At 50.0% G+C, this 69,804-nt stretch overlaps 4 protein-coding genes across 6 annotated transcripts; all 4 read right to left on the reverse strand.

The window, feature by feature from the left end:
* Positions 1-2,745: 2,745 nt before the first annotated feature.
* Positions 2,746-5,279, reverse strand: Gja4 (gap junction protein, alpha 4). The gene is made up of 2 exons (NM_021654.2): positions 5,220-5,279; positions 2,746-4,275 (listed from the first exon to the last, which is right to left on the reverse strand). The coding sequence occupies exon 2, from the start codon at positions 4,256-4,258 to the stop codon at positions 3,257-3,259; it is 1,002 nt and encodes a 333-aa protein (NP_067686.1). The 5' UTR covers positions 4,259-4,275; positions 5,220-5,279; the 3' UTR covers positions 2,746-3,256.
* Positions 5,280-18,646: 13,367 nt separating this feature from the next.
* Positions 18,647-24,390, reverse strand: Gjb3 (gap junction protein, beta 3). 2 transcript variants are annotated; one of them, NM_019240.2, is made up of 2 exons: positions 24,058-24,390; positions 18,647-20,214 (listed from the first exon to the last, which is right to left on the reverse strand). In NM_019240.2, the coding sequence occupies exon 2, from the start codon at positions 20,178-20,180 to the stop codon at positions 19,368-19,370; it is 813 nt and encodes a 270-aa protein (NP_062113.1). In that variant the 5' UTR covers positions 20,181-20,214; positions 24,058-24,390; the 3' UTR covers positions 18,647-19,367. The 2 variants fall into 2 exon arrangements, with proteins under 2 accessions (NP_062113.1, NP_001398589.1); NM_001411660.1 differs by lacking the exon at positions 24,058-24,390 and adding an exon at positions 22,666-22,721.
* An 8,795-nt stretch (positions 24,391-33,185) lies between these two features.
* Gjb4 (gap junction protein, beta 4) lies at positions 33,186-48,969 on the reverse strand. 2 transcript variants are annotated; one of them, XM_063287084.1, is made up of 3 exons: positions 45,488-46,269; positions 36,139-36,296; positions 33,186-33,798 (listed from the first exon to the last, which is right to left on the reverse strand). In XM_063287084.1, exons 1-2 carry the CDS (start codon positions 46,267-46,269, stop codon positions 36,140-36,142), a joined length of 939 nt encoding a protein of 312 aa, XP_063143154.1. In that variant the 3' UTR covers positions 33,186-33,798; position 36,139. The 2 variants fall into 2 exon arrangements, with proteins under 2 accessions (XP_063143154.1, NP_001376187.1); NM_001389258.1 differs by lacking the exons at positions 33,186-33,798; positions 36,139-36,296 and adding an exon at positions 48,920-48,969 and having other exon boundaries at positions 45,194-46,603.
* Positions 48,970-50,087: 1,118 nt separating this feature from the next.
* Positions 50,088-53,006, reverse strand: Gjb5 (gap junction protein, beta 5). The gene is made up of 2 exons (NM_019241.2): positions 52,870-53,006; positions 50,088-51,250 (listed from the first exon to the last, which is right to left on the reverse strand). The coding sequence occupies exon 2, from the start codon at positions 51,224-51,226 to the stop codon at positions 50,411-50,413; it is 816 nt and encodes a 271-aa protein (NP_062114.1). The 5' UTR covers positions 51,227-51,250; positions 52,870-53,006; the 3' UTR covers positions 50,088-50,410.
* Positions 53,007-69,804: the final 16,798 nt, after the last annotated feature.

A 69,804-nucleotide genomic window follows, 5' to 3' on the forward strand; every position in this document is an offset into this window, starting at 1 on the left:
CTCAAGCTACTGAAGCTGTGACCTAAGCTGTGTCTCCAGAGGCATTTGATGATGTGAGGGAGACTTGTGACTCAAGGGAAAATCGCAAAGGCCTAACATAGACCTGTGGCCACACTGTTACCTGATTTTATTTGAACTTAAGCGTGAAAGATTATGGAAACAGATAGTTTTAAAAATATATTCTATCTATCTATCTATCTATCTATCTATCTATCTATCTATCTATCTATCTATCTATCTATCATGTGTATGCAGTAACTGTGGAGACCAGAAGACAACGTCAGATCTCCTGGAGTTGAAGTCAGAGGCCGCCGTGAGCTGCCTGATGTGGGTGCTGGTACTGAATCTGGCTGGTCTGGAACTCGCTGTGTAGACAAGGCTGGCCCAGAACTCACAGACATCTGCCCCTCTCTGCCAGGAGAGTGCAGAATAAAGGCTGGACACTACCATGTCCTGCCGTACCTTTTATCTTCGAAGTTAACATACAAAACAGTGTGTTTCATTTTTGGCATTTTTACACATGTCTCCTTACCCTTATTTCTATCCAGGCCAGCCTGGATCACTGAGTGACCCATTCTCAAGAAAATCAAACCAGACTAACAACAAAAATCAAAGAAAAACAAGAAAAAAAATCGTGAGGTCAGCAAACTAGTGGCCAGTGAGCCAGCACTGTTAGATCAGGAAGAAGTTTTGATATCACCCAGCTCGACACGGCCCCCTGATTTGTTTACATGTACTCCAAATAACCCTGCACTTTCTCTTGCCTTCCCAGGAAGGCAGTGCTGAATCCAACTGACTGGAATTTATCTTTTTATAAAATAACATTGAGTCTATTCTGATTCATGAAAAAATAACACATCACTCATGAGTTTCAGGCCAGATACCGTGACACATCCCTCTGTGCAACGTTCCTCGTGTCCGATTATCCTGTTTCTCATACAACCCAGTCACTTCACAGTGAGTAAACTGAGGCCTAGAGAACAGACAGAACCATAGTCAAGTGAGTGTGAGAGACGGGAGGCAGACCCGAGTCTCCTAACCCTAGATAGGGCTCTTTCTGAGAGCTTACTTCTATCTTGGTGGAGGGAGGCAAAGGAAAGGTTGGATGTAAAGTTACCTCATACCTCACATCCTCGGGACCACGGAGTTACATCATATTTCACACCCTCAGGACCACGGAGTTTTGCATATGCCAGTACATTCTCCAGGCCTTATGGTCCCTTGTTTGGCAGTGAGGGGATCAGGAGGATATCAGTGTAAGTCAAATTGTGTCCTTCAATGACATACTGAAGTCTTAGTCCCCGGGCTCCAAAATGTAAACTTATCTGGGAATAGGGTCTTTCCCAGAAATAACCAAATAGAAATGACATCTTTGGGTTGAATTCAGTATGAATGCATGTATGAACACACACACACACACACACACACACACACACACACACACACACACACACACACACACGGTAGAGGGAAGGGAAGGACTGATCAAGCACGGCCTAAGAGGGTGGAGGTGAGGCTTCTAGAATCCTAAAAGAGCAGAAGGATGCTCAGAAACCTACTAGGAACCAAAAGAATGCTGTGAGGGGATTCTCACCCACGGCCCTCAGTAACCTCGAGTTTGGAGCTCCAGGGTCCAGCACTGTGGGAGGAGGCACTCATACTGTCTCAGTCCCTCTTTTCATCAGCACTTTGGTCATGTGGTTACAGGGGCTTTGTCAATCAAAGGCAGGTGGGATGGAGCCCTCTAAGCTCTTCCCTGCAAAGTCTGCATGCACACTACCCTTCCTCAAAGCGCATGGTCCCACCCCACTGCTCTACTCTCTCTCTTGTTTGCCCTTGTGTGTTGTGTGGCTGCCAGTTTAGGTCCCAAATCCCTTTCCCCAGGCCCAGCTTCATCCCAGCTCTCGCCTCAACTTCAGAGAATGAGCCCAAGGTCAGGACGCTCAACTTCATTAAACCTCTCTTCCAGGGAGCGGATGTTATCTTCCAGGCCTTGCTGGAAAGTGTGGGATGGATTTTGTTGGACTCCCGTGAGCCAGGCAGCCACATGCTTTTGCTTACGTCCTTCTTGAGTAAGGTGAGGCTGGCTCTCTGACTCGGACTCTGTTGCCTGCCTTTGGATCCCTTTCCCCAGCTGGGCTGCCTTGTCTGGCCTCAGCGGGAGAGGATGCGCTTGGTCCTGATGAGACCTGATGTGCCAGGCTAGGCTGGTGGGGAGGAGGGAGGTCCCCTTCTCCTCAGAGAAGGGTTGGAGAGAATGGACATCAAGGGGGGACTGAGAGGAGGGAGGGGACTACAGGGAGAGCATGATCGGGACATAAAATAATGAAAAAGCTCTCAGGCACCCAAAGTGAGGTGGGAAGGACACATGGGGCAAATTTTAGTTAGACTATGACAGCCTTGGTGACAAGTACGCTTGGGAGCAAAACGTTTAGTCAGGAGGCTGGGGTACCAGATAGGCATAGGACAGAGTAGGAAGAGACCGGACTGTCTGGGTGGATTAATAGGCAGCCAATTAACAGGACACTGGATGGGATATGGGTATAGGGTGAAAAGAAAGTGCCCGGGGTTTTTCAAATGGGAGTGTTGTGAGGACTTGGTGTTGAGGGAAGGATTTGAGTCTGAGGTCTTAGGGCACTAACTGGAGCTGGGCTGTGGGAAGACCAGAAAGGAAAAAGTCTTCACAAAATAACTCTCCCCCGACTCCCCACCTGGCACCCAGGACGACATCAGTTCACACCTGACTTATGATGGAGTCCCGTTTATTTTAGGATCATAAACAGTGGAACTAGGAGTGAGGGAAACAAGACACCAACCAGCTCCCCTGGAAAGGGCCAGATCCAGCGCAGGCAGGCTGTGTCTGTCCTGGTGACGAAGCTGAGCCAGCAGCCTACATCAGTGCCTTCTCCCAGGAGAAGTGGGGTGTGATGGAAACCTGAAGTCGACTTGGCTCGGGATCCCTCTGCATCAGGCGAAAAGGATCAGAGAGTTCACAGCACACTTAGCCAAGAGCACCCCACCTGCTGTCACCGAGGCTGGTAGGGTCACATTCTGGAAAGAAGCCAGTGTCCTTTGGTCATCACTAAGGCTCAGGGTATTCCAGAACCACCTGTGATCAGGTCTTCTGCCCAGCGAATGTCCACCTTCCAGGCCCAGTTGTCTCTCAAGTGCCTTTGAGGAGTGGACCGCCCGAGAGGCATTCAAGGTACTACACACTCCTCAGGATAGCCTGTGGAGTGACAGAAGCCCCAGAGCCCTATACATACTGCTTCTTGGATGCAGAGCTGTTGGGGCGGCTAGAGGACTTCTGGCCACCCTGGGGGGCTGCATTTACAAATGGGGGAGGTCTGGTAGAGGTCAGTCTCTCCTCGGTGGTCAAATTGGCCCAGTTTTGCTCAGTGGATGAGAGCCCATTGTAGGTGGGACACGGTGGGGACGAGGGTCCCTCGCCCATGGGGAGGTAGAAGAAAACCTGTTCAGGGTAAGGGTCTGAGGCACTGCCCTGAGCCGGGCGGGTGTCATGGTCCCTCCGTGCCTTTATCTCCCGGCTGACACAGCGGCACAACAGGTGCACCAGCTCCAGTAGGTTGAGCACCAAGGAGATGACCCCTACCACCAACATGAAAATGATGAAGATGGTCTTCTCGGTGGGTCGAGAGACGTAGCAGTCCACGACGTGGGGGCAGGGCGCACGCTGGCACACAAACACCGGCTCCATGGTCCAGCCGTAGAGACGCCACTGGCCATAGAGGAAGCCTGCCTCCAGCACACTCTTACACAGCACACTGATCACGTAGGTACCCATGAGCGCCCCTCGAATGCGAAGACGACCGTCCTCTGCCACCGAGATCTTGGCCATCTGATGTTCTATGGCTGCTAGTGCCCGCTCTACATGAGGGTCCTTGGATGGCAGTGCCCGAAGCTCTCCCTCTTTCTGCCGCAACCGTTCTTCCCGCCGAGACAGGTAAATGACGTGGCCCAGGTAGATCAGGGTGGGTGTGCTCACGAAGAGGAACTGCAGCACCCAGTATCGGATGTGGGAGATGGGGAAAGCCTGGTCATAGCACACATTGGTGCAGCCTGGCTGGGCTGTGTTACATTCGAAATCAGACTGCTCGTCGCCCCACACCGACTCACCAGCCAGGCCCAGGATGAGGATTCGGAAGATGAAGAGCACCGTTAACCAGATCTTGCCCACCACGGTCGAGTGCTCCTGGACCTGGTCTAGCAGCTTCTCCAGGAAGCCCCAGTCACCCATGTTTCCGGGGCCTCTCTCTGCAGGGAGACAGGGGTCAGAGAATCATCAGCAAGCAGGGGGGAGCACAATGCCTTTCTCAGCTCCTCCTAGACGTAGGCCCATGGGAGGTCTGCCAGTGCCTGTCTAGGGTCCCTGTCTAGTCACACGTTGTGCTCTCTTTCACAGGCCAGTGCCCCAGGGTGACCACAGCCCAAAGAAATCTGGATTGAATAGAGAGGTTCCTATGGAAACAGAACAGTTGAGGAACTTATCCAAGGTCACACAGTTGTGCCATGCCCTTCCTCCCTTTTGTTCGAGGCTGGCTACCCCAAGACAACAGGGGTGGGGAAGAGATGTCCTCTTCAGGTTATCAGGGGGTCCCTGTTCCCACCTCCCTCGCCTCATTTGAAATCTGAGGGCCTCATTTTAATCTTTGCACTTGCCTGTGGGGCTGGGGGTGAGGGACGATGGGGTGAGGGACGATGGGGGTGAGGGGCTTAGAAGCCCAAGGCATTTGGTCCACCTGCCTACAAAAGGGACCACCTGCGATTTTAGTGACTACACCTGGTCCTAGCCTAGCTCATGTCCCCTCCAAAGCTGCTGCAGCTACTCTAGACCCTTGAAAGGAATGGCCATGGCTGGGTGGAGGTCCCAACAGAACCTTTTATGGTGTGTGTGAAAATGTGGTGATGTGTGTGGGGGTGCTTTTCCTAGAATTAAAGCAGGTACTACCAGACCTCCATTCAAATATTGCTTTCTTCTCGCCACCTGGGAATTTGGATTAGTAATCTTCCGGCGTCTCAGTCTTTCCTTAAGGGTTCAGTGAAAAAGGAGGGAAGGGAGCTAAGCACAAGAGCCTGGCTAAAGGCAGGGTAGGTGAGCACCGCTGATGACTTCAGTTGTGTCTGGCGCCCCAGGGCAAGCAAGCCTCAGCAACCCCCGCATTGGAGTGAACGTTTTTTTCCCGGCTCCCCGAACTCACCGCCTGCTTGCCCGGCTGGCCCAGGTAGAGGGGACGACCGTGGCCGAAGCTGCGCCTGCGGGAATCCTGCAGGACCGCGCCTCCCGCAGGACGCCTTAAATAGCGCGCAGCTGCGGGTTTAGGGCAGGAAACGCCAGCCAGAGGGCTCTGGGGAGCAGGGAGGCGGAGACTGGGAGGGCCAGACTCCCAGGACCCGCCCAGATTGTGCTTCTTAGGTTGCGGGAGATGGAAGCCTTGAGTCTCTGACCCCTCCGGAATCCCAGATTGCACCCCTCCAGGTCCAGTGCCCTCCCTATATCGGCAACAGGATTTGAAAACGTTTTTTGTTTTTTTCTTTTTCTTTTTTTTAGCGAGAGCTGACAGATCTGGCACCTGGTCTGGAGGCTGTGAAGAGTGAGTGGGGTAAGAAGCGAGACTGTGTGCCCAGTTTATTAGGACACGGGACCCACATTGGAGAGGGGTGAGACTTCTCCCTTCCTAGAATCCGGTGGATCTAGGGGTTTCTACTTCACCAATCCTGGACCGGCTATCCCATCAGACGTCACTTAGGAACTCCCTAGAGTCCGCTGATCTGAGAATGGGAGAGGAGGGAAGCTCCTATCCTTAGCTTGGACTCCAGCCGGGGCCTCTAAAAGAGAGGAGAGATCTTCCGAGGGAATTTGGAGGCTGGCAGAGCCCTGTCATTCATTCAGGCTTCACTGTGAAGGAAGAGCCTGAGATTGAGGACCAGCCTGCAGCTAGAAAAGCTGCAATAAACCTGGTTTCCTACCCTCCTCCTTACTAGGTGCAAAAGCTGAGCAGGGTAAGCCCGTGGGTAGGTAGCTGTAAAAGTGTAAATGTGTGGGGTCCCTTGTGGTAGAACCAGGGCATTACGGGGTATAGTTAGGGGCTGAGAAAGCCAGGCGGTGCAGAACAGCACCATTACCTTGGAGCTGCCAGGTTTGGTGCTGGTACCGGTGCCGGTGCCGGTGCTGGTGAAAACACCCAGAAGAGGCTTGGATACTCAGCCATCAGGCTTGTCAGAGCCTTCTGTTGCCTCCTCTGCCCTTACCCTACCGAATAGGGAGAGAAAGATACCTGCTGTGCAGGGCCAGCCAAAGCACCCAGTGTGCTTGCTGTACTGGTCCTAAAGGTTTGAGTAAGTACCTGAAGTCAATGAGATGTAAACCCTGTTGCCATAGGTGGAGCAAGAGTTTCAGGCCAACCAGGGATGCATGGTGGGAACCTGTAAAACAAACGACCCCACAAAACACAAATACACGGGCATGGTGGTATAGGCAGCCTGTAATCCTAGTTATCTGGGAGGCTGCAGCAGAGGGATTAACACTATCAATATTAATATATTAATTATGTCAATATATTAACTATATCAATGCTGTGGGGCTGGGGATGTAGCTCAATTGGTAGAGTACTTGCCCAGGACTCATAGAGCATTAGGTTCTAACCTCAATATATAAATCAGGTGTGGTGGCACACGGCTGGAACCTCGGGGGGAGGGGGAGGGGGAGGGGGAGAGGTGGCAAGAGGGTCAGAAGTTCAAGGCTATCTTCTCCATAGTGAGTTTGAGGTTAGTCTGGGATACATGAGACCTTGTCAGGGAGAGAGAGAGAGAGAGAGAGAGAGAGAGAGAGAGAGAGAGAGAGAGAGAGAGATATGGGGGGGGGGGTGTTGAAGGACCGTCAGCAATTTAGCATGACTCTTGTCTCAAAATGTTGAAAGGAAGAAATCTGATGGTGTAGTTCAGTAGTGGAACCCATGCCTAGCTCGTGCAGGCACCAGGTTTCCGTCTTTACTGTTGCTAGTATGACCAACCTACTGACCAAACAAAAACATCACAAAACCTGGCAGAAAGGACCTGCCCTGTTCCAGGAGAGGGCAAAAAAGCTAAGGGAGGTCGGGGCCTAGGATTGGCAGGGTCTAGGGCAGCTAAGGGTAAGGATGTGGCAGGTGGGAATTTGGCCTAAGGCTGGTGCAAATCTCACCAGGATTCCCTCCCTGCTCTCCCAGGGCCTCCTGGGATGGGGCAGCCTGTGGCTCAGACCGCAGACCAGCAGGGTTGCTGCCTGAGGACCAGGCTGAGCTGGCTTTCCCTTTCAGAACTAACTAACTCACTCACTCTCTCTCTCTCTCTCTCTCTCTCTCTCTCTCTCTCTCTCTCTCGGCCTAGCCAGGCTGAACAGAGCCTCCTGGAATTCCAATGGGGACAACTGCACCCACTTAGTTCTGACCCTTGAGGGCGTGGGAACAGTGTCTGCTCCAGTAGCCGCTCTGCTGAGCTGCTTTCGAGGTTGGGCCCAGATCCTTTTGAAGGTTTTGCTCCCATCAAGTTCCCAGGGAAGTGGGGGGTGGGGCAGGGAGCTCACTGAGGACTACGGGATGAAGTCACTGTTGCCCTAACCCATCACCAACCCCTTCCTTATGAACTTGGAGATCCGGTGTCATAGAGGAAAAAGGGGTAGGGGCCGACCAGTCGCAATCTTCAAAAGTCAACTATTCTGAGGAAAAATGGCCCTGAATCTTCACTCTGCATCCCCTTTCGTCCTGAGCTGTTCAGCCTGCCACCATCTCAGCGATCCCAGATGGTCTCCTAGGCCGTTGTTCCACTCAGCCTCCGTACTTTTTGTAGAAACCTTGCCATACGGTTGTCCTGTTTCAAACCCTGCTATGGCCCTTCCTGTCTTCAGGACAAGGCCTGAATTTTTTACTTTCCAGGCCTTGGCCACTGCCTGTGGCCTTAGCAGTCTGTCACAAGACCCATCCAGTTATTCTAATTATGTGGTGTCTGTGTGCATGTGCCTTTGTGCATGGTGTTGTCTTCTTGGAGCACCCTCACATGTGACACCTCCAGTCCCTCGGGTCTTTGCTGAGATGTCTTCTTTCCCAGAACTCCTTTTGCTGGCCTCCACTGGGTTAGATATGCCTCTGCCCTGCAATTCATTGTTTAAAGCTTTTTAGATGTAATAACATATGATATGTAAATATATATTTATAACTCATAATTTAATGTATAATTATAATATATGCATTATATAGGTATATATGTACACACACACACACACACACACACACACACACACTCATGGTTTGATAGCATAGACCAGTAGTCCAAGCATTCACGAGGATTGCCAGTCATGGGCTAACCTAGACTATACAAGATCTTGTCTCAATCAAAACATAGTTCTTGTGTCTGGAGCCAAATATGAGTGAACACATATTTAAGCTACCCCAAACATCATGTTTCAACATGGCAACAGCTTTATGAAGTTTTTTTTTTGTTTGTTTTTTGTTTGTTTTTTTAAATAACAGAACAGGGGTTGGGGATTTAGCTCAGTGGTAGAGTGCTTGCCTAGCAAGCTCGAGGCCCTGGGTTCGGTCCCCAGCTCCGAAAAAAAGAAAAAAAAAAGAAAAGAAATAACAGAACAAAGTGTTTTAAGAATTATGGACGGTAGAGGGGCTGAAGAGATGGCTCAGTGGAGGTCCTGAGTTCAATTCCTAGCAACTACATGGTGGCTCATAGCCATCTGTAATGGGATCTGATGCCCTCTTCTGGAGTGTCTGAAGACAGCGACAGTGTACTCATATAAATAAAATAAATAAAACTTTATAAGAAAAGGGCTGGAGAGCTAACTCAGTGGTTAAAAGCACAGATTGTTTTTCCAGAGGTCCTGAGTTCAATTCCCAACAACCACACGGTGGCTCACAACCCTCTGAAATGGGATCTGATGCCCTCTTCTGGTGCATTTGAAGACAGCGACAGTGCTCATATATGTAAGATAAATAACTAAATCTTTAAAAAAAAAAAGAAAAAAAAAGAATACATGGGTAAAAATATCATATACTGACTCTTGGCAAGCAGGAGGTCCCTACTGCCGGCCTCCAATGCGATTGGGATTCTCTTAGCCCTTGGGTTGATGGATGCTAGCAGTCTGTGTATTCCAATGCTATTACCTAACTGTCACAAGGACATTGGGTCAAATGCACAGTGGATGATCCATGGCTTTGGGGGTGGTTAAAGATAACCTAAGATAATTTGACTCCAACATTTCTGCTCTCCATAATTACAGTTCCAGTCAGTCAGCTTAGCAGAACCTTTAACACAGAGGCAGAGTGTGTATAGGAGGGCCTCATTTTACACACACACACACACACACACACACACACACACACACACCCCTGTCGCCACAAAACCTGCCGTCTCAACCAAGTTAACTTCAACATGTATCCAATATACTCTCGTTACTATGCAACAGATGTCCAGAACTTTGTATCTTGCCAGGTGGAAGTGGTATCATTGAACGCCTTCCTTTGTTTTTTTTTTTTTCTTCCCCTGCCCCATTACACTGGGGAGTCTTAAGGGCAGGCAAGCAGCACAAAGCAGGACTTCAAGTTACCTATTCAGCATAAGCTTACTGAGTCCTCTCTGAGGCTGTAACACCATTCAGACACAAGAGAACACAGCAAGAGAATCCTCCTGGATTTTACTGCATAGCAGTGGGAAGACAGAAAAGACAATACAACAAAAAACAAAACACCAAAAAAAAAAAAAGGAATTCATACATGGCGCATGCGGGGGGTGGGGGTGGGGGTGGGGGTGGGGTGGGGTGGGGCTGAGAGCACAGAACATCCAGTTTCAAGTTCTGATAGAAGGTGAGAGAAGGGCTGGAGAGATGGCTCAGCGGTTAAGAGCACTGACTGCTCTTCCAGAGGTCCTGAGTTCAAATCCCAGCAACCATATGGTGGCTCACAACCATCTGTAATGAGATCTGATGCCCACTTCTGGTGTGTCTGAGGACAGCTACAGTGTACTCATGTATAATAAATAAATCTTTAAAAAAAAAAAAAAAGGTGAGAGAAATTTGCACCAAGCAGTTGCCATGGATGCTGAGCCTGTAAGGAAGAAGGATGTCCCGTGGTTGCCTAGGCATTCCAGGTGCAGAGAGCCTGGGTTTCAAGTTCCCCAGGCAGGGGTGTGTCTTGGTGTTTCCTCCCTGAGGGGCAGTGAGGAGGTCCGTGTGGCTGGGACAGGTGATTGAAGCGAAGTTGAAGAAGGTGAAAGGTAAATTGTTGGGTGGGGCGGACACTGTCAGGCCCTGTCAGAGAGGACTTTAGACAGTTTGGGACAGAGGAACTCGTGGTCTCCCTTTTGGCTTTGCAGCATGTCCTCCACCAGGATGCGTTGGAATATAAACTATGCGGGTGACCCAGGCAGACACTGCCCACTTGAACTGCGGGGAGTCCCATCGGGTGGCAGGTCAGCTGGTAGCAAGGTCTGCTTCTGCTGTCCTAGGGTCATTCCCGGCAGTGAGTAACCAAGGGAGGAGAGGGCCTAACAATGTCTGCACAGCTCAGGGCCAGTCCATGCCAGGGTGCTCTGTGAGGGTTTTGGAGGCTCCACGGTTCCTCCCCTTCCCATCTGCAGCTGCTGCAATGCATCTGTTGCATTGGGGAATGCAACTGCCCAATGTTTCTGTGATTCTCAGTTCCTCTTCGGCCAACCTCCAGGGTCAGGAGTGGGAAGTGAGGGGGTGTCTTACCTACACCGCCAGGCTGCTGTCAACAGAATACCTGAGCCTCAGTGACTTAAACCAAAATGTTCCTTCCATGATGGTCTGGAAGCCAGAGATCCATCGTCATGCAGTAGGGCCAGGCTCTTGGCAAAGGACACCTGACATTTCACATGACAGAAAGATCCTTAAAAAAAAAAACAAAAAACCAAAAACCAAAACCAACCAAAAACCTTTCCTCTCCTCTACTCCTCTTTCCCTCCCTTCAGCTCCTCCCCTTCCTTCTCCTCCCTGCCCCCAACAGCCTTATGTGGACATGCTGGCTTCGAACTCCATATATAGCCAAGGATAGCCTTGGACTAGCTCCTCCTATTGAATACTAGCATTAAGGGTGTGTACCCTTATACTCACTTTGTGGGTGTGGGAGATTCAGCCCAAGGCTTCTTGTATGCAGGGCAAGCCTCTGCCGACTGAGGATTCTTCAACCCCTCCCACAGCCTTTTGTTTCTGTTTGTATTTTTGAGTCTCCTTGTGTAGACCAGACTGCTCTCAGACTGATGATCCTCCTAGCTCAGCCTCTCAAGTGCTGGGAGTTTAGGTGGGTGACATCGTGCTGAGTCCCACTCCACCATCTCTTTTTATAAGGGCACTAATCCCATTTGAAAGGGCTTTACCCTCATGACCCAAACATCTTCTGAAGGTCCACTACCTAATATACCGTCACACTGAGGGTAGGATTTCAATATATGTTTTGGGGGCCGGGAAGGGGTGGATAACACAAAGTCAGTCCACGTACAACACCGGGCTGTGTTCTAGAATGAGGACAAAAAGTCCCCTTGTTTGTCTGGGGCTGTAGGGTGTGGTGACCATGTGTAGTACACTCAGACTTGGAGACTACCGAGTGGCATTTTCAACTGTGGCCGGGCTGCAGGATGCCTGCTGTGACTCCTCAAGCCTCAGAGAAGGGAAGAGGTGCCCTCCAAAGGGACATGAGTGCCACCCGGTGGTGAGAGTGATGGTTGCTTTGAACTTAGTCGTGAGCTCAGCTACATGCAAACCTCTGATGGTTCAGTGTGCTGAGTGGCTCAGAACATCTCTGTCAAAGGCTCAGTGCATGGAGCTGTGCCAAAATCCAGTAGGTATCTTATCTATTCCATGCCTGGAAACACCAAGGTTGATTATCCAGCACCGAAAGTCATGCTGCCATAAAAATCACTTTGCCTGTGCCACCCATTACAGGACAGGCCACTGTGGACATTGCTTTGCCTGTGGTGCCCATTACGACTTTGATCATGTTGTCTTTGTTGATTCAAGGATGCCACCTGGCCCCCGCTACTTTCTACTTTGGGGGAATCAATGAAATCCATTGCATTTAATTCATGCTTCTGAGCAGTAGCGTCTCCAACCCTAAGGTCTGGCACAAGGAAAAGGGCAACAGAAAAGCTCTTCAAATGTGCTCGTACACCTCTTGCCATTTTGCATGCCTTAGGCTTAGTGAATGGCTTCTGCGCCTTTCCACTGTGGAGAATTAGGCTTTACATAGCACACCTGCTCCAGTATTGCAGTTTCCTGAAAGTCTCTTCATCAACAGCAAACCAGGGGAGAGCAGGCACCTTCAACTCCTTTTCAGTCGGCCATCTTTTTTTTTTTCTTTTTTCCAGTGGCCATTTCTCTCTCTCTCTCTCTCTCTCTCTCTCTCTCTCTCTCTCTCTCTCTCTCTCTCTCTCTTCTCTCTCTCTCTCTTTCTCAGAGCTGAGGACCATCTTTTAACAAGTGATTTACCTAGCCATTCAAACACCTTCCACATTAAGCCTAGAAACCTCACTCAGTGGGGCCATATTAATAAACTCAGCCTGATCCAGTTTTATGTTCCTTCCACCATTATCCCACAATCTACTCCTACATGTATTCTCCAGACTTCCGCTTGAACGAACTAGCAAACTCATCAAGCTCCTTAGTCGTGTACTGTCCCTCCTCACGAACCACACTCTCCCCTAAGAGATGGACTAAGCTTCAGTCTGGTTATAGGCCTAGAGGCAACTATTGGTGCGCTCCGAGGGGCACCAGCAGTGGCTTGCCTGGCATTTCCAGAGAAACTCACTGCTGCTTTAGCAGACAATGAAGGACTAATTTCCTCAGTCGAAGGCAGAATATACCCCAGGGTGTGGGTATATTCTTCTGCTGAGGGTTGAGAGTTCTCAGCCTTACTATGGTCCTCCCACACGTCTCCATCCCAAGTTACAGGACCCTATTCCTCACTGCCTAGCACTTCAGCACCTTCTGAGCCTGGGACTTGCATTGTCTTTGCAACTCAGCCAGTCTCACAATGAAGGTTTTGGCTTGATTTTCCAAAACCTGAACTCTGGAGAGAAGATCCTTGTCTAGGGCACAGTTAGAATCCTTTAGACATATTTGCATCTGGGGCCGGTCCCTTTTTGTCCCTGAGTTTATTATTCGCCACTGTATTCTGAGACGGTAGGAGCTGATTAATTTGATCAGGGAATCTCATTATTTTTCTTTTGTCAATTCATCCGGAGACACTAGGAGCAAACAACCTGTGCCATCACTCTCCTGTTCTTCCGCAAACCGCCAAAGGCGGTATAGACAGAGTCACGGAATCTGTTGCTTCTCATGATCGGCGAATCAGGATATTTAAGTGTACTCGTCTTCTTAAGTTTGTCAAATAGTTCACACCGTGGGCTTTCAGTACTCTCTGAGCTTCCAGAAAAGGCTTCCGTAACTGTAGGTGTTGGCAAATTGGAAAGTCTATTCCAGAAACTTTAAAAAAAAATCATTCTTATAAATTTCTGCTGCTCTGGAGTCATGTCTGGTACAAAATCTGAATTAGTCAGGGTTTTCTAAAAGAACAGAATTTGTAGAATGAATCTATTTTTTTTTTTTTTTACAAAGAAAGGGGATTTATTAGAATGGCTTACAGGTTGCAGCCCAGCTAATCCAACAATGGTTGTCTACCAACGGAAGGTCTAATAACCCAGAAGTTGTTCAGTCCACAAGGCTGGATGTCTCAGCTGGTCTTCAGTAGACACCTGTTATCCTGAAGAAGTAGGCGCTAATGCCAGCAAGTGAATGGACTTGCCGGTGAGAGCTGGAGGAAGCAAGCAAAGGATATTCCTCCCTTTGTGGACTTGGCTTTGAGAAATGTGACCAGGCCCAAGGGCTCAGTCCATACTGGAAGAATTGGTGATGTTTCCTGTGCTGTGACTTCTACGCCACCCTTTGTCAGGTATCTGGCACGAACTGGGAAGATGGCGGAGGGGTGAGGACTGAGGCTCCGTTGTGCTTGCCTAGTGTTTTAGTCACTGTTCTATTGCTGTGACAAACCACCATGACCAAGGCTACTTATAAGAGAAAGCATTTAGCTGGGAGCTTGCTTACAGTTTTAGTGACTCAATCCGTTATCATCGTATCGGGGAACATGGTGACAGGCAGGCAGGCACGAGCTGGAGTAGCAACTGAGAACTCCCATCTGATCTGAAAGTTGCTGGGTGTGGGCTTTAGAAACGTCAAAGCCCATTCTAGTGACACACCTCCTCCAACAAGGCCACACCTAACCCTTCCCAATCAGTCCACCATCTGGGAACCAAACATCCAAATATTTAAGCCTATAAGGGCTCTTCTCATTCAAACCACCACACCTAGCATGCACAAAGATCTCACGTTGATCCTCAGTGATTTCCTAAAACCAGGCACAATGGTGCACACCTGTAACCTCCACACTCAGGGAATAGAGGCAGGAGGGTTCAAAGCCCTCCTCAGCAACATAGCGAGTTCAAGACCAGCCTGGGTGACCTGAAACGCTTCCTAAAAATTATTTCTATTGCTTTTTTTTCCCCACAAATATGTTTGATCATGCTCTTTTTCCTCCCCCAACACTCCCCAACCCTCCCCAATCTCTCTACTCACCCAACATCACGGTTGTTTCTCTCTCAAAAAAGAAACAAACCAAAAAGGAAATCAAGGCAAACTTAAAGCATTAAGACAAAAATACCAAAACCACACAAAACCATGTTTTCCATCAGCCAGGTACTCCTGAGCAGGGGGCCTGCCCTGCAGTGTGGTAGAAATACCCAGGGTGACTCTGTTGGAGTAAACTGATTTTCCCTTATCCAGCAGGCACTGGTCCCTCGATTGAACCCCTCCCACCAGGGCTTAGGGATCTGTGCAGAAGAGGAGGAGGGATCGTGCTGGATGACTCCAAAGGAAAGAGTGTCATCTAGACACAAGAGGGCTGGTTCACTCATGAACTCACAAAGACCTTGACAGCACTCACCAGCCTGGCACACGTTCAAACCAGACAAAACCCCAGTGCTGAGAAGGGGAAGTGAAGAAGCTTTTTGAAACTCTCGCGTGTTTTTAATTAATTAGTTAATTAATTAATTTTTACGTAGTCACTTTACATCCTGCTCACTAGACCCCCTCCAGGTCACCCCCTCCCACAATCCTTCCCTCTCTCCTTCTTCTTTGAGTGGGTGTCTCCCCAGTAGCCCCCATCCTGGTACTACAAGTTTTCACAAGGCTAGGAGCTTCCTCTCGCACTGAGGCCGGACAAGGCGGCCCAGCTAGAAGGACACATCCCACATCCTGGCAATGGCTTCTGGGATAGACCCCACTCAAGTTGTTCAAGACCCACATGAATACCAAGTTGCATATCTGCTACACATGTGTGTGTTGGAGGGGGTGCAGAGGGTACACAGCTAAACAAAGGAATCTCGAATGGCTGAGAAGCACTTAAAGACATGTTCAAAGTCCTTAGTCATCAGGGAAATGCAAATCAAAACAATCCCGAGGTCCCTTTTTACACTCATCAGAGTGACTATGATCATCAGAGATGCTGGCGAGGAGGTGGAGCAAGGGGAACATTCCTCCATTGCTGGTGGGAGTCAAACTTGTAGAACCACTTCAGAAATCAATTTGGCAGTTTCTCAGAAAACTGGGAATAGTTCTACCTCAAGACTCAGCTATACCGCTCCTGGGCATGTACCCAAAAGATGCTCCACCATTTCACAAAGACACTTGGCTCCACTATATACATAGCAGCTATATTTGTAGTAGCCAGAAACTGGAAACAACCTAGATGTCCCTCAACTGAGGGATGGATAAAGAGAATGTGGTGCATCTATACAATGGAGTACTATTCAGCTATGAAAAACAAAGACATCGTGACTCTGGCAGGCAAATAAATGGATCGTGAGAATATCATCCTGAGTGAGGTAACCCACTCCCCAAAGGACGTGCACAGTATGTTCTCACTTAAACATGGATACTAGCGATAAAATACAGGATAATCATGCTACACTCCACAGACCCAAGGATGCTTGAGTCTTCTTGGAAGGGGTAGCGTTGTCTTTTTGTTTGTTTGTTTGTTTGTTTGTTTTTTGGTAGTGGTGTGCGGCTGGAGAGACAGCTCAGTGTTTAAGAGCACTTGCTGCCCTCGAGGAGAACCTGAGTTTTGTTCTCAGCCCCCACCTCAGGAGGCTTACAGTCACCTGTAGCTCCAGTTTCTGTCCCCTTCTTCTGGACTCCTTGGGCACCTGCACTCATGCGCACAAACATACCTTACCCCACAGACAAAAATGCACACATGGTCAGAAAAAATAGAGAAAAACGGAGACAATTCTGAAATATATAGTAGCAAATAGGTAGAAATCACTCTTCCCCGGGACCTTTGTAACCGCCAAGCCCAAGCAGAGAGCTACCTGGGTAAAGCCCAACCACCCGAGACTCACCCAGACACAGTCACACCTAGGTATTTCCTGGTTCCAACATCGCTGCACTAATGTTTTACTCACTGTGTCTCCTTTGATCTTTGTAGCAGTTCCTTCCAGAAGGAACTGTTCCGAGTGCTGCGCTGGGTCCTTCTGCCCTTCAGAGCTTCTCCCCACCCCACCCCACCACACCCCACCCCACCCTGCTCTATGTCCTGAGAGACTCATTGGCATCCACAAACATCCTCTCTGTAGGTGCTCTGCCCTCTGGTTGTGTTGGGTCAGTGAGAGGCACCAGAAGGTGAGCAGGAGGTGGGAGAGTCTGCGGTGTGGGGTGGGAGGGGTGAGGGAGGGGTGAGGATTCTTGGCTCCCATGGTGAAATCTATCCTCTACCCCATTATCCTGCTGGTCCTGGCCCCCATCCCCCACCCTGTGACAGCACAGGGATGTTCTAGAAGGTATTTCTCAGGTGGCTTTTTCAAAGCGTCCGACCAGGGCAACCTGAGGATGAAAAGGTTTATATCGTCCCACAATTGAAGGGTATGATCTGTTACTGCAAGGAAAATATGGTAGGAGGGGTGTGAAGAAGCTTGATCACTTCAGCCAGGAAGCCCAGAGCTGGTTGCTTAACTGTATTTTCTCCCTTTTTATTCAGCTCAGGACAGAGGCGCTGCCACGTTTAGCAGAACTCTCTTCATCATTAGCCCAATTAGACAGTCTCCTACCGGCACAGTCAGACGCTTGTCTCCTAGGTGACCCTACACCCTGCTCAGTTACAGTCAACATAAGCCGTCATGGGCATGGCACTATCCGAGCTCTTCCTCAGTCACACTGGTGGTCTTGATAACAGTTTCTGTAGAAATTGCCCCTCCTCCTCCCTTCAGCACCATCTCACCCATGAAGCCAAGGTTGGCTTTGAACTCATCATCCTCCGGTCTCGGCCTCCCAAGTTCTGGGTTTACAGGCACGCACTACCGGATTAACTACAGTAACTTGGTTTGAATGTGTGTAACTTGCTTTTTCTGTCGGGACCTTGGCGGACGCAAGTCCTATTGTCCTGATGGTAAGGCAGAAGTTCTTTTTTTTTTTTTTTTTTTTTTTTTTAAAGATTTATTTATTTATTATATATAAGTACACTGTAGCTGTCTTCAGACACACCAGAAGAGGGTATCAGATCTCTTTACAGATGGTTGTGAGCCACCATGTGGTTGCTGGGAATTGAACTCAGGACCTCTGGAAGAGCAGTCAGTGCTCTTAACCGCTGAGCCATCTCTCCAGCCCATTTTTTTTTTTTTTTTTTTTTTGGTTCTTTTTTTCGGAGCTGGGGACGGAACCCAGGGCCTTGTGCTTCCTAGGTAAGCGCTCTACCACTGAGCTAAATCCCCAGCCAAGGCAGAAGTTCTTAAAGTTTAATCCGGGTGTAGAGTGGTGAAACCGTTTGTAAAAGGGCCGTCAGGCTAGCCCGGAGCCCGTTAAACCGGGTTGATTCGCCCACCCCTTAACGGTCACAGAGAGCAAAGGTGAACCACAGCCTGTTGTGTTGTCGAGGTGCCCTGACCTCTCTTTGCCCTCGTTGGCTGGCAGCCCACTGGCTCCTGGCGTTCTGGCTCTTGGCGTTGGTTTTAATGGTCACTAAATGTTCCCGAGGCTTAGTCTATGCTTGCACACAGTTCGGCTTCGCATTCTGGTCTGGCTTGGGACACTGGTTTCCCTTAGACCGCAGGCCATGAGCACACCTGGAGTGGGGTTGTGAGCAGAGCCGTTAAGGAAGTCTGTGCTTCTGTCTCCCCTGAACTAGCACCTTGAGTTTAGATTCCACTTACTCTGCTATGAGTGTACCTAAGTGAGAGTATGAGTAGCAGAGATTGTGTGGACACAGGGTGGGGACGTGGGCTGAGGGCCAGGAGCGTGATTTTACTTGCTCAAATCAGGCTAATTTAGAAAGGCTGGAGGCGCCCTCTGGTGGCCACAACTAGAATTCCAACCTGTGCATATAGCCCCGCCCCCTCCACTCCCACCTCTTCCCTTGCCGGCCAGCTGCCACCACCAAACCCACCCTTTCACAACGCCATCTTTAGCCTAGGTCACATTCTGTACCCTAGCTTCATCCCCGAGTTCCAGGGCTCTTTTGTTTCCCCAGCGCTGCCTCCCTTGACTTCAGGGAGCTGTGAGAGTTGAGACAAAGGAGGAAAGAACTGAATCGTATAAAACACAACTTTATTGCTTTAAGAAAACCGACTTGGATATGTCAAGGATATATGCCAGGGGATATGACAAGATATGCATGCCGCCAAGGTCCTGGTCATGGTGCATCGGGCTCATCACCTTGGTGGGAGGAAGATGAGTATTGCTGCCTGAAGGTGAAGGTTGGGGAAGGGGGAACCATGGGTGTCTTAAATAGCAGTTGACATGACAAGACCTGCTACTACTTCCCACACTTTGACCTCCAGAAGATTCCACCTAGGAACCTGTGCAGCTTCTCATGGTTGAGTAGTAAAGTCTCCCTCTAGCTGGCTGTCCCGAGTCCAGAGCCATCACCTCCCTCTGAGACTCCCCAGTTCTTTTTGCTGTTGCTGAGTCTGATGAGAGAGCCCATCTCCTTTCTTCCTTTCGCTGTGCTTTTCTGAGAGGGTGACTGGCTGGGCAGTTCCCTAGGGTAGGCAGAAGTCCTGTTGACCAGCCTAGCGCCAAGTAGACCCTTGCATGCATGTTGTTAATTTGCTTATCTAAATGTCTCTCTGAAGCTGGGTCTGTCAGGTTACATATACCAGGTAGCCAGCACAGAACCCAGTGCCCATAAACATCTGCTTCAAACAGGATTGGCTAGCTTAGTGAATTCAAAGTGGGGGGCACTCAGCACCCCAGGACCCCTCCACCTGCAGCACCTCCCAGCCTCACCCCTTCTCCAGCGCGTGGTTTAAATGGGGGTCAGGCTAGGCGCTGAAGCCTGCAGCTTGTCATCGGCTGGTACTGCTTCCAGATCACCACTCTCCAGCAGCTTGTGGTGACAGCGACAGGTGGAGGCCCGGCTGGAGGACTTCGGGGAGCTGATGCTCTTCGTCGATTTGTCCTTGCTCAGGCCTCGCATAATCCTGTGGAAGATGAGGTAGCAGATCTCACAGATGGTGAGAATAATGCAGACGGCAGACGCGCCTACCATGAAGTAGGTAAAGACTTTCTTCTCCGTGGGCCGAGCGATGTAGCAATCCACGGTGTTGGGGCAAGGTACCACGCTGGCGCACTGTACCAGACGCGGCATGGTGAAGCCATGCCAGAGCGTGTGTAGAACATACAGGAAGACCAATTCAATGATGAGCTTGAAGATGAGACTGAACAGGTAGGTCCACCACAGGCCGCCGTGCTTCTTGCCCGGGTGGCTGTACAGTTTGGCGCAATGCTCCCCGTGCTTCTGGCGATGCTTCCGTTCCCGCTCCTCGCGGTAGGCTACGTGCAGGATGACCAGCATAGAGGGACACGTGACGAAGATGAGCTGCAGGGCCCAGAGGCGGATGTTGGAGATGGGGAAGAAGTTGTCATAGCACACGTTGGTACAACCGGGCTGCCTGGTGTTACAGTCAAAGTCTTTTTGCTCGTCGCCCCACACACGCTCTGCAGCCACCACATACACCAGCACCCGGAAGACGAACACTACCGACAGCCAGATGCGCCCGAATGCGGTGGAGTACTGGTTCACACCGCTCAACAGGTCCTGAAGCTTCTTCCAATCCATGGTGCCTGCTCAGGGTTCGGGGGGCTGTGCCCACCTGAGGGAACAATGGAGGAAAAAAACCCATTATTCTAGTGATTCACCTGATGACTATCTATTAGATTAAAATATTTTTTGTTTCTAGATATATGTAATTGTTCATGTATGTACACATGTCACAGAATCCAGAAGAAGGTGTGGGATCCTGTGCAGCTGGAATTAGCAGATCCTTGATAGAGCTCTTAGATGCTCAACTACATCTCAAACCCTCTCCTTTTTTTTTTTTTAAAAAGAAAAAACAAAGTACAAGCCTTTAATCCCTGCACTCGGGAGAAAGAGGCAAGTGAATCTCTGTGAGTTCGAAGCCAGCCTAGTCTACATGGTGAGTTTCAGAGCAGCCAGAGCTATAGCATGAGAACCTGTCTTTAAAAAAAAAATAGTAAAGGAAAAAAGAAAAAAAAAAAAAAGAAGAAGCTAGGGGCTTGAGAGATGGCTCAGTGGTTAAGAGCACTGGACTGATCTTCCAGAGGTCCTGAGTTCAATTCCCAGCAACCACATGGTGGCTCACAACCATCTGTAATGAGATCTGGTGTCCTCTTCTGGTGTGTCTGAGGACAGCAACAGTGTACTCACATAAAATAAACACATAAAAAAAGAAGAAAAAAACCAAAACAAATTTTACTATGTAGCCCAGGCTCAGCCATCTCTCTAGCCCTCTTCTTCTTCTTCTTCTTCTTCTTCTTCTTCTTCTTCTTCTTCTTCTTCTTCTTCTTCTTCTTCTTCTTCTTCTTCTTCTTCTTCTTCTTCTTCTTCTTCTTCTTCTTTTAAATGCCAAACAAGTTTCCTGATGTAGCCCAGGCTTGTCTGGAACTAGTGATGCCGCCTCTGCCTCCTGAGAGCTGGCATTAAAGGGTTAAAGAAGTGTGCCACCACACCCAGCCCTCACTAAGCTCTTTATTTGGGTGGCTTGGTCAATCATCACAAGGATCCTAAGAATTGAGGACTTTCGTCCTTCCCCAGTGGAGACAGACCGACCGACAGTCGGATGGACAGATGCTGAGGCGTCCGGAGAATACGTGACTCACTCAAAGTCACCAAGCCAGAGTGCAGTGGCAGACCGTGACCCTTTACAGTGAGTCAGGTACTCAATACTCAGATTCTCATTTAGCACTTCATAAGGGTACCCTGAAGTGGCTCTCCTCCCAATTTATGGATGGAGGATCTGATAATCATGACAGTGACAGGCAAGGGACACAGAGCACAAGATCAGTGCTGGTGACTCATTATTGCACAGCACAGGGAAGCCAGGAACCCACTGCTGAAGAGACTGGACTCAGGCCCATGTTCTCCACCTCCTATTCCTTCCCGAGGCTCACCCAGACCTCTGGGGGTTCCCCCTCCCCTTTTCAGGCAGCATCTCAGACTAGCTTTGAACCGTGTGGCCCAGGAGAACCCCGAGATTCTAATCCTCCACCCTTTTCTTCCTGAATGCTGGTTTTGCAGGAGCGTGTAACACCATGTCCAGTTTATGTCCTATTGAGGCTGGAACCCCAGGCTCTGGGCATGCCAGGCAAGTACTGAGTTGCATCCTGAGCCACAAGACTCAGTTTTTGAAAATCACTGCCTCATTGATGTCGCCAGAGCATCCTGTGAACTTGGGGGGTGTGAACCTGAGGAGGCTGAGACTAGAAAGGGAGAAAAGACCTGATGTTTCTTTTTTAATTTTAATTTTATCTGCATGCATTTCTATGCTCCGCATGTGTACCTGGTGCTGGTGGAGGCAGGAGGCATCAGATGCCCTGGAACCGCAGTTATGGACGGTTGCGAGCTGCTATGTGGGTGCTGGGAATCAAACCTAGATGCTTGGGAAGAGCAGCCAGTGCTTTTAAATGTTTGGCTGTCTCCCTGGCTCTAAAACCTGCTAACATTGCAAAGTCAGTGGTCGTAAAGACAGGAAGGTTTGTGTCAGGACGGAGATGCAGAGAGGTCTGGGTCTGTTTCCCGGGAGAGCCTGAAGTTCACATGGGATGTAGAGACAGCCAGGCCTGGAGGGTTCTAGCCAGCCTGAGTGGTGCTGTTAGCCGAGACTTTGGGCTGATGGGTCAGACCTTCTTACTCATCTCCACCCGTTCTGGGTGACTCAGAGGGTGTAGACAGGTGGATCAGCTGAGAGTACCCGGGAATGGCATGCTGAAAGGAGTGTGAGAGTCTGTAGCTCTCCCAAGCCTGTGTGCACGTGAGTGCTTCCAAGTCTGTTTGGAATGGCTGCTGGACCACTGCCTCTGCCCAAGCATTATCCGTATTCCGGTCTCAGCTCTTCATCGGCCTTTGAGATATTCTCTGCGCCCTGTAGCTCATTAAATCATGGTCACATCCCTTCCTTCTTAAAACTTGTTATTAGTTCTCAAACTCCGAACCCCAGAGTCTAGAGTTCCGGCACTCCCCAACCCCCAAGCCCACAACACACTCTCTCTCTCTCTCTCTCTCTCTCTCTCTCTCTCTGTCTTACCTTGCCTCTCTCTCTGCTCAGTTGCCTTGATTCCTTCTGCCTGGAATGCTCTTCCTCTAGAGCCTTAAGTGGCCAGACCCTACTCATTAAGGAGGCATCTTGGTCCGATATCCCCTTAGGGTCTGCTCTCAATATCCCCTTAGGGTCTGCTCTCAAACTACTTTGCATCTGAACCTGCTGTGCTCAGTCTGTTCCTGCTTTGTCCTTGTTTTAGTAGCCCTCAATCTCAATTTGCAATTTAAGCCTGGGTCATTTGTTTGTTTGTTTGTTTGAGTTCTCATTTAACACCTGTCTGCCCAATTAACAGGCCTACTTGACTTGCTGGCTGCTTCAAGTTTGGTATCAGCATACAATAGGCACTCAATTCAGGCACAAGAGAGCCTAGTTCTCGGAGAGGGCTGGGCAGAAAGGCAGAGGGCCAGTCTAGCCCGGAGTGCTGTATGGCTGCCTTTCACAGGGTGGTCTTTTGAGAGTCTCAGTTCTGCCTGGGAAGCCCCAGTGGGTGACGACACCCATGGGTTCTGTTGCATATTCTAAACCTCCCAGGGAAGGCCAAAGATTAGCACCTGAATTCTGACCCCCAGGAACTGCCAGGATTACTAGCTGGGAGACATCCAAGAGAATTCTGCAATGTAGCTAACCCTGTTCCTTATCTCTTATCTTGGATTATTTCAAGAATCTTCAACTGTTCCCTCCCCAGCCTGCTCTTCCTAGGAGTGCTCTTCCTAGGAGAGTGAAGGGGAGGAGAGGGGTTCCTTCCACCTGGCACCCTCTAAGGATACCCGTCTGAGGTTCCCCATTTTGGTGCAGGCTGCCTAGTCCCTTCTAAGACACACCCTGAGATAGACTCACCGGAAAAGAATTTCCCGCCTAGCCCGAGCTGGGGACTGGTGGAGCCGGTTCTGGATCCCCTGTTGCCCCCCAACTTCAGCTACCAGAACACTTATTATTATTTTTTTGATCCAGTTTTTATCCAGCTGCAGGACCCAACCGCTCCATCTCTTTCTACCCAGCACGGTGACTGGCCCCAAAGGTATAGCTTCCCCTCCTGGGCCCCGGGCCCCTATTTTCCTTCCATTCCAGACAGCTTGGGAGCTTTGTGGACATGTGACACGCGCGTGTGCCTGTGTATGTCCCCTTCCGGGAACCTTCCTGCGGCCGGAACCGCCACCTGCTCCAGAATGCTGGTGTATATGAGTGTGTGGGGTGGGAGTGGGAGTGGGGGTGGAGGTGGGGCGGGGAGCAGAGTTGGGTTAGGGGGCCCCTTCACTGAGCTTCTGCAGCAGTAAACCTCCATGCTGGGCGCGTGGGCAGACTCCAGTCCAGCACGCCAGGGGATCGCCATAGTGAGGGGTTCTCAGCCCTGGACTGTCGTCCCTTCCCCGTACTTACAGTCAGCGGCGCCGCCACCGTGGAGGCCTGTCTCCACGTGCCCAAGACCCACAGCAGAAGAGGAAAGAGGCCGGAGCCAAGCCGAGCTCTGGCCTCCGTGAGGCTCCTGGCCCGCACAGCCAGAGGCAGTGTGGAGGAGGGGCGGCCGGGGAGGAGCCCGGAGCCGCCTCAGGGATACAAGTTCTAATCCAGCAGCAGCTGCGCTGACCAGGGAGCAGCAGGCTCCTTTGTGGAGCTTCTGTTTGCTTGCGTGTGGAATGGGGGCATTGGTGGCCACTGGCAGGGCTGTTGCAAGGACTGCAATGACATTAGGGTGTGAAACACTTTGCAAACTGCTAAGTCCCATGGCAGTAGGGATGGCAATAAATGACACGCCTACGCTGGTTACCACGGATACCCCGGCCTGTGCCCTACCCATTTGGATCCAAGCCTGCTGAGAAGTTTCAACCCTGTTTTTGGGACACTCCTGGGGCCCCTCCCGCCCTGTTTGCGTCCTTGGTGGCATTCTCCAGGGAGGCAGTGTATCTTTGTGACAGTCCTTCGGGGCTCACACTCTGTGCTGGCCGCTGGAAGGGACACAACCCGGAAAAGAAATCTCAGGGGGAAGGGTGGTGCTCGGAGTGATTTTTGATGACCCAGTCTGTCCAAAGGTGTGTGAAGCAGAGCATGTGAAGGGTGGGAGCGGCGGTTGAAGGGTCGAACGGATCCCAGCCTGGGCTCTAGTGACCAAGATTTATTTGTGTGCCAGGACTGGGATCCTCAAAGCCCCTATCGCCCCAGGAACGGAAATCAAGGATTTCCCTGGGATCCCCAGATCTTAGTCACAACCTTGCCCGAGGCTTCAGTGTCTAGACAGAGATGACTGATGCCCGACCCCGGTAACTATTCATCCCACTTACTGGGACTGTATCCATTGATGCGGGCTTTTGATCTACAAAGGGCAGCCCACATTAGGAGGCTCTGTACTGTTTCCTACTACTACCCAGAAGGATTCCTGTTCACCTGAGCCGAGCTCGTGGGACAAGGCTGCTTCTCTTCTGAGTTGCATATCGTCCACACAGCATGCAAACGAACTATCTCTGATCCTTTCTACATTGAAAGGAGAAAACAGAGAAGCTCCGTGATCTGCTCAGGGACACATAGAAGTGACAGAGCCAACTCCAGGGACCTCAGTGACGTTAGCATTGGATAAGGCAAAGCCCTATGGCAGAGGCTACCTTGTGCTTGCTATGGGCATAGCGCTTCTCAGCACTGTGGCTGGGCAGTGGGGGGGGGGGTGTTTCTGGATTACTCTGCTAATGTGCCTGGGTGTTGGCAGTGGGGGACCCTGACCCTGCCACCCACTGGTCACTCTCTATTAGGCCACTAGACTTCAAAGCAAAGTGCCTGATCCCATATCCTCACCTTTCACACATGCTTCAACCCACCAGAACATTTCTGTCCCTGCTGTGTCGCAAGAAAAGCCTTGTGGAGGTAACCCTGATCTCCACGATGCTAAATCCCACAGTCATAAGTCCTTGACTTCCTGCAGCAGCTGTCACAGAGCCACGCCTTTCTTCTTGGAGCAACTTCCTCCCCCAGCTTCCTTGACACCCACCGGGTTTCCTGGTCCCTGTGGGTGCTCTGGGCCAGGCCCAGTATCTCCTCTCCCTGGTGAGCTCAGCCAGTCCTAGAGCCCTACCACCCATTCCCTGACATGCTCCCATATTCATGGCTGCCACCATCAAACAGCAGATTGTGCAACCAGGACTGTGCGCATGACCACCAGGCTAATAGGTTCTGGTTTTCCTTCCAGAATAACCTGTACATGTTCAAGTCTGAGGAGACCTCCTATAAGCCATGGAGGGTGCTGTGTGTGCTCCTGTGTGCTTTGTTCCTACTGGTAGATAGAGTGTTCTCTTCGGCCGTTTTGAAGAGATGAATCGTGTTTATACTGTAATGTGTTCTAAGTCTGTCTCACATTGATGGGCACTGAGGCTGCTTCCGGTTCTCCCATTTGAGGGCCAGGTATGTGCGGTTCAATCGGCAGACCACTTACTAGTTCTTGTCTCCTTGCTCCCTCCCACTGTCCGCTCCCTCCCTCCCTTTTTCTCCCCGATCCCACCTCTCCTTTCTAGATCCTTCCGTTGCAACACAGTTCCTTGAACAAATATTATTTTACTTATCTTATGTTTCTCTGTCTCTCTCTCTCCCTCTTCCTTTCTCTCTCTGTATGCACACAAGCACGCACGCGCACACACACACACACACACACACACACACTCACACACACTTGGGAAAGTGCAGGCTTGCATGACTCAAGGTCAGAGGGCAATCTTGAGTGACAGGCTTTGTTCACTGTTTTGTGTTCCAGGCTGGCTGGTCTGTAAGCTTTCAGGGAGTCTCCTTCCCCCTCTCATAGCAGGAGTGCTGGCAATACAGATGTGTGCTATCATGTCAGATTTTGTGTGGGTCTGGAGGATCTGAACTTGGGTCCTCATACTTGCTCTACAAGTGCCTTCCGTACAGAGCTCGTCCTCCGCTCCGACTCATTCCAAATGGTGTCCATAAGAGCTAGTGGATTAAGGCGATGGGCTGTTTACTGTTTTGACAGATATTGCCACGTCCCCACCATGGATATATTAGTTGGCATTACCAGGATACATCAGTGTGTATTTTCCCCAGTCCTTGCCATCAGAGAGCATCATCAAATGTTATGATTGTTGCTACATTGTATTTCTATTTTGTATTTCTCTTAAGAGATTCTAGTCTTTGAATGTGTTGAAGAGCCGTTTTGTTTTCTTTTTTCCCTGCAAACATTTCTTTGCCTTTGTCCATTTCCTACAGGGCTGCCTTTTTAAAATTCATTTCTTGGAAATTCTTTACATGTTAAGGAAATAATCATGTTGTCTATGATACAAATAGAATTTCCCCTTCTGTTTGAAAACTGTGTTTTGACTTTGTATATGCATTTTTAATTAAAAAATTACATGATATATTTTGATCATGCTTTCTCCACTCCCTCAGCTCCCCCACCAGGTCCTCCCACTTCACTATCCACTCAACTGTAAGTTCTTCTCCCCAAAAATCAAACTAAATCAAAACAAGAAAAACAACAAAAAACTCCAATAAAAACAGGAAAATGAAAAGAAAATCAAAACAAATAAACAAAAGTCTAATAAAACAAAAAATGTCAAAATGAAACAAAATGTACACACACACACACACACACACACACACACACGTTGAATTTGTTTTGTATTGGCAAGCTACTACTCCTGGGCATGGGCCCTACCCTTTAGAGAAGTTTTGCCAGTGGTCATCAATTGCATATGTAGTTTTTTTTTTTTCTATGCAGAATGAAATATTTTTTATATAGTCAGATGTAGTAGTCTTAGCTTTATGGTCTCTGGGTTTGGTCATGATTAGAAATGCTTTTTGCTCCTCTGAGAACTGACATAAAGGTTTCTACTATGGTTTCCTCGAGTTAGTGAGCTAAAGGTATAAATCCAATCACATTGCTCCCTATTAAAGCCTTACAGTAACGGTTACAGAACTCTAGACAAATATCCATTCTCCTGAGGTTGTCTCCAAGGTGACAAACAAGCTCTGTCTCCTGTCCCTCCACTCTCTTTGATCATGCCTCTTCAGTCAGTCCCACTGCTGGGGACCCTGTGATCCACAGAGCCCTCAATCAAGCTGTATTCACACCTACCTTCTGGCTTTCTCACTTAATGCTCACAGCTCAGCCTGGGACACTCTCTTCCTCTTTACAGGAGAGTCCCCTTTCTCTAGAGGGTCCTTGCTCACCCCTTCCTAAGTGGTCATTCTTTATAAATCGCTCTCATGCTATCCCTAGAAGCAGGGAGTTCTCGGGCCATATTCCTGCCCATCTGTAGTGCAGAAACTTGGTTACTGCATGTAAATGACATACGTGGGACACAGGGATTCTGTGTGCACACCGTGTATGCGCACAACACTGGATAACTGTGTCTTGGGTATGGTGTGGGCTGCTTATGAAGATAGGTTTTTGTTTCTTTTGTTTTGTTGAAGACGGGGTCTCACCCACCCTGTAGTCCAGGCTCATGGCAATCCTCCTGCCTCAGCCTCCAGTAATGGGAGTGCCACCACACCTAGCTGTGTATGTGACTTTTGCTGCATGTCCAGGTGTGGGAGTGTGGAGACAGTGGTGTGGTCTGGGCTTGTGTGCCTGTGTGGCTGCAAGAGGTGGTGGTGCGAGGTCCTGTAGTGCAGCTGGTTATTCTTCTCTGGCCACCACATGTTTTTGACACATAGGTTCTGTCATTCTGACCCCACTATGGCTACTTCTTCCTCCTGACACCTGACAGTGCGCCCTTATCTGCTTATCCCCAACTGGCATTTACCTTGTTTCAAGTGAGCTGGGAGAGTTCACCGTTCCCAAGGAGAAGCTCTGAGAGCCTTGAGGCCTTGCTGCCTCACCCTTCATTTTCTGTTCCTTTAGTTGGGTACTGTGTGGGAAGCCATCTAGGCCATCCCCCTGCCTCAGGGCAAGGCTGGGTTGTGCCAGGGCTTGGCAGACAACCTTCTGCCACCTCCATACCCCTCAGGCCCTCCACCTGGCATCTGGGGGTGGCAGGCCCAAAGCCACTGCTCTGATTCTGGCCCATGTCCTACCTGGGCCCACTCCCAATCTATCCCCTCTTTCTAGAGCCATACCCAAGCCTCAAGCAGGGGTTTGTTGGTGAGGGCCAGGCCTCCCTTCCCAGGCTGGGGCTGCTCTGGTGTTGGTAGCTGCTCAGAGATTTTCTTCTCCCTTGAATAGAGGGGCAGGGCTGGGAAAAGGCACTGGGAATCAGGTTCCTTTGAGGATGGGGCTTTTCAGCTGCCTTTGAGTAGCTTGGGGCTGTGGCCAGGCAAGAGGTAATGATGCCCCTGGACCCAGCTGAGTTTTACATGGCTTCAGAGACACTCAGAGTTGCTCAGATGTTCTGAATGCATTCCTTTACTTTCCAGGAGAGTGAAGGCTGTCTCCCTCGATTTGCTGTCAGGGTACAGTCATTCTGTGTGTAAACATTCTTGCCTACCCCTCCAGGATCCGACTGCACCTCCTCTTAGCAATTTTTTTCTTTTTTCTTTCCTCTCCTCTCCTCTCCTCTCCTCTCCTCTCCTCTCCTCTCTACTCCTCTCCTCTCCTCTCTTCCCTCCCTCCCTCCCTTCTCCCCTCTCTCCCTCTCTCCCTGTCTCTCTGTCTCTGTCTCTGTCTCTGTCTCTGTCTCTGTCTCTGTCTCTCTCTCTCTCTCTCTTTAAAGAAAAGGTCTCACCATGTAACCCTGACTGATCTAAAACTTACGATGTAGTCCAGGCTAGCCTTACACACACGGAGATCTCTCTGCCTCCTGTGTGTGTTGGATTACAGGCATTCACCACTGTACCTGGTTCAATCTTTGCCTCCTTTTGCTTGTTTGTCTTGAGACAGATTTTCCCCATGTAGCCCAGACTGGCTTTGAATTCATGACTGTTTCTTCTCTGCTTCCTGAACATTGAGATTAACAGGCCATATCCTATAACTTTTGATGCTTTATTGAGTATTTCCCATTGGAACATAGTATTTCTACAACTAAAAAAACACCACACACTCATATTTGTGTGTGTGTGTGTGTGTGTGTGTGTCTGTGTGTGTGTGTAGTATGTGCCCATGAGTACAGATCCATGGAAACCAGAAGAAGGCCTTGGATTCCCTGGAGCTGGGGTTATAGGTGGCTCTGAGATGCCTGATGTGGGTGCTGGGACCCAAAAGGTGAGGGGCTTGCTCTGCAGGCATGGGACCTGAGTTTGATCCCCAGAACTCATGTAAGAAAGCCAGGTATGGGGCCAGTAAAATGGTTCAGTAGTGAAAGCACTTGGCACATCAGCCTGCAGAAGCTATGTCAAAACATGGTGGTGTAACTCTAAAACTTGCAGGGTAAGATGGGAGATAAAGACAGCAGAATAACCCAGAATCTCAAGGCCAGCTTGCCTGGAGTAGGTTGTGCAGAAGGACCAAGACAGGTCTTGTCTCATCAAGGTAGAGGGAGAACCGACTCCTCAAATCTGTCCCCTGACCTCTACATGTTCACTATGACTCTGTCTGTCTGTCTGTCTGTCTGTCTGTCTGTCTGTCTCTGTTTCTCTGTCTCTCTCTTTGTCTCTGTCTCTGTCTCTGTCTCTGTCTCTCTCTCTCTCACACACACACACACACACACACACACCACACCACACCACACCACACCACACCACACACAGATGATGATAATGACTATGATGGTGGTGGTGATGGACATAACAGGTGACAGCCATAACAAAGGCCAGCACTTGTACCCTCAACCCTGTGGAGACAGAGGCTGGTGTTTCCTTGGGGCTTGCTGTCCAGGCAACCTAGTCAAATGAGTGGATTCCAGGACAATGAGAGACCCAGTCTCAAAGCACAGGGTGATCAGGGACCTAAGGAATGACACCCAAGGTTGACCTCTGGCCTCCACATGTGTGTGTACACACACATGTGCACCCACCCACATTCGCACTCATACAAAATCTGAAGATCCAGATAGATATGGCAGCTGGGGTCTGTTTTCCCAGCGCCTGGGAGGTGCATCAAGTAGGAGAATTTAGATTCTAAGTCCAGCCTGGGCTATATACAAGACTTCAGGTTAAGGTAAGAATAAAAACATTGAACATGGGTTGCCAACACCTGAATTCTTCCTCCAGCTCAGACTCTTCCCTGGATGTTGTGATGTTGTTCCTACGTACCCACTTGTAGTCAGCTATTTCTGGTGCTACTTAGAAATCTCAAACTCACTATGTCCCACGTTAAGCTCTTTACAATTTTCTTTTTACCCCTCAAGACAGGGTCTCACTCTGTAGCTCTTGCTGTCCACGAACTGTCTATGTAGAGCAGACTGGCCTCAGATCCACAGAGATCCACTCGTGTCTGCCTCCTAAGTACTGGGAATAAAGGTGTGCGTCGTGACATCCAGCTCAGCCTTTATTAAAGGTTGCCAGACTTAGAAGCAAAGCAAAAACAAAAAGCAAAAGCAGGCAAAAACCAAAACACCTAATAATGAATTTCAGCCAGGCCATGGAACGTGTTTGTATTTAAAACCTATAGTAATGGTGGCTGGGGAGATGGCCTGGTGGGTACGGGCACGTGCTGTTCAAGCATGCAGACCTGAGTTTGGACCACAATACCCATGTGTAAGAACAAGCTTGGCTCAGTGGTTTTGAACATGGTATTGGGATGTTCTGATGTAGCCTTGAAAAGACCACTATGAATACTGATGCTAGCACACAGTAGGCACTTTATCCCAATCCTACACACATTCCCAGTCAGCCTTAATCCCCAGCCATCCCCTTCAGGTATGGGGTTTGGCTCCATACTGGCTGTTCTCAACACAGCCGCATCTTTGCTGCTGCAGGCTTTGAGTTGCCTGCAGGACACCCGGGTGAGCATATGCAGGGGCAGCCACAGGGGTGGACCAGGCCTCTGGGTAGGAAAACAGAGAATTGGAACCCATTTGCATGTAGAAATACAAAATGGTATACTGTGGAAGGCAGTTCAGCAGCACCTCCAAAGATAAGCAGGCTTCCCACATGACCTAGCAAATCCACTCTTAGGCATACGCCCCAGAGGGTGGAACCCAGGGAGGCAAACCAACCCTCGATGTGAATTTTCACAGCAGTGTCTGCCAATGGATGGATAGGTAAAGAAACAAACTTTGGTATAAACAGGTAATGAGATTTCTTAAACAAACAAACAAACAAACAAACAAAAAAAACCAAAACTGAATCTAGAGGCTAGAGAGGTGACTTAGAGGTTAAGAGCACTGACTGTTCTTCCAGAGGTCCTGAGTTCAATTCCCAGCAACCACATGGTGTCTCACAACCTTTAAAAAAAAAGATTTATTTATTTATTATATATAAGTACACTGTAGCTGTCTTCAGACACACCAGAAGAGGGTGTCGGATCCCGTTACTGATGGTTGTGAGCCACCATGTGGTTGCTGGGAATTGAACTCAGGACCTCTGGAAGAGCGGTCAGTGCTCTTAACCACTGAGCCATCTCTCCAGTCCCCATGCATGTTCTAACATAATGAAAAGTTCAAAAAAATAGAGAAGGAAGATGGAATTATGAATTTGAGAGTCAAGTGTCCTGACCAATGTCTAGGAAGTCCCCCTGACAGGAGAGGACAGTATTCCCCAAGGACCAGGGACAGAATGCCAGATCCTTCCCTGTTCACGGGGGGCCTGTGGCGATGCAGAGCAAGTGGTGGGGGGAAAGCTGGGTGACTGGGGCCGCAGAAAGAAGCCTGGGCACTGACTAGTGAGTCAGGACTGCTGTGCGGTGTGTGGTGTGTGTGCATGTATGGTATGTGTGTGCATGTGGTATGTGTGCATGCATATGTGTGTGTCTGGGTGTGCATGTGTGTGCATGTGGTGTGTGTGTGCGGGTGTGTGTGTCTGTGTGTGCACGTGTATGCGTGCGTGTGGGGTATGTTTGTGCATGTGCGGTGTATGTGTGTGCATGTGGGGTATGTGTGTGTCTGTGTGGTCTCTTGTGTGCATGATGAGGCCAGATGAGGATGAAAGTTGTCCTGTCATTCTCTGCCTGAGTCCCCAGGTCTCTTTTTGACCTGGCGCTAGGCTGGCGGCCAGAGAGCCTCGGGGGTTTGGCATAGCCCTGGGGTTACAAGTTCATGCATTAACTTGTCTATTTTTTTTTTTTTTTTGGTTCTTTTTTTCGGAGCTGGGGACCGAACCCAGGGCCTTGCGCTTCCTAGGTAAGCGCTCTACCACTGAGCTAAATCCCCAGCCAACTTGTCTATTTCTTAAATAATAAAAAAGATTCTATTTTATTTCAATAATGTGTGTGTGCTTGTGTGTGGGTTTGAGCACCTGAGTGTAGGGTGTGGAGGCCAGAGGAGGTGGATTCTCCTGTAGTCGGAGGAAGAAGCAGTTATGGGAGGCACAACATGGGCACTGGGAGCTGAACTCAGGTCCTGTGGAAGAGCAGCACGCGGTTTTATCCACTGAGTCATCTCTTCAGTCCCATGCCCGCTTTTTTTAAAGTATTGTTTTTATGAATACATTTTGTTCTTTCACAATTTCATATATACTTGTACACATAAACACAGACACGTTTATAGTATATTCTGATTACTCTCACCCCCATAGCCTCTCTTAGGTCCCTCTTAACCCTACCAGCCCTCTAATCCCCTGCAAATCTCTTTTCTGTATTCTTCACTTTCCATTTCATTTTGTGGCCTCCGGAGTTCGACAAGGACCATCTGTGTGCCCTTGGATTTGGAACTATTCATCAGACCCGGAGAGCCCAGCAGTGGGTGCAGACTAGGTATCTATCTCCACTTCTCCGTTACAGATCAATAGACCAGACAGATCAATAGATCAACAGCAAGTGGTGGTGCTCTGCGGGCCCCTTGCCAGCTAGGCTGACCGTTGGGTGGGGTTGACTCACGTAGGTCTAGTCCCGCTAGGCGTGGTGCTTATGAGTTCGTCATTATTGTCATGGCCATAGCATGCTTAACAGGTGGCATTTTGCAGCCTTTCTTCCTGTCTCTCTGGACCCTCTTCTGAAGAATCCCACGAAGCTTGAGGGGATGGTTTAAATGTCTCATTCAGGACTTAGCCCTTAACCATTCTTTATTCTCCGTCTCTTGTATAGGCACAGGTCACTGCATTCATTTTCAAAGAGGGGCTTCTCTGATTAAAGCTGAGACCAGCCTATGTCTGTGGACATAACCATAGATATTTAGAAGGAGGTGGGATGCCATGGCAATTTAGGCTAAGCAGAAGTTACTTCGTAGAGCCCTAAACCTCTTTAGTCATGGACCTTTAACTAGCCATAGGATTCTTTTTGTGGAATGGGTCTCATATCCCATCATGGAGGTGACTGGTTATCTCTATAGCACTCATATGGCTGTTGTACCAGTGAGCACATTTTGCTCGCCAGGTTGGTGTGTCTCATAGACTTTCATAGCTGCATTAGACCGTTGGCGCCTCTATCCCGCGGCCTCCGGTGGCATCCTTCAGAGCATTACCAGATGCTACGAAAGCTAGCCTGCCTGCACCAGGTTAATTTCTTTGTGTCTTGCACCTAACATAGCTTTAGAAATAGGGTCTTATTAAATAAGCAATGAGCTGTCACTCTAGCAGGCATCCAAGAGCAATGACTTAGCCTGCACTGTTTCAGAGGCTCTGGGGTGGGGTGGGGGTGTCTCTGACTTACAGCTCCTATGTAAAGACCCTATATTTGTCACTGGGGGTCTTGTTGGTGATCCAGAACTTTATGCCTGGGTTTATGTGGGTGCTCAAGTCTTCACCAGGCTGTCTTACTTAAGGACCTCCCTTTTTGTTATAGGGTCTCATGTATCCCAGGTTGGCCTAGAGCACAACATGTAATTGAGAATGGCCTTAAAGCCGGAATTTTCCTGCGTCCATCTCTTCTAAGGGCTGAGATTACAGTTGTCCAAAACCATGTTGGGTCTACATGGTGGCGAGGCTTGAACTCGGGGCTCAGTGCATGGCTAGGCAAATGCTCTACCAACGGAACTACAATTCACAGCCCTAGTAAAGACTTAAAAAATTTAGTATTTATTTATTATTTATTTACTTATTTGTTTACATATGTACTCATAAACACATACACACGTGTGAACATGTGTATGTAGGTGACGACAGAGGGACAGAAGAGGGCATCAGATCCCTTCGAGCTGGAGTTCAGGTGGTTGTAAGCTGTCAGATGTGGGCTCTGGGAACTGAAATCAGGTCCTCTGCGAGAGCAGCCATTGCCCTTTATCACTGAGCCATCCTTCCAGTGCCCAAGTGAAGACATTTATAAACAAGAAACACAACTTGGGTGTGCTTGGCATAAAGAAGAACTTATTGGCTTGTTAGAGCACCGAAAGGGCAGGGTACCTTGGGTTTATAGGGGCATCTGAGTCAGGTCTGGAGAGTGTCTAGGACCTCTCTTCTGCTTGCTGTTGGTCTCTGCCCCTCTACGACAGTTGCCACGCTTCTCTCTTCTTACCCAGGAGATTACGCAACCGGTCTCCCTACATCTTGCCACTCCACACTTTGCTTAGAAACCATTGAAAACATGACTGAAATCTGCCTGGCTTCATCTAAAGACAGGGAGCCAGGATATGTGGCTAGCCGTGACTTTTAGAACCTCAGTTTAAAGGGACAGGAAGGGGGTTGGGGATTTAGCTCAGTGGTAGAGCGCTTACCTAGGAAGTGCAAGGCCCTGGGTTCGAAAAAAAGAACCAAAAAAAAAAAAATAAATAAAGGGACAGGAAGAGTGCTGGGTGGATAGAACAAAGAAAGGACTTACAGAATGAACAAGAATTTCCACAAGAAAGGCCATGTGTCCTTAAATGCTCTGTTAGGCAAGATAGGGCCTGCAGAGTTTCCACCCGGCTGAGTGACAAGGAGTAGGTGAAACTGGCTTTGGCAGGGAGGTTGAGAGACGCGATGGGGCTGAGACAGATCACAGGTAGTAGGAGAGGGAGTGGGAGGCAAGGGAGATGAACAGTTGGGAAAGTCAGAGAAGGAGGGGAGGTAGCTGCAGGGGTCAGGGGGTCAGGGAAGGACCAGGCAGGAGAGATCTGAGAACACTCAAATGGGCAGGAAGAGGTAGGGGTGAAAGGGTCCCGAGAAAAGGACTTGTGGGGAGCTCAGGACAGTTAGTGGGTGTAGGCCTAGGCTTCTCCCTGTGCTAAGGGAAGGCATGGAGGGAGACGGAAGTGGTCTCTAGACTTGGAAGCAGGCTCAAGAAGAGTTTCTACGTCCAAGAAACAAGAGTGTAAAAACATGGAATGCTCTAGGAAGTTTGAGGGTGGAGAAACTGAGCAGGCTGGCACCGTGGGCAACAACCAGAGGAGACCAAGGCCGGCTGAAGTGCCAATGTCCACAAAGGCTTCCCCTGGCTGTGGGGGTTTCTCCGGCACCAGAGCCGGCCCTGTAGAGAAGGGTATGTCCAGTAGGACTGAATTCTAGAGTTCTTCCTAAATAGGAGGGGCAGAAGAATGGTGGGATATTGGTGGGGCAGCAATTCTCTGTGGTGATCACCTCAGTGGGAATTTATTTTCCTCTTACTGTACATGTGGTGTGCGGGGGCTGCTGCTCCTGCCTTGCGAGGGTCCGCAGTCCTCCGGGGATGTCGGGCGTCTGTTGGCAAGTCCCACGTGAGACGAGCGCGGTGCTGCCGATACTTGGAACTCCGGCCAAGGCAGGACACGGAAGGAAGAGAACAGAGGAAGGTCTGGGGGTCTGAGAGGAGGAGCTCAAGGTACCCACGAGGCGGCTGCGGGAAGATGAGGGAAGAGCTACAAGTGAGAGGGCTGGGGCGGCTGTCATCACAGCCCTCTCCTGTCTCACAGTCTCTCCCTTCTCCTGCTGCCATAGTTAACCTGCCTCTGCTCTAAGTCCGAATCTCCCGATCCCATTGGCCTGGGCTCTCCGGGCTTTTATTTTTCCTCTACTAGAGCCTTTTCATCACGATTTGATTATTCTCAAGTTTCTCCCATCCAAACAACACTTTTCCAAGATCTCCCCATTTCCTGGACATGTCCCGTCATTCCCGTCATTCCCACGGACCCCCATTCTCTTGGAGCTAGCACCTCTCCTCTTTCCAGTCTCTTAGCAGCTGCCATTCTCTAGCACCTTGCTGGTGCTGTGTCTCTGTTTGCTTGGCTCTCACATCACTGGGATCTGTCAACTCACATTTATAGATGCCACTCCTGCCTCCATCTCTGTGACCATCCCGTGACTCCATGGGGCTCATTTAAATCCTTATTTAATTCAACCCACAGCACTGCCTGATGATTGCTTTCTGCTTGTGTTATTGTTGTTATTATTATTGTTGTTATTATTATTATTTTTATTTTTATTCTTATTATTTAGGTGTGTTGCCACTGTGTATGTATGGAGGTCAGAGGACAAGCTGCAGGGGTCGATTCTCTCCTGCTACCACGTGTGTCCTGGGGATTAAACTCAAGTTATCAGAATCAACAGCTGATATCCTTTTGCCACCTAGCTATCTTACTGGCCTATTGTATATATTTTAAAAACCATATTTGTATAAGATATATTAAGAATTACTCTTTTCGGGGGCTGGGGATTTAGCTCAGTGGTAGAGCGCTTACCTAGGAAGCGCAAGGCCCTGGGTTCGGTCCCCAGCTCCGAAAAAAAGAACCCCCCCCCAAAAAAAGAATTACTCTTTTCTCTCTCCCCTCTCTATATAATATTGTTTTATTTTTTATGTGTATGGGTGTTTTACCTGCATGGATATATGTCCCCACCAAAAGAGGGTGCCATATACCCTGGAACTGGAGTCACAGATAGTTGTAGGCTGTCACGTGGGTGGTGGGAATTGAACTCGGGTCCTTTGCAAGTGCAGCAAGAGTTCTTAACTGCTGAGTCATCTCCCCTTATAGTTTATAAATACATTTTGGCTAAACTGTTACATTTTGAACACTTGGACCAATCTGATCAGAATTTTGCCTCCATCAAAAATTTGTTTAGTGTGTGTGTATGTTTGTGTGCGTGCACATGCGTGTGCTGGGCACATACATGCATACAAATGTGTGCATGTGTGTGGAGGCCAGAGGTCCACCTGTCTCCAGGTGTCCAGAGCCCGGATGACAAGTGTGCAGCACTCTGCCCAGCCTTTTTACATGGCCTCTGGGGAATTAAGCTCAGGTCATCAGGGTTTTCTGATAAACACTATTGACTGAGCCATCTCCTCCCCACAAAACTTTGCCCAAGTTATCTGTGACACAGTTGTTTATTTATTTATTTATTTAATTCTTTTTGTGTCAAGAACTCACAAGTAGCCCCAGGCTAGAGTGAACTGCATCCTCCTGTCTCAGTTTCCCAGGTTCTGGGGTCTCAAGGGTAAACCGCCACACTCAACTACTCAGTCATTTTGATACAGTATAAGAAACTTGAATTTTTATTTTTTGTCACAAAACCCTACCTGTTTAATTTAAGGAAAAAATATCCAGTGCGAGTGTTCTTTTTTTTTTTTTAATTTATTTATTTAATGTATGTGAGTACACTGTAGCTGTCTTCAGACACACCAGAAGAGGGCATCAGATCTCACTACAGATGGTTGTGAGCCACCATGTAGTTGCTGGGATTTGAACTCAGGACCTCTGGAAGAGCGGTCAGTGCTCTTAACCGCTGAGCCATCTCTCCAGCCCTTTAACAATTTTTTTTTCTTTTTTTTTTTTTTCGTGTTTTCGGAGCTGGGGACCGAACCCAGGACCTTGTGCTTGCTAGGCAAGCGCTCTACCACTGAGCTAAATCCCCAACCCCACGAGTGTTCTTTATGACAGAAATACTTCCTTTGTTTTCAAAATAAATTTTACAAAGAGTGTTCTTGCAAAGATAATACTTATAATAAGGCCCTACCCTCAGGAATAATGATTAAAACTATGCCAAATGTCTTTGCCTTCAATTTTTCTTCCTTCTGATCCTGCCAAGTGACCTCCACGGATATCCCGAATGCCATTGGTTGAGGTCCTTTCAGGCTAATGAGTTTTCCCCCAAAGAACACTTTGTCGCTAAAAATGCAGGAATCAGGAGCATGACCCATAATGTGGGACATTTTGTAAGGGCTTCATTATAGAAAACCCCTCCCTATGGAAGGGCAACCGTGGAGCAAATTCTTGTCTTACATTTAGCCAGTTTACGGTTGCCTCCCAGATTTCCATCTCTGGGCTAGTCCTTTGCCCCTTCTGCCAACAGCTACCAGTGTTCCACAGATGACACGGATGCCGCTTAGTCAGTCAGTTGACCCACTTTTATTGAGTTCTTACTGCAGGTGGAGGAACAGTCCAGGGGATGGGAATCACATGTGGGGTGTCACGGGATGAGCGGATGATAGTCCTGGTTCTTCAGAGACTCAACTCAATGACGCCATGGAAACAAAGAGGTTTTTTTTCAGGCCAGTTAAATGCTACGAGGAAGACAGCACAAGGTCATCTGATAGAGAGACCCAGGGTGTGAGCTCCTGGGGAGGGCGTGAGAGAGCACCTCCTGGAATGGAACTGTTTCTCTTTTTGCTGATGAGACAGATGTGCGATGTTCTAGGAGAAGGTCGTGGGCAGACAAAGCAGGTGCGAAGACCCTGAGGTGGTGAGGAGTGACCAGTGTGGAAAAGAGGGAGTGTAGGGGAAGAGGCGGAGAGAGGAGAAAGACTTACAGAAACAATCCATGCCTACAGGGTCCTGTAGACCAAAAATGTTTGACCTGCTTTTCTTTTTTTTGGCCACAAAGAAAAGCTTCTTGAGGATAGCTTTAACAAGAGCTTTTGGTTGTTGTTGTTTTGAGATAGGGTGGTCTTGAACTCCTGATCCTCCTTCTGCCTCCCTGAATGAGATCACAGGTGTGGGGAACCCCACCTGGTTTTATGTGGTGGTGGGGATTGAGTCTAGGCAAGGACTCCACTGACAGAGCTTCATCCTTAGCTCACATCTTAATCAAATGAGCGAGTTAATTAGATTTGACTCTCATGTCAGACAGATATTTTGGGCCACCGCGGGGAAGAGTAAGGGTGGAGGTTGGGAGTTGATGCAAGGGTCCAGATGTTGAAACTGGGTGTCTTAGCCTTGGATTGAAAGGCTCAGTGACAGCAGGAAGCGATGGGGTTTTGAATATATTTTGGAATTACTGCCAATATGACTTGCCAGGGATGTGGATGTGATTATGAAGAAAGAGGCTCCTAGGTGTTTTTTTCCCCTTCTTCTATGAGTGTGTGTGTGTGTGTGTGTGTGTGTGTGTGTGTGTGTGTGTTTCTGTGTGTTGTGGTATGGTATATGTGTGTGCACCTACGTATGCATGTGTGAAGGCCAAAAGAAGATGTCCTCTGTCCTGATCTATCTATCATGTTCTACTTTATTCCTTTGAGACAATGTCTCTCATTGAATCAGGGTCTAGGCTGGTGGCCAGCAAGTCCCCCAAATCCTTCTCTTTCTCCAGTCTTGGGGCCATGGGTATGGCTTCCTAGTTTTTTTTTTTTTTTTTTTTTTGGTTCTTTTTTTCGGAGCTGGGGACCGAACCCAGGGCCTTGCGCTTCCTAGGCAAGCGCTCTACCACTGAGCTAAATCCCCAGCCCCCCTAGTTTTTTATATGGGTGCTTGGATCTGTACTTGCACAAAAGGCACTCACCAACAGAGCCATCTTCCCAGGTTTGAGTTTTTGGCTGAGTAGGTGAATGGATGAGGTAGGTCATCCTCCACCCGGGACAAGATGTGGGAATGTGAATCTGCTCTTAGTCAGGAAGTTGGACATGTGACTGTGCCCCTCACGGAAGAAGTTGGCTGTGGACATACAAACCACCTACCCAAACACATAGATGGTTCTATGGACAGTACTGACCAACATAACTGAGAGAACTGGGCCCTGGAGTTATCTTACATTTAGAGATTTAGAAGATGGAGAAGAAGCAGAACACAGGAAAGTCGTGGAGATTCCACGAGTGAAGTGGAAGCTAGAGGCAGATCACTCTTTGAAGGTTAATGGAAAATGAGACTCAGGGAGGAGGCTCTCAATGGCCAAATGCTGCTGAGGGAATAAGACGGGTTGGGAAGACTGACTGGGTCTGTCAAATTGGAGACCACTGGGAGGACAAAGAGGAGACAGATATACAGAGCTCTTAGAGAACCTTGCTTTTGGTCAATGGTAGAAAACTGGAGAGGAGGCATGGAATTGGGAGAGAGTGAAAGGGAGAGAGAAGCCAAACGTCATAGTATATTTTCAGAAAGGGGGTTTGTGAAGGAGAAAGAGCACAGCCCAGAGTAGAGATGAGGTGAGGTGGTCTGCTGGTCAGGTAGAAAAGGGATGCCAGGCACAGGGATGCTTCATCCATGCCGCAGAGGGGAAGGACTGGGCAGGCGTGTTAGGAAGTTGGTGTATCTGTGGGACGATCTGGAATTCGCTTCCTGTTCTTGCTTCCCAGGCACATGGGTGGCTGTGTTCCAGTCAAGCCGTAGGGTTGGGAGGATGGGGGAATGAAAGATGAGGAAAGAAAGGGTATATTCTAGTCCTCTTGGAAAGTTTTTAGGAAACTAGGATTGCTTAGAAATGCCAGGGACTTGACGAGCTTCGTGGTCAGATGGGTTGGTCCAGTTGTGTGATTCTTTAGAGGGCCCAACAACAGATGCCTCTTGGAGAAGGGCTCAGCGGGCAAAGCATTGGGGAGACAAGCAAAAGCAAGGGCTGGGGAGTATCTAACAGTCACCGACTGGGGCCTGGGGAATCTGAGCTTGGAGAGAACGGGCACGGGAGCTGGGGTGGTGGTGGTGGTGGTGGTGGTGGATGTCGGGGGAGGCTGTGAAGAGAGGTGATGGGCAGTGAACAGGGTGGGTCAAGATGGGGAAGAAGAGGGGCTGAGGATTTAGCTCAGTGGTAGAGCGCTTACCTAGGAAGCGCAAGGCCCTGGGTTCGGTCCCCAGCTCCGAAAAAAAAGAACCAAAAAAAAAAAAAAAAAAAAAAGATGGGGAAGAAGAATCGCTCTAGTGAGAACCAGACTGAGTGATCTGGTAAGACAGGAGATGAAGCTGCAGGAGGTAAGGAGGTAAGGTTTGGTGGCAGAGAAAAAGCTTGTTGGAAGTAAGGAGGTCAAGGAACTGAGAGGCCAGATGAGTTAGCTGTCAAGATGTCAAGAACCATAACAAATACTCTGTTAGAGAGCAAGACAAGAGGGCTGGGGATCACAACGGCCCCAGAAAGGATGGGAGAATGGCCAGGTATCTTATCTGTATCTCAAACTTAACATGTTTGAAACGGAAGCCATCTTGGCCCCCTCAAATCTGCACATCCACTGTGACTCTGGACTCACTAAATGACATTGGCATTCGGAGCTAGGGACAGCAAGTGTAACTACTTTTTTCCCCATGCTTGGTCCCCTCACTCAACCAAATCAGCAGATCTTTCTGAGTCTTGCTTTGAGCACTGTTACTTCTCTCCATGACCACTGTGCACACCCTGTCCCGTTCAGGTCATTGTTCTTTCTCAGGCCCTTACATCATCCTGCCTCAGTCCCTCCACACTGCAACCACGGGTGTCACCCCCCCCCCCCATGATAAACCTTTCCAGGGACTTGATCTTGTTTTTAGGATGAAGTCCAAGATCATTAACAGGGATCTGCAAAGAACACATTACACAATCTTTCCTGCCTCATTCTGGCCTCACTCCAAACACTAGCCCCTCAGCTGACTCAGCCAGCCTGGCTTTCTTTCAGCCATCAAATTTGCCCTCTGTTGATTTATAAATGGTGTCCTTCTCTATCCAAAGCCCCATACTCCAGCACTTGGCAAACTCTCCCTTTCTCCACGTATCCTTATGAGGTCCCAGGGAACCCTTTCCCGGATGCTTGGATGTCAGGTCGTCTTCTTCTGCCTCCTAGCATCCCACGCTACCCTAGACAATAGGCATTTGATACTCCTCTTTCTCCAGGATGTAAGCTGTGTGAACCCAGGGAGTGTGCTTCATTCTTCCCAGAGCCTAACATGGAGGACTTGACATACAATGAGGCCGATAATATTTGTTGACTTGAATCCAAGGAAGGGCTCAAAGGGTGGGGCATCTGCGGGTGATGACAAGGTCTGGTGCCTTGTGAGTGGGAAGCTAAGTGTCTCAGAGGACAAGAAAGTTGTGGAATAAAGAGGGCTGGGTGGAGCCCAGGTGGTCCGTGTGGCCCCAGGTCACTTGCCGAGGCAAGAAAAGAGAAGTTGCTTGGCTGTGGGCTCAATCTTCAATGAATGAGAAATGGGTGGCATGGACGGGAAAGGAAGGAGTGAAAAAGAGGAAGACGGCTGGGAAACACATGGGGATTTCTCAAGAAGGAGGACGGCTGAGTGGAGGGAAGAGCAGTAGGAGGATGCTTGACAACGTGGGAGAGACAGGATGAGACAGATCAATGGCCCCAGCCACCTCTGCAGGCCTTGGCGGGGCCAGATGATAGATGGTTCAGGACATGGGCACTCTGGAACGTGAGGGTATTATGAGAATGGTCATGTCATAGGGTGAGCTTCCAATGTGCTGGACATAACAGCATCTCCTGATGGCTTCCAGATGGGAATTGTTTGTGCTTGTGTCCTGGTCTGGACTTGGCCTCTGTCTTGGTTTTAATATTATAGGGCCATGGGGTTCTGTTGAGAGTACCTGGGCTGGGTGGTCACGTCTCTGGGCTGCTGAAGGTTGAGAACCACCCTTGTCTCCTAGTGTCAGAGGTTTAGTAGGTGGCATTGTTCCTCTTACTGGGGGTACCAATTCTTATGTCCCAATGGTAGCAGCTCCTGGGGAAATGGTCTTGACTGAACCAAAGCTACCTATGACTTCCTGTTGGGTTTCCTGCCACCAGGGTCAGGTCAAACCAATGGCTTGTAGGAGTGTTCAAAGGGCCAGTATTGTATATCCAAGTGCGACTACTCTGTGGTGGCATTTATGATACCTCCTTCCAAATCTGGCAAGTTCTATGGCCCTGGGTGCATGCCTAGCCCAGCTCAGCCCCCCAGCTCCCACCTTGCTTCCCTGTTCTAGCCATCATAGATGCCAAAGCCTTGTCTCTGGCTCTGCTTCCAGGGAACTCCACCTAAGATAGATGACTCTGACCCAGTCTCCCTAATCAGCATAGAATGTAGAGGCTACCCAATGGGCTTGGAGGATTTCCCTTACCATAAGCAAGATTTTAAAGCTGGATTTAGTCAACCACAAGAAGCCAATAGAGGTAAAACCACTTTGCTGAGTTCCCAGGTGTGGCAGAGGGTTCAGATAAACAAGACACAGTTTTCCTCCAAGAGACTCACAGCCCACTTACTCATTTAGCAAACATTATTGAAGGCTGCAAACCTGGTGACTCAGCGTCCTGTCCCTTAAAGGGCTCACAGGCTGATGGGTATCACTCATGGGTACCAGCTATTCCAACTCTGGGAGAATGACAGGGGACAGAGGCCAGAGCTGGCATGCTTGGTGGTGAGGCTGTCTTTGAGGTTTGAGGCCATTTGCGGAGGAGGCAGGAATGATCGGAATGACAAAGGTCGGAGGCACATTTACAGCATCAAGGATACCTATGTGTTATCAGTACTGAACTGAGGGAGGGAGCCATGGAGGGAGGGGAAGGCCAGCAGTGCCAGTTTGGGGGCAATGGGATTAGGGGTAGGTGTGCTGAAAGAAACGTTAAGGCTGGAGGAATGGTTTCGTCACCTCCGAGGACTGAGTATTCACTCCATGCAGTTATGGAGGGTGGATCTGAGAGGCCCTGTGGAGGATTGTATGGGGTGACGGAGAAGGTTGGAGTCAGTGCCCTGAGGCGATGTGCTGGGATTGGGGGCTGCAAGAAGCCATTGGGACCTGTGGGAGTTAGAGGATCATAGGCCAGCTTCTGATCTGGACAGCTAGATATGGGCAGTGCCCTCCATAAATGGGGCAGGGTCTCTGTGAGGAGGGCAGTTTTGTGGGAGGAAGGCAAGGCCATTCAGGAATTGCTAGTCACGCTATGGAGGTACTTTCCCTGAGAGTTATCAGGGGCAGCTTGTGGACTCCGAGGCAGGTCCAGGATAGAAAGATGTTTATGAGACTGTCAAGATGTGTGTGTGTGTGTGTGTGTGTGTGTGTGTGTGTGTGTGTGTGTGTGTGGTTGTAGGACAAGGGGAGGATGAGGTTATGCAGGGAAGTGTGTTGGTGGAGGATGATGGGGTGTGGCATGTCCCCTGGACCCTTGGGAGACTCCGCCTTGCACTTGCTCTCCTGTACCATTCTCCCATCCTCAGAGGTACTCCCTGCATGGGACCTGCATTGGGTGCGTTGGGAGATCAGGGAGTGGAAAACAGACCCTGTTATACCAAGCACAATGGATGACTGGGCTTACACTCTCTGAGCACCAGATCAGGGTCTCCACCGCTCCCTGTCTCCCTGCCTTGGATAATGGATAACTTGCTGCGAGCTGTGAGGCATCTGGTGTGGGTCCTGTCTTTGCTGTTCTCTCTGTCCTGGCGTGTGTGTGTGTGTGTGTGTGTGTGTGTGTGTGTGTGTGTGTGTGTGTGTGTGAGGATGGGGCTCAGATGACCACTTAGCTTGGCTTTCTCCAAAAGACCCACCTGAAACACCACCCCTGGACTTCTCCACGTGTCTCCAAAGCACTTGGAGCATATTTATTAATGGGGTTGAGGTACTCTATTGACAAATATAAAATCCCCACCAGCCATCAAGTCCCTGGAGGCTCAGGATCTAGGGGCTCAAGGGTGCTTCTCATCTTCTGCTAGCTCTCGGATGAACTTCCGGAGTCCCCACAGCCATATTCCCCGCCTGACCTGCTGCTGAGAGCCACACTCCCTTCACCCATTTTCCTGGGTGGCTTCAGTGGACGGGCAGTCATCTCAGAACCCTACCTGCAGGTCATGGATACACACCTGCATCCACTGTGGCCATCCCGGCCTTTGTCAGGACGGTGCTCTCATCTTGGGGGTGACCTTTGGAGATCACATACGGTGGGCACGTATCGGGTAGCTGGTGCCTCCTGGAAGTTTTCCGGCGCCGGGGACGGAAGACCTCCATGCATCTCTTGCCCACCAGATAGGCGACCTCACTGAGGTTGAGGAGGATACAGATGGCTGCTGTGACTACCATGAAGTAGGTGAAGACCTTCTTCTCCGTGGGTCGGGAGATGTAACAGTCCACGGTGTGGGGGCAGGGCTGCACAGAGCAAGCTACCACACGGGGCATGTCGTAGTCCTTGTAAATGCAGTGGAAGATATAGAGGAATCCCGAGTCCACAGCAGCCTTGAAGATGAGACTCAGCAGGTACGTCCACCACAAGCCGCCCCTCTTCTTGCTCAGGTTGCTGTACAGGGCCGGGGCGTCGGGCCCATGTTTGAGGCGGTGTTTCCTCTCTCGCTCTTCGCGATAGGCCACATGCATGACCACTAACAGGGAAGGACAGGTGACCAGGATGAGCTGCAGGGCCCAGAGGCGCACGTGGGACACGGGAAAGAACTCGTCATAGCAGACGTTGGGGCAGCCGGGCTGCTTGGTGTTGCAGATGAAATCCTTCTGCTCGTCATCCCACACCTCCTCCGCCGCCACCACATACACCAGCACCCGGAAGATGAAGACCACCGACAGCCAGATGCGGCCCAGCGCTGTGGAGTACTTGTTCACGCCGCTCAGGATCCCCTGGAGAAATCCCCAGTTCATGTTGGCTGTGTCCTTGGTGCCTCACGTGGACGTGCGCGCACTCGTGCGCTAACCTCTCGGGGCCCCGGGAGTCACAAGGCCTGGGAGAACCTGCAGATAAATGTCTTTATAGATGACGTAAAGGGCTAAACTATTTCACAACCACCACGGGGGCCATTTGTGTCCTCATACGCAGTGATTCAGAGGTGGGACGGTCACGGTCCCCATGTCACAAGAAAGTGTGCGAAGGCTGAAAGGTGTGAGAGGTCTCCTGCCAGAGATCTCACAGTGGCAAGTAGCACTGGTGGTCTTGAACCCTGGTCTTCAGATTCCGAAAGTCAGCGTCTCTTTCCTTCTACAAAGCAACAAGCACGTGGGAGATAAATACCACATATGCCGTGCCAGCCAGCCCGTGTCTCAACCACAGTGGCCTAGAGATGGCTTGACCTCCCATTAGCTTCGGGGACTGGATGAAGGCAAGAAGGGACAGGGTAGGCAGGCCTTTACTGGGTGACAGATTAATTGAATTTTTCCTGAACCCAGCATGGGCAGGGCTCTGGGTTGGGAATGCCCACCCTGGCCCTTTGGGAGATTTCTCAGAACAACCTCCATCCTCACTCCTTTGTGGCTCTGGAACTTTCTGAGACATCCCTTTCCAAACTAAACATAGGCTCATCTGCAATCGGTGTGGCTTGGCGTCTTTCCCACCCTGCTGTGTCAGGACAGAACAGACGGACTTTCTTATTCATCTCTTTTATTGTCTTGAGATCTGGACCACAGTGGGTCCCTCTGGAATTCCAACCATTTCATTGATGTGTGTGTGTGTGTGTGTGTGTGTGTGTGTGTGTGTGTGTGTGTGTAAGGAATAAGAAGTATGTGTGTAGGTGTGTGTTTGTGTGTGTATGTGGCATAAAGAGTGTGTGTGTGCATGTGTTTTTGTGTATGTATATGTGTGTATTTGTGTGTGCTTGTGTGTATCATGTGTGAGTGTAAGGGATAAGGAGAAGTCTGTATGTATGTGTGTGTATGTATGTGTGTGTGTAAGGGATAAGGAGGAATATATACACACACACACATATATGTACGTATGTGCGTGTGTAAGGGATAAGAAAGAGTGTGTGTGTAAGGCATAAAGAGGAGTATATATATGTATGTGTGTATGTATGTGTGTGTGTAAGGGATAAGGAGGAGTGTGTATGTATGTGTGTGTGTAAGGGATAAGGAGGAGTGTGTATGTATGTGTGTGTGTAAGGGATAAGGAGGAGTGTGTATGTATGTGTGTGTGTAAGGGATAAGGAGGAGTGGGCATGTATGTATGTATGTAAGGGATAAGGAGGAGTATATGTGTGTGTAAGGGATAAGGAGGAATATATATATATACACACACATATATGTACGTATGTGCGTGTGTAAGGGATAAGAAAGTGTGTGTGTGTAAGGCATAAAGAGGAGTATATATATGTATGTGTGTGTGTAAGGGATAAGGAGGAGCGGGCATGTATGTAAGTGTGTAAGGGATAAGGAGGAGTATATGTGTGTGTAAGGGATAAGGTATGTGTGTATTTGTGTGTGTATGTGTGAGCTTGTGTGTACTATGTGTGTGTGTAAGGGATAAGGAGGAGTATGTGTGTATGTGTGTGTGTATGTGTGTGTGTAAGGGGAAAGGAGGAGTGTGTATGTATTTATGTGTGTGTGTAAGAGATAAGGAGGAGTGTGTGTGTAAGGGGTAAGGTGTACGTGTGTGTGTGTGTGTGTGATAAGGAGGAGTATATGTGTGTGTGTATGTATGTGTGTGTAAGGGATAAGGAGTATGTATGTATGTGTGTGTATGTATGTGTGTGCGTGTGTAAGGGATAAGGAGGAGTATGTATGTGTGTGTATATATGTCTATGTGTTTATGTAAGGGATAAGAAGCTGTGTGTGTGTGTAAGGGATAAGGAGGAGTGTGTATGCATGTATGTACGTGTGTAAGGGATAAGGAGGAGTATGTATGTGTAAGGGATAAGAAGGTGTGTTCACGTGTGTAAGGAATGAGGAGACAGGGAATGGGTTCTAGCATGGTCTTTGCCCTGCCCCTGATCTTTACTCCCAGGTGCACCACTTCTCTGACTGCCTAATTAGTGGCTGTTGATAGTCTGATCTCTCATTTTCATACAGGCCATGTTCTGTGCACCCCCAACCTTGCTCTTCCCTGCTCCGGGGTGCTTAGGGTTTTCCATCCGAAGACCTCCTTGTACCAGCCCTGACTCAGATCCCGGCTTCTGTAGCAGCCATGTATCCCTGGGACACGTGCTGAGCCTCCTCTGTCTTCCACTGCAGGGAGCATGACCCACACCCCAGAGCCCAGGCTTCCTTGTTAGTCTGCTAGAGGCTGGAAGCCAAACTGGACGCCTCTGTCTCCTGGGACGAAGCTTTTGTCAGGCTCATGCTCTCTCAGTGGATCCTGGCTAAACTGATCTGGCTAAACTTTTTCCCAGTCTCTTCTAGATTCTTCTCTGGTTGTCCGGCCTCATTTTAGTATAGCACATTTCCTTCCCCTCTGTGGAGTTTTCCTAGGACTTCTTCAGGGACCCTGCCCTCCCCTGGTCTGCCCTGTGAAACTAAGTCTCCAGCCCTAGGTTCCCCTGGGGACCTTTCCCCCCAGCTGTCTCCAGCTGTATTTGGTCCTTACCCTTCTCGGGTCCTGTGGGTCCTCGCTCTCCAGTGCCGGCTTGTCTGTCTGCCTGAGGCCCTCCTGGAGGCAGTTTTTGTTCTTACCAGCAGGGTGGAGCTTTCTGAGCCAATGAGCCAAGAGAGAGTGCTGGAGTGGGCAGGCAGGCTGCGCAGAAGGACTTCCCTGGGCACAGTGGCAGGGCAAACACCTGTGGCTCATCTCTTGGGCCCACGCCTTACTCCTCCAGCCTGTCTGGGTTTGTAGGTATGTGGGTGGGACTAGAGGGCTAGAGGCTGGAGTTTAGTGTCAAAATGCCCAGGCACAGGATGGTTGGTGCTAATGACACAGATCCTGTTCCTTTCAGCTTGTCATGTGTGTCCCTCTTCCTGTACCCTGCTTCCCGACTCTCTCTTTTGCCCTGTCCTCAGGCAACTGCTTCTGAGATCCTTAGCAGCTGGTTTTTATGGAAAGGGACACCCTTGATTGAGCCTATGACTTGTGTTACACGGCTGGGGCTATATCTATGGGGACTGGATCTTAGGCTACTCAGACTAGCCACCTGGCTTTTGAGACCACTGCCCTGCTGGACACAAGGAATGCAGGTTGGTGACATGAAAGGCTGCTCTTGGCTTGGGGCCAGGCATGTAGCCTTGTTATGTGCCCTGTGGTCCTGGGTTCCTGTTGGAAATGGCTCTGGGGAAGCTGGAGTGTGGTCCGGCAGGGTCTACAGAGGGGTGTTGGGCTTGCATCCGGCTGGGACAGTGAAGGCTGATGTACCCCCAAGGAGGGGCCCCCTCTGCTTCATTTCACACAAGCATTTATTGAGCACTCCCTAATAGCAATGATTCACACATACGTGGCCTTTTTGGCTGGCTAACTCTGATACTGCCAGCGCGTGCCAGTGCTCACAGTGACCCCCCCACAGGCAATGCATTAACTCAGGTGAAGTTGTCCCGATACAGCCACAATTACTCCAGAATCTGGGTGTTTTCCATTACAACGCACAGCTCTCCATCCGCCAAACTCCACCATCGCTGCAGACACCACAGCCTAAACTTCCAGCTGGGGCAAAGGGCTAGCTTTGGAACAGTCCCCAGGAAAAGTTAGAGACCCCTTTTCTAGAGGAGAGGCTGACCCCTTGGCTCCAGGAAGGGTACAAAGGCCGAGATCAAAAGGGCACCTTGAATCTGTGAACACATTTATCTTTATTGAGTTCTCACCCTGGGTCACACAGGAAGGCGTTTGCTCATCTGTGCTCTCATCCACCCCCAGCCCTGTTAAGTGGCACTCAGTGTGTTTATTTAACAGAAAAGGAAACTGAGGTTCAGAGTAGAGGGTTTCAGCGAAGACCAGTCAGCCAGGAGGGACAGTTGGATCCCAAGCTCTGGGAGTCCTCCCTTTTGTCTGCCTCCAACTCCGACTCAGCTCTTTTCCTCACCAGCTACATTCATGAGAGATTCTGGAACCTTCCAGTTCATGCCCACCCCGCCAGTCCAGTCTAGGGACCCTTCACAGAATGGTTTTCTTCACGTGGGCTCGAGGGCGATCAGGTAACAGAGGTGGGTGAGTGTCCGAGCCCAGAAAGATGAGGTCGCTTGAGAGGAAGTCCTTCTCTTTGCTGGAAGGGTTGGCCCAGTTTGGGTCATTCTTTGCGTGTGCAGTGGGCGGTCTCTTCGCTGGTGCACACTCAGAACACCGCTTGATCACCAAGTAGAGCAGCTCCACAAGGTTAAGCAGGATGCAGACGATGGCCGTGACCAACATGAAGACAATGAAGATGTTCTTCTCTGAGGGCTTGGCGATGAAGCAGTCCACTGTGTTGGGACATGGTGCCGAATGGCACTTGACCATAGACGGGAGGGTATATCTGGGGTAGAATGCATGGAAAAGGTAGAGGAAAATAATATCTATGGTGGCCTTGAACAACAGGCTGCAGACGTATGTCCACCAGAGTCCGCCTCGCTTCTTGCCGGGGTTTGGGTAGAGGTACCCTTTGCCAACTTCTTGCTGGTACTTCTTCTCTCGAGCCTTTCTATAGGCCACATGCATGACGACAAGCAAGGAGGGGCATGTGACCAGGATGAGCTGCAGGGCCCAGAGGCGCACGTGGGACACAGGGAAGAACTCATCATAGCAGACGTTGGTACAGCCGGGTTGCCTAGTGTTGCAGTCAAAGTCCTTCTGGTCGTCACCCCACACACGCTCGGCTGTCACCAGGTACACCAGCACACGGAAGACAAAGACCAGAGACAGCCAGATGCGACCAAAGGCTGTGGAGTACTTGTTGACCCCACTTAGGAGCCCCTCAAAGACGCTCCAGTTCATGGTGGACTCAAGGGCTGGTTGCTCCTGCAGGGGCACGAGATGTAATTTCCGACATTAGGAAATGCTCAGCGTGAGAACTTCACAGACATGTGTCATCACAGGACTAGGCAGTATTATACCCCCATTTTACAGCTGAGAGAAACTGAGGGTTAGAGGCGTTTAGGAAGTTACATGGCTATTAAGTGCAGAGCTGGCATGGAGGCACAGGTGGTTAAGTCAGAGCAGCCCTGCTCATAAAGTGGGTGGGGGCTGATGCCAGGAACCAGTCATCCCGAGTCCCTGAGCCTTGGGCTATTCTCCCTCTGATCTCCCTCTCCAAGAGACCCAGCTCTCTGTCCTGTTAATGTCCAGGCAATTAGGTGCCACTTACCTGAAGGCGGGACACTAGTAATTAGACGGACTTAGATAAGTAGGGAGCTACAGTGCTCTTTACACAAAAGGCTTCCCAGAACAAGCTGGTGGGCCAAGGTTCCCCAAACTGTTGTTTCATGGAACCCTGGTCCTTAGACAGGCGAGAGGAGCCGCAAGAGAAAATAATTCTGTGTTCAAGACAACCTGGCAAGTAGCTAGGCTCAGCAGAATTAAGCAGGTCACTTCGCTCACCCACGCTAATAAACTAATTCCCTTTGTGACTCCCTCAAAGCCGGGTGCAGAAGGCAGCATTACCCCAGCTCCTTTGACCACAGAGCCCCCTTTCATGTGGGCAGCTCTGATCATGTTTGTGGGACAGCTTTGTTAGACACCAGTGTGGAACACGCTTTTCAGGTGGGTTCTGCCGGTGAACTTGGTGTGAGTGACTAACTCATCTTCATTTGAGCAAAAGGGTCCCATGGGGTAAGAAATCCCCTCTTCCTGATTCCTGGGGGAATGATGGGGGTCCACTGGGACCAAGGCGCTGTGCACCCTCAGAAAGCCGCACACTTCCACGTGCTGGCTTGTGTGGAAGGTCACAGTCGACCTGATCTCAGCAGGGTCAGCTGCAAAGCACCGTCAACTCCCATCGTGCAGTAAGAGGCATTTTTCGAAAACCAGCATTATTCCCTTATAGCAAGGGGTATGGTATTTTTCTCACCTAGCGGCGGTCAGAGAGCTAGTAAGTAACAGAGTCAGGACTCAGACCTAGGCTGGCTGGCTCCAGAGTTCACTCTGCAAACGGTTCAGTTTTGAATTGGAGTCCTTTCCTCAAGTCTTAGTGAACTGCCTGTTCTCCCATGCAACTCCCTTCTCTTTCGGGTGACTCTTGGGTAAGAGCGTGTGGGGGGTGTCTCTACTCCCCACCCCATCTGGCTAAATCACTCCCCACTAGGCCACGTGGTGGCCTGGCTTTGAGTCATTGACTTCTCCGCACAGTCCTGTCTCAGGTGGGTGGAGCTGGCAGCGTCCTAGGAACACCCAGGGAGGCCTAGCCCTAACCTCAGGGCTCGGCAGGCTCCGGAATTGTGGTTCAGTCTGTAGCGGAGCTCCGCCCTGCTCGGCCCCTTTCCTTCAGCTCCCCCCCAGTTCTGTCACCTTTGCCGGTTGGGGAGAGGAGAGCCCAGAATACAGGGAGTAGTGCTTCCCTTTACCATCAGGACACATGTATCCAGGTCACCACCCTCCAGCCTCCTCCAGAGAAACCATCCCTGTTAGATCGAGTCCTTTACCTGAGCAGCGACTCCTTATGGCTCCCTAGTACCGCTCCTGGAAGCTAGCAGTTGGGGTTCAGCAAGCATCAAAATTCATGTCAGAATCAGGCAAGGGTTTCTGGTAAAGCTCATAGTTGGGGCAGAGGCTGCTGAGCAGCCCAGGCGTGTCCTGTCGCCAGGAGGTGTGTGTGTGGGAGGAGCTGTGGGCTGCCTAGCCATTGGCTAGGTCCAGGTCTCTCAAAGACTGCCTCCAATGGAGCTCGGAAAATCCTAGGGGTTTCCCTCCCCCCCAAAGCAAGAATTCCAGCATCTTCTCAAGAGAAACTCCTGAACTTTAACCTTTCACCCCCAACCTCATATGGGGATGAAACGCTAGCCCTGCCCTCTTTAAATTCTTCTTTCAGAAGTCTCCAGGGCCAACTCTTTAGAAGAAGGCTATTAAGGGTTGATGACTGAACACTCTCTCTCTCTCTCTCTCTCTCTCTCTCTCTCTCTCTCTCTCTCTCTCTCTCTCCTCTTCCCTTTTCCCTCCTCCTCTTCCTCCCTCTGCCTGGCCTTGCAGCTGAGGCTCACATCCCTGCACGCAAGTCCTTCATCTCTGTGTGTGGGCCTCACCGCCTTGATTTGACTCTCCAGTTACCTCTCCAGTTCCTCCCTTTGCTATGTATGTTTGCTTTTGTATGAAAAGGGACTTTAGATACAGCCCAGACTGGCCTCCAACTCTGGGTCCTCCTGGTTCAGCCTTTTGTGTACTGAGACTCTCTGCTTGTAGACTAATGAACGTTCGTTCGCTCACCGCGCACCCAGGCCGGTGGTGGCTCATGCCTGGATGAACTGTACCCGTCCCAAACCTTCTTTCCTAAGGCACATCACAACCTTTTGGTGCTCTGGAGATTCGAAAAGCATCTCGGCGCTATGCTCTGGGGGCATTTTAAAAATCATCCAAAACAAACAAAAAAGCAAAAGGAAGTGTGGGGTGTGGCTCAACCAGTGGAGAGCTCACCTAGCGAACATAGAGCCTTGGGTTAGATCCCCACTGAGGCAGGAAAGGGGTGTGGTGGCGCATGCCTGTAATTCCAGCACCTGGGATTTGGGAGACAGGTCACCTTGTCTATGTAACAAGTCTGAGGCTATCCTGGGCTAGATGAGACTGTCACAAAACAAATAACATAAAACGAGAAAGAAGGACACGTGATGCAGGGTTTATAGGAGATCTGCAAGAAGGCAGGCTTGGCTCCCTTGAGTTCAGCCCCAGAAGTGCTGGGGCAGCTCCGAATTTTCACCATGGTGCCCAAGTCTAGATTTTTGTGTTCTATACACATTCTAATGAGCAGATGAATTCTACGGCGTCTGTGACTAAACCTATGTGTGAGCCTTCCCACCCCACAGTGGAGAGGAAAGGCTGGTTGAAACCGGTCCCTGCAGTGGTTTATGGGTTGCATTTGGGGCACACTAAGCAGCTGTGGTACTTTTGGTGGGTTCTATTTGGGTGACTCGGTTGGTGGCAAGGCCACTGATGAGAGCAGGGGTCTTCGGACTTTCTTGAGGAACAAATGGGGAAGGAGGTGGAAGGTCCCCTGCAGAGGGTCGGGGTGCTGGGGAGTTCAGCAGGAGGCTTCCTGTCCAATGGGACAGCAGGAGACACTGCACAACAGGAGAGGGGCCAGGCGGAGGTCTCAGGAGCACCCACGCTTTAGGGGACAGGCAAAGAGAGGCACGTGGAGAGGGAGCTGGGTAGTCAGGGCCAGGAGGGGCTGGGAGAAGGCTGTGAAGGGGAAGGCAAGGGACGAGAGCCACAGATCGCTCTTGGCCTTGCACCAGAGTGATTTCAATCATGGGGTGGGTACAGAAACTGGAGGGTGTGGGCAGAGAAGGTACTGTTGGTCCCATTTCTGGATGCTAGCTAGGAGAGGAGACAGGCAGGGCTCCAGGTGGAGGGGTGGGCCAAAGGGAGTGCTTTCAGGAGAGATGAGAGATCTGCAGCTGAGAGGAGGAGTCCAGGGGGAGGGCAATGGTTTGCACCTGGTCTTGCCTCACATCCCCCATCATCTCCTTCCCCACAGGATCTTTCTGGACCTAATTAACTGGCTTCACCACCTTCTACACGTACTCCTGGCTCAGGTGGCCCCTGGTCTTCCGGCTGGGTCACTCCAGCTGTCCTCCTGCCTCTAGCTGGTATCTGTGAATGGGGGAGGAAGGAGGTAAATTACCTTCCGGAAGCTGTGCGTGTGGTACCTGGGGCTCCTCTGATGAGTAAGGGGGAAATGCCTGGGTGCTCTGGCCAGTTCTCCACTGCTGACCCCATAACCCCTGCTCCTGATGACAGCAGCAGCTCAGCGTGTGTGGTTCATCTGCTCAGAACAGGAGCGAGGGGTGGAAATTCATGAGCACTGATAACATCAACTCTGTTGTTGGGCACTTTGGTCCCTGTCAGAGCATGTCAAATGGCCTACATGTAGCATAAATTTAGCAATCTCTCTCTCTCTCTCTCTCTCTCTCTCTCTCTCTCTCTCTCTCTCTGGGCTCTTTCCTAGTATAGCAGTCCTAGGAAAATGCAGATCATATTTAAAAAATTAAAAAAAGATGTTGAAGGCCTTCAGTGGCTTCCTAATGCTCTTGTCATAAAAGCCCATCTTGCTAATGTGACCCTGTGCACCTACACAACCTGGTTTCTGATGCCTTCCTCACGTGCAGCCTCTTCCTTCCCACCTCCATGCTCCAGCACCCTGTCTTTTGTTCACTTTCTTTTCTACCAGACCATCAGACTCTTTCCCACCCTAGAGCACCAGGGCCTTTGCACGTGCTTCCAGTTTGCTTATTTGACCTTTCCTCTTCCTCCTCTTTTCCTTCTTTTTTCTCTTTTTGGGGTACAGGGTCTTACTATTCGGCTTTTGTTAACCGTGCACTCACTATTTAAACCAGGCAGAACTCAAAGTCACAGAAATCCTCCTGCCTCTGCCTCCCAAGTGCTGGGGTTAGCAGTGTGCACCTCCCTGTTCAGTTCTTTATTGTCCCCATGCTGGTGCCCATGCATCCTTGAGACTTCAGTTTAAGCCAGGGAAACCTTTTCTGAGGAGCAGATCAGATCTGATCCTGTTATATATTCCCTGGGAACAGGGGACAGACACATTTGCTCTTACAGTGCCCTGGATGTACTTGGGAGGCTAGTGTCTTCTCTCTTCCTTTAGACTGACCTTGTAAGGCGTTGGGATCATGCTGTTCTGCCTCCACCACCCTCAGGTGCAGCACGTAGTAGGCACGGCCCATAGTAGGTGCTAATGAATGCTGAGTGGCCAAAAATGGATAGTTTGGCTTCTCAGGAGGCGAGAAGCCAGAGCATCCAGCAGGCCTTGCACATGTCGAGCTGAGGCCTTAGGCAGAGCAGATGCTCTGGAGCCCAGCTGCCTGAATTCTTGCTATGGCTGCCTTGCTCACTGGCTGGGCAAAACCTTGCAAGTCCCTTTTTGGGTTTTAAAATTATTTATTTTGGACACACACTCCTACCCCTAGCCACGGAACCACTGGTAATTGTTAGCTGCAAGGGGAGAAAGAGACAGTCTTCTCTAAGCGTGAAGCCTCTGGTTGGTCAACCATGCCCTGGCCGAACGCCACATAGCTAAGAATATTTTGGGCAACACAAAGTGGTTTGAGGGTTAAAAACAAAAAAAGGTCCAAAGTTAGGTGGGTTGGGGATTGGGGGTGGATCTGGGAAGAGCTGGGGGGAACAATGAATAGGATCAAACACACATAAAACTCCCAACTAATAAAATCATAATTTAAGAATGAATTACTGTTGTTATTGTTATTGTTGTTGTTGTTGTTGTTACTGTGTGCGTGTGTGTGCGTGTGTGTGCGTGTGCATAGATTTGTACCATGGTGTGTGTGTGAGTGTGGAGGTGAGAGCACAACTCTGTGGAGTTAATTCTCTCCTCTCACCTATGTAGGTTGCTGGGACTGAGCCCTCGGGCTTTGGGGCAAGGGTGCTAGCCTGTCGATCGCATCAGCCCATGCTTGCGACTGTTGTAGCCTCTGTTCCTTCATCTGCAATAGGAGGGAAGTTACAATTCCTACCCAATAGGATTAGTGTGAGGATGAACGGGTGGAAAGAGGTGAAGCGGGGTCCCTGGAGCATACATGCCCATCAGTGGGGACTGCCATCATTTTCAGAGGGGACAATCTGGGGGTGGCAGTGGGGTGGATGCCATGTCCCATCTTCTTTCCTTAGCCATGGGGCGAGGTTTGGGATGGGCCTGTGTCAGAACCGGGGAATTCAAGGAGGACAGGGTCTGAGTAGTCCCAGTCCAACCCTCCAGCATTGAGATTGGGGGAACATGGGGTGTTATAGGTCTGTTCCCAGTCTCATTCCTGCCCTGAAGCGGAGTCAGGGAGCCTCGAAGACCACAGGGCCCAGTCCCAGCAGGGCAGAGTCCCAGTCCACAGACCCCATGCCCCTCTGATGTCCTGGCTCTCCACAGAGGCCACTTTTTAGAACTGAGGTAATTTGGCTTCTCCCAGACACTGAAGGAGTAGAGAAACTTCATCTAAGATTTCTGTGAGGGGTGGGTGGGGGTAGGGCTGTTGGCCCACAGCAGGGTGGGGGTTGGGGGACTGTAGAGTTTGGGAAGGAACAGGGAGGAAGCCATGACAGAGGAGGGGTGCTATGAGGAGAGCGGAGTGACAGGATCCATACAGAGTGGGGTCTAAGCTGCATCTATTTCCTTCTCTGGGGCATGGCTACTTCTCTGTGGGGTGCAACAGAGGCAGGAAGCGGGTGTTGGAAAGTTCTGGGGAGGGTTTCCACAGAGCACCCCTGTCATTCCTTAGCTTTCTGCTCTGGGGCCAGGGCTCTTGTTGGACTAGGGACATTCTTGTTTCCCCCCTGGGGCTGCACGTGGGGACAGATGGCTCCCTCCTATGACTATCTGGATCTACCCCATAAAAACAGAGGTCTGCCTCTGCTTTGAGCATAGCCTGTGGGGATGGAACCTGGGCTGTGCCCCTGGGCCTCTTCTAGAAGTTTCTGGAATCCTCAGCTTCGGACATTAGCCACTGCATGCTTGGTGTCTCTTCTTACAGCTATGAAGTCATCCCACAACTTGCTGGAAATATTCAGATCTTACGCTCTAAAAGGTTTTGAAATTTGTGAGCCAGTGTCTCATGTAGCCCAGGCTAGCCTCAAACCCACGGTTTAGCTGAGATTAGCTTTGAACTTCTGATCCTCCTGTTCCCACCTCCTGAATACTAGGCATTTATTTTGAAGTGAACCCCATTTCCAGATCTGGTTCGAGGTGTTAACCTTGCTCCACCAGGGGCAGGTGTGCCTCACGTGCTTCTGCATATTCTACTCTAGTGATGGGCAGGACCCGCCTGTCTCAGACGTGTTGATTTATGACAGGCATCCAGTCGACACCAACAGCTGCACTGCTTGGAGCTCTCTGGACACTTTGGGCCTCACTATTAGCAAGTTCTATAGACTGCAAGAAGCTTGACTGAAAGAGCCACGGAGAGATAGAAGTTAGGGACCAGTTCTCAAGCCGCCCCCGTTTTTTTCCTCTTAAAGAACCTCGAGGCTGTGCTCTACTGCCCCCTAGAGGTCCCTGTCAGGATTAGGCTCAGTCACCTATGAAAATCTATGCATGCTCTTCCTTAGCCCCTTCTCTGCCCCCTCTCCATCTGCCAGCTGGTGCTTCCTGGGACCCCACCCCCCCGCAATGATAACCATACAGAAACTCTCTCAGTCTGACTTTGGAACCGAAAGAAGACACCTCCAGCGCGCACAGTGTAGCCATATCATTTCGTCAGGACCCCGCCTGTCCTGCCTCTCCCTGGCTACCACTCCCCACAGATCTTGCTTTTTAGTTGGCCATGTCTGGCTTGGCCATGGCCTGGAAGGGATTCTAAACCTAGCGTACCCATCATGCTTTGCTCGGTTCACTTGGATCACTGAACTTACAGGGCTGTTCCAGGGCACGCTCTGTGGGGCTTCTGAGCCAGGGACGGAGAGTGTCTGTCTTCAGCTAGTGGAAGGAAGGTTCTGGACCCAAGGGTGGCCTGCTGGGTCAAAGTCCAGCTGTGCCGGAATGGACGATACTTAAAGGGTGCTGAGCAGGTGAACACTCTGAAGGTGTGCTTGTCTCCCCCTCCCCTCACCCCCCAATTAAACTGATCTCTCGAGCCAGCAATATTCGTTCCCCTCCTGTGTGCACAGAGGCCTCCACACAGTCTGCTCACTTCAGCCTGTTTCTGTCATTTGCAACCAAAACTCCTCTGTGCGACCCTGGGTTTGCCTGCTGTGGTTGTGTGGCAGATGTGCAGCAGACGTTTGTGACACGTTTGTTGATACGATTAGCTCTCTGTATCCCTCTCTGTGTCCCCTACTTCTCTCTTCCTCACGTTGGTGATGACAACAGGTACCTTTAGGGGTGTCATGTGGATAAAGCGAGATGGTGGGAGGCAGCAGGCTGTCCTGGTGTGCTGCTGAAACATAAGGCCACAGACCGGGTGAGCGGATAAGGACTATCAGTCAGACTCTCCACAGTTTGGGGGTTGGGAAGTCTGAGGCTATGGCTCTGCATTCGGTGAGGGGTTGATCTCTGCTTCTTAGGCAGCGCCTTGGATGCTACCCTCTCTGCGAGGGAGAACGCCATGTGTTCACACTGGGCGGGAATGGGAGTGGGTGGGACAAAAGAAAGGGAGAGGTCAGAAGCCTCAGGACTCCAGTGCCTTTCCACAACACCCCTCCCCCAACTCCCCCATCCCTGTGACATTAAAGGTTAAGTTCCTGACCATTGAATTTGGGAGGATGCCTTCAGATGCTAGCAGAGGCGTTGTCCTTTCTGAGGGTCAGACCCAAGCACAAAGCTCCCTTCTGCCTTTGTGGCTTCAGGAAGGCCAAAGAGGATGACCTCTCTGACAAGGAGCTCAGTGGCCTGTGGATTTAGGGTATGGGGCATGGGAAAGGTTTTTTCCTCCCTCTTCCTCCTTCTCTTCCTCCTTCCTTTAAGAGAATCAGTACCAAAGGCAGAGAAGGAAATGAGTGCTCAGTGCCTGCTGGGTGTTGGGTGGTACCCACCTGGCCCACCGCCCCAGCCATACACATTGGAATGCAGATGGCTGACCCCAAGGCAAACATTTCCTTTGGGCTTCCCGGTGCTCAAGAAACAGTTTAATTTGAAACTGGAGACTCCTGGTGGGAACAGGTTTTCAGGGGAAAGGGTATTCCTGAAGCACTGGAGGGTCTGGCAAGGTGGGGACGCTATCGAATGTGCCATCAATAGCTTGAGGTGGTGCGCAGATGTCCCCTTCTGGGACATTCCTCTAACGTTTTGTAGTCCCTCCGAGTCTGTCACGTCTCCTACTTGCCTGGCCCTATAGTCATTTGAGTCGGACTCCACACACGTTTAGCACGTCTTCCTGGCTCTACGTCCTGGCTTTCCTCAGTCCTATTTTATTGATGACTGAAACCCACCATAGGCAGGCAGAAGATGACATTCCCTCTCCTGCCCCAGCTTGGGCTGTGGTGGAGCAGAAGGGGAAGGGGCAGTTTGGTGTTGACAGCTAGCAAGGGGTCACCTTCAAGCTGGGGGAACTGGAGTGGGGGTGGGGAGATAATAATAGGTTTTCAGGGTTTGGCTCTGTCCAAGAGGGGCTCATTGCCTGGTCCTCTGCAGGATCTAAGTGTTCATGAAGGATGCCTTGGGGACCCCGTGTCTGTATAGTGGAGAGGAGGGCCTGGGTGCCTGCTGCTTCAGGAAGTGGGGTTTGGGGGCAGGAAAGAGAAGGGTGGTAAGGGAGTGGTGCATTCAGGCTTGGAGGCACAGAGGACACTCGTGGAACTGTCTGGAGCAGCTAGCTAAGCAGGACTGGAGTGCAGTTCGAAGCTCCTAGATGGAGACAGTGGCTCAGAAACCTGCTGTAGACAAGACAGACGTCCGTGTTTACCTATGGCCTCTGTATTTGAGGGAGGTTGGAGGGGGACCCCTGCATTCTGTCTCTCTTACTTTCCAGAAATTAACGAGCTGAGCCCCTCCCTTACTCAGAGGCCTTTCACAATCAAGCTTCCCTGGGGAGATGGCCTGAAGTAGAAGGCAGCCAGGCAGGGAGGGCTGGGTCCTCGAAGCCTGCTTATCAACCTCCCCTTGGCTCCAAGTGGATAATTACACAGCTCTCAGAGCCCCAGGACTGGGCCAGAAGGCAATCCACACAGACAGCATCTCAAAATTAATGGGACTCCAAGGGTTTTTTTTTTGGGGGGGGGGGAAGGGGAGGGCCGAGACTGTGAGAGGCTCAGAGAGAAATCAGATATAGGTAGAGGCTGCCTGGCAGAAGGAGCTAGAACACCACAGTCCAATGCAGAGATGGAAGGAAAGAGCAAGGAAATAGAAGGCCAGAGAGGCTAAGTCACCCTCTTGGAGTCACACAGCAGTCAGGCTTGTACCCTCATACCTCTAATGCTAATGCCTGTGTAGCACTGATTTACACCCACACGGAGTCTCATTTCATGGAGGAGGAGTCAGGATCAAAGTCCTTAGGTAACTTTCTCAAGGTCACACATTTTATATATAAATGTGTATGTGTGTGTGTATATATATACATATACATATATATCATATGTTATATACATTATGCATATACACACATTATAACACATACATGTACATGCACATATATGTAGTGTGGCCTCTTCCAAGGAGGCTTATTGTAGATATAGCAGGAATTCCAGTCTCCTAGACCTGGGCCCCACCCTCTTTTCCCAGGACTCTAGAGCATCTCCTCAGGGCACCTCATTGTCTGTGCCCATCCCTCCTTTCACGTGGCTCTGCAGGCTGCCCTGCATCCTTTGTGTCCAGCTTAGCTGCTCTTGCAGTGGTGACCTCTGCGGCCCCTGCTCCCAGCCTGCCTCCTGTAGACTGGCTGCTAATGTTCCCGGAGCAGAGATCAGGACAGACACACACTGTGACAGATAGGACTTAGGTAGCTTTGACCCCCATCTCTGAATTGAGTATAAGAAATCATGTTTCTGTGGTCTTTCGATATAAATCCAAATATATTACAGATATGAGATAATTATAAACACACACGTATTAATCAGTCCAATTCAGACTCCTTTCCTCCAACTTAAAAATACACGAGAACAATTTTATAAGTGGTGAAGTGGCTCACTAAAGTGGCACAAGGCTGTCAGCAGGAGGTCTCTGTCCCCAGCCATTCAGTGTCTCCATGGGATTGCCAGGGTGCCTGTCCAACTGGGGCTGGCACCAATTGGAGTGAGTGAGGGAAGGCCTGTGAGCAATCACTGGGGCTGTAGGGTAGTTAATGGAGCACTTGTCTAGCATGCTCAAAGCCCTGGGTTCGATTCCCAGCACGGCATGGATTGAGTATGGTGGTTCATGAATGTAATCTCAGTGCTTGAGAGGTACGTCAGAAATTCAGGGTCAACCTTAGATGAGTATTGAATTTGAGGTCAGCTTGGGCCAGAGTCTGCCTCACAAGGAGAGGGAGGGAGAGAGGAAGAGAAAAGAGGGAAGGAATCCATTTACACTGCTAGCCTTGTCCCTTCTTGGAAGTCCGCAGTCAGCATATCATCACTGTCATGTGGTTTGGATTATAAGCCCCCAGACACACTCCTCCCTCAAGGACTTAAGGGAGGCCATCTATGTTTTGTTTTTGTTTTTGTTTTTTTGAGATATATATATATATATATATATATATATATATATATCAAAGAATGTATTTTATTTTAAAGCTATCATTACCAGCACTTCAGAGGTTTCTCCTGGCCTAGCCAATCCTGTCCCTATTCCCTCTGACATCACCTTGTTCATCGCTGTCTGCAACTGCCTTGTCCCTTGTCTGTCTTCTGTGTACAAGGTCAGCTCTACAGGAGGACCTCATCTGCCTGTATTAACTGCCACTATAGCCTCAGGATCTAGTGTGACCCTCACACCCATGAGTCTCTTGATAAAACACTTGGTGGCACAAGGGAACCAGGGTCACCCAGGCAGAGGAGGGAGCAGTTGAGGAGGCCAAGGTCATATATACAACTAGTTCCAGTACCTGGGCACTTAGAAGATTGGCAAGCATGAGAGACCTGCTGAGGTTGGCTGTGTTATATTATGATCAGGGACTCTGACTTGAGGGGTTAAGTGGGGGGGGAGTTGGATTTAGGAAGAGGTCAATTGCCAGTTATGCCAAGTGACTAATGACAGTGTACTCAGGACCCACAAGGCACTGGGGTATGACACTGTCGCTTCCTATGGAGTCTGCTGCTTTTGATGTCTCCCTCGATTGTCTCTTGCTTACCTGTCAGGCTGGTAAGGGTGAATCCAGGGAGATGGGCTGGGTCACAAGCTTATTTGCCTGCCTTACCTGGCTCAGCCTCTGGGTGGCAGCAGAGGCCCAGTCTTGGCTGCAGGTTGTCGATTTCTTGCTGCCAAAGCTCCAGGCTTGCTCTGTTGGGTTACCAGCTCTCCTTCCTGTCAGGTACGGAGTGGCCCCCAGGTCAGAAGTGCTGTGCTTGCCTTCTGAATTCTTTTAGTTGGATGGTGGGTAGCAGGAAGGACTCACAGAGGGACAGGAGGCACCCAGAGTGCGCCTGGGCAGATAGGCCAGACACTGGAAAGAAGGTGCCAGCCATTATTAGTAGCAGAGGGCTCGGGGTACAAGACTAACCCAGAAGGGATTGGGTTCAAAGCCTAGCGTCCCTTCATGGAGTGGCTGCAGGCAGGAAGGAATAGCCCCCAGTTTGCCAGGAAGGATGCCAGTTGGGAATCAGAATAGGGTCTGGGAGTTGAAGCTCAAAATGTGTCCGATTTAACCCCAGGCTCCATCTCTTGGCTGGGGAAGGCAGCCAGCTCTATGCACCTATAGGATGTTCTCCCATGGGTGGGTTCCCCAAGGCACTGTCACCAGACACTGGGTGAAATACAGAACAGCCCTAGAGGATTGGTTCAGACAAGACTCGACAACAGTTCTCTGCTTTCCTCCTGGAGGGGACTTCACCAGCCCCATACCTGCTACGTGCCAGCCCTCATCCCTGGCCCTCTCACTTGGCTCCAGGTCCTCCCTCTGGCTTCTGTGGCCTGATCACGGGTGGTCTTGTGCCCGGAGACTGAGCTTGGGTGGGGGCTAGCAGGGCACCAGGCTGTCTCTCCGAGCTCAGGGAATGAGTTCATTCCGTTTCCTGCCTCCAAGCTTGCTGCCAATGGGGATTCACGCAGCCCAGCCTCAGGAAGGGCTTGAGCCCATGTGGCCGCTGCTCCCCTCCCCCCACTTCTATGTCCCTGGGTCTGGTGCATTGCTGTCTGCTCACTTTTCTACCTGGCTAGCTTTTTCTCATCTTCATGTCTCCATTTAAATGTCACCTCCCTGGAAACAGTCTTAATACCCCCATTATTCTTACTCAAAGTGCCCTTTGCTTTGTCTAAAGTACACTCATCACGCCTGACGTGGTGGTTTTCCCGTGTCCGTGTGCGTACGGTAACACCCGACCCCACAGAACAGACTGTAAGCTCCCTGAAGGCAGGCAGCGTGTCTGCTCCACTCAGCTCTGCATTCTTAGGCTCTCTTTCCCCACGCCTGGGACACAGTAGATGCTTTAAAAATGCTTCTTGGTGGAGAGAAAGACAGACAGAATGAGTTATGGATGCCCCTGGGGACTTCCTATGTGTTGGGAATTAATAAAGCCCCAGTTCAAAACTAGCGTTTCTCTGGGTCATCAATTTTACTCGATGGTAAGGAATTAGAAGCCCCATATTCACTTATTAATTGAATATTTTACATTACAAAAGTAATACATGTTCCTTGTCAAAATGCAATCAATAGGCATTATTTTTATATTGAAACAAACCCTGACACAATGCGGCACAGAATGCAAAGTCAGCCTGACTATTAAGGAGAAGATAGATATGAGGCTTCAAAGACATCCCCAGCCCTAGGGGTTCAGATTGCCTGTGGCATAGGCTTCTCCTCCAGGAGAATTTGTTCTAACTTAGATTGCGGGGGTCCCCTGACCCTGGGAATCTCTGATTCAGTCTTGGGTGGGGCTGAGGCCACTGTGGGTGAAGGACCTGGAAGGGTGGAGAGGTTCTTGTCAGGTAGCTGAGCGAATGACTGTAAAACACAGGCACCGTGGACTGGGCAGGCAGCTTTGTTAACCCAGTGCTTGCTATGCAAGCCTGAGGCCCTGGGAGCACATCCCCAGCACCCGTAACTAGGCTGGATATGGCAGTGAGCATCTGTGGTCTCTGGGCTGGGGAAAGGGAGGTAGGAAGATTCTGGGAGATCACTGGCTAGCCAGTATAGCTCAACTGGCGAGCTATACCAGGTCCAATGAGAGATCCTGACATAAAGACCAAGATGACAGTGCTGGAGAGATAGTGGTTTAGGGCACTGCCTGCCCTAACAGGACCTGGATCCAGTTCTCATCCCTCATGTAGTGGCTCACAATCTTCTGCAACTCCAGGTCCAGAGGATCTGATGCCCCCTTTTGGCCTCTGTGGGAATTACATGGTTCCCATGATGCATGATGCATATAATCCCATGTAGGGGGGGACACTCATGCAAATAAAATAAAAACCAAATCAGCTTAACAACAAAAACAAGAAGGGTGGAATTGAGGAAGACACCCGACATTGGTGTCTGGCCTCCACATGCACACATCATTCATGTCCATGACCATTCATGCACACAGGTGAACACATGTACACACACTCACAGACACACACACAGACACATACAGACACACACACAGACACACACACAGACACACACACAGACACACAGACACACAAACAAAGACACATGGACAAACACATAGACACACACAGACACACACACACATACACACACACACAAAGACACATACAGGCACACAGAGACTCACACACAGACTCACACATAGACACACACACACAGATACACACAGACACACAGAGACACACAGGCACACAGATACAGACACACACACACAGACACACAGACAGACACACATACACATCACTGGCAGTGGCTTGACTCAGAAAGTGAATGCCACTTGTCATGTATGCAAATTGGTTGAGTCGGCATTTGTTGTACAGTGCACAGCCAGAGTAGAATAAGAAGGTGGACCTGCATTCTTATGGATCTGGGTTCAAGTCTTACCTCTGCATGTGCAGCCTGGAGGAGTGGGATGTTTTCATGGGGCAGTGGGATGTAGGGAGGCATGGTGAGGAGAGTGACAGGAAGCAACTTCTCTGGTGGCAAAACAACTTCTCTGATGTTATACAAAAGTATCTTTGGGAGCTAGATGAGTTTATTGCAACCAACCCCATGGATCTGGGTTCAAATTCCGGCTCTGCCATTTTTTTATTTATGTGAATTCAGTCAACTTTTTGTCTCCCCTGAGTCTCAGCTTCTCAGTCTACAGAAGGAGGTTCCCAGTGGTCATCTGCAAAGCTGGTGGGTATGTTGGAATCTTTTGACTTTGTGACATGATATCATCTACAAGGTTCATGCTGGAGAACTGTGGAACTGAGTTACAGGAGTCGTGAAGCCTTAAGTAAGCTTATCCTTTTGTGACAGGGCCCATTCATAGCTCTCTCTAGCCACACCTGCTTAAGAAGGTTGTGCAGCTTTTATTGAATGTTGAGCCTCTCACGGAACCTCCTGGACAATACTTAGAACACCCTAATATTTGGCTTCAGGTCAGATGGAGTGAGTCAGTCTTTGGGGGTTTCACAAGCACCCAGGATGCTGTGTGAGTGTCCAGGGCGTTGTGCCTGCAGCGGAGGGAGCGTTCCCACCCACACTACTCCAACCCCAGCCTTGCGGTAGGCACTGGCTGAGGAAGCAGCGCTTGTTTCCCAATGGCTTCACCGCAGCCTCCCCAGGCTGCAGTAGTCAGCCAGTGGTGGTATGCTTCTAACTGGACTGCTCTGCTCTTGTGCTGGCAAAATGCATCCAGAGTCACTGCTTTGAGAACAGTGGTCTCAGACACGGTAAACAGGCATGGACCCATAGAGACAATGAGTGACAGATATGCCAGGCCAGAGCCAGGGCACACCCTACCTTTCTCTCCTTGCCCTAGACAGATCCAGGAAGAGATCTTAATTTGAGCTGTGTTAGAAACTCCTGGGGGAGCTTGCTAAAATGTGAGCTGGGGGGCAGGGCTGGAGTTACTGACAGGTATCTGTGTGTGTGTGTGTGTGTGTGTGTGTGTGTGTGTGTGTGTGTGTGTGTGAGAGAGAGAGAGAGAGAGAGAGAGAGAGAGAGAGAGAGAGAGAGAGAGAGGACAAGCATTTCTAGGGCTGGAGAGAGGGCTCAGCGAGTGAAGCACTTGCTATGCAAGCGTGAGGACTTAGTTCAGACCCACAGAACCTATGTATAGGCAAGTAAGGGGGCAGAACTGGGGAGATGGAGACAGACACCAGAGGAACCCCCAGATTCCTGGGGCCAGGGCAGCCAGCCTGGAGGGCACAATGGGGAACAAGAAACCCTGTCTCAAGGTTGAAAGACAAGGGCGGACATCCAAGGGTGTCTTTGACCTCTATGTGTGTACTGTGACATTTGAACACCTATACTCATATGCACGATACACACACACACACACACACACACACACACACACACACACACACTCAGCACATGCACAGATTTTATTTGAAATAGGGAAAAAGAGTGCATGTCTAATAAATTCTTATATGATGGTAGCCCCTCCATGCTTTGAGAATCAGAGACCCAGCATGAAGCCACAGTGGACAGAAGGAGGGTGAGCCAGTGCACACTGTGTTAGTGACTTCTGAGTCACCGAGACCACAAGCCGGATATCAATGACCTAAGGGAGAGAGATACATTTCTGCTTATACTTTAGAAGTTCAGTCCTTGTTGGAAGGCACGGGAGCGGCTCTGCCCGCAGTGTCTGGAGTGCGAGGCGGATGCCATTACCTCCATCCTGGTGAGCAGAGGGAGAGAAAGGACAGAGAGTGGATGGCATGCCCTGCTGATGTCAGTGGATCAGGAGAGAGGGTGGCATCGTCCAAATACTCTGGGGGAGACAGAGAGATGGATGGAGCCGAAGAAGAGGGGCCAGGAATGGAAACACACACACACACACACACACACACACACACACACACACACACACACACACACAGAGGAGACAGAGAGATAGAGAGACAGAGAGATACAGAAAGATGGCTTTAGCAGGGGGTAAACCTGTAGGCAAGCACTCCGTGAGAGTGACCAGGACTTAGGATTTAAAGAGAGATGGTTTGCTCTAGAGTATGCTAACACTTGCAAAATCTGATAGCTTGAGGGCCTTCAGAGAGCCTGAGGCCCCATGGATTGATTAGTCAGCCACAGATCCAGTTTTTGTCTCATTTTGGTCCAGAGGGAACTCTGGCCTTCTTCTCAGGTCTGACCTGCTCCCCTCCTCCACCGCAGACAGCCTTCCTTACCTTCTGCCTCACCCATTGGCTCTTGCCTCTCAGGAGTACCTCAGGTGTGCCAGCCAGCCTTTTTGGTTCTCTGTGGGTGCTTTGAGCTTTGGCATCCTTCTTAATTCTGGGTTCGGTGTGGTGGCCTTCCTAACTCTCAGTGTGCCGTTGTGTGTAATGTGGGTGGTGTTGGTAAAAGGTTCCCCAGGTTCCTGACATTCCAAATCATTTCTCTTAGACTCTCTTTTCCATCCTCTTTAGATCTTGTCTTTATCATGAAGCTGTTCCCAACTAATGCTTCTTGGCATCTATCTGTTTACATCTAAAATATACACATTACCAGAGATACAGAAGACATGCGTGCGCACACACGCACACACACACCCTCCCCCATATCCCTAACCAATCTTGCCTGCCCCTGCCCAGCTGGTCTGAGGTCACTCCTTGATAGAATATTTACCTACTACTCATTATGGAGCTGGGCCGGATGCCAGGGACTTTACATAAGTTAACGTTTTATGACCCTGAACAATCCTCTGAGGTGGGAACTATTATTATTCCTTTTTGTCCAGGTGGGGAGGCCTGTTACCACATAGCAAGAATGTGGTGTACCTCAGGCAGAAGCTTGCTCTGACCACCCATTAGAAGGGGTGGAAGGAGATTCTGCCTCCGAGGCTTGGCTCCCTAACCTGTGTGCTCCCAGAAGGCAAAGGCTGTGTCCTCTGTTTCTCAGTTGATGAGTTCAACAATGGGGATGGAACTCTGGGTTTAATAATGACTGGGCAATGGGCTGGAGAGATGGCTCAGTGGTTAGGAGCTGATCTTTCGGAGGTCCTGAGTTCAAATCCCAGCAACCACACGGTGGCTCACAACCATCTGTAATGAGATCTGATGCCCTCTTCTGGTGTGTCTGAAGACAGCTACAGTGTACTTATATATAACAAATAAATAAATCTTTAAAAAAAATAATGACTGGGCTGGTGGTCTACTACTGAGCTACACAGATGATCCTCCCCCACCCCCAATTACTTTATTTAATTTTTTGAGACAGAGTTTCTCAGTGTAGCACTGACTGTCTTGAAACTCACTTTGTAGAGCAGGCTGGCCTCAAACTCAGAGATCCACCTGCCTCTGCCTCCTGAGTGTTGGGATTAAATGAGCGTGCCAGTAAGCTCACTGGGGGAAAATTTTAAAAAACATTTATTTTATGTGTATGAGTGCCTTGCCTACATGTATATATCAGTATCACATGTGTGCCTGGTGACTTTAGAGGTCCGAAGAGGGTGTTGGGTCCTCTAGAACTGAAGTTACAGATGATTGTTAGCTGCCATGTGGGTGATGGGAATCGACCTTGGGTCCTTTAGTGAGAGTAACATGTGTTTTTAACCATTCATCCCCCCCCTCATTTTACCCCACTATTAGCCCTGGCTGGCCTGGGATTTGCTATGCTGCTGATCTGGCTTTGCCCATGGCGATTGTCCAGCCTCTGCTGCTGATGCTGGGACTGAAGGCAGGTCACCACCTGAGCTTCTTGGCTCTG

This window comes from Rattus norvegicus, chromosome 5 (genome assembly GCF_036323735.1).
Source record: "Rattus norvegicus strain BN/NHsdMcwi chromosome 5, GRCr8, whole genome shotgun sequence".
Lineage (NCBI taxonomy): Eukaryota > Metazoa > Chordata > Mammalia > Rodentia > Muridae > Rattus > Rattus norvegicus.

Excerpts from the sequence above, each read along its gene's own strand:
- Gjb4 (XM_063287084.1), bottom strand. The coding sequence starts at position 46,269 with ATGAACTGGGGATTTCTCCAGGGGATCCTGAGCGGCGTGAACAAGTAC. Across the intron at positions 36,297-45,487 it reads GGGATGGCCACAGTGGATGC|TGGCCGGAGTTCCAAGTATC; the intron begins AGGTGTGTATCC and ends CGTGTCCTGCCT.
- Gjb3 (NM_019240.2), bottom strand. The coding sequence starts at position 20,180 with ATGGATTGGAAGAAGCTTCAGGACCTGTTGAGCGGTGTGAACCAGTAC.
- Gjb5 (NM_019241.2), bottom strand. The coding sequence starts at position 51,226 with ATGAACTGGAGCGTCTTTGAGGGGCTCCTAAGTGGGGTCAACAAGTAC.
- Gja4 (NM_021654.2), bottom strand. The coding sequence starts at position 4,258 with ATGGGTGACTGGGGCTTCCTGGAGAAGCTGCTAGACCAGGTCCAGGAG.